This window comes from Lolium rigidum, chromosome 6, assembly GCF_022539505.1.
Source record: "Lolium rigidum isolate FL_2022 chromosome 6, APGP_CSIRO_Lrig_0.1, whole genome shotgun sequence".
Lineage (NCBI taxonomy): Eukaryota > Viridiplantae > Streptophyta > Magnoliopsida > Poales > Poaceae > Lolium > Lolium rigidum.
The window spans coordinates 126,149,055-126,220,918 of record NC_061513.1 but is presented as its reverse complement, the minus strand read 5'-3'; the positions used below and the strand labels follow the sequence as shown (position 1 = coordinate 126,220,918).

Sequence of the window (71,864 nt, the reverse complement as noted above, 5' to 3'; positions counted from 1 at the left end):
ATAAGTCTTGCATAAGAGTTAACTCATAAAGCAATAATTCAAAGTAAAAGGTATTGAAGCAACACAAAAGAAGATTAAGTTTCAGCGGTTGCTTTCAACTTGTAACATGTATATCTCATGGATAATTGTCAACATAGAGTAATATAACAAATGCAATATGCAAGTATGTAGGAATCAATGCACAGTTCACACAAGTGTTTGCTTCTTGAGGTGGAGAGAAAATAGGTGAACTGACTCAACATAAAAGGTAAAAGAATGGTCCTTCAAAGAGGAAAGCATCGATTGCTATATTTGTGCTAGAGCTTTTATTTTGAAAACAAGAAACAATTTTGTCAACGGTAGTAATAAAGCACATGTATCATGTAAATTATATCTTACAAGTTGCAAGCCTCATGCATAGTATACTAATAGTGCCCGCACCTTGTCCTAATTAGCTTGGACTACCGGATCATCGCAATACACATGTTTTAACCAAGTGTCACAATGGGGTACCTCCATGCCGCCTCGTACAAAGGTCTAAGGAGAAAGCTCGCATTTTGGATTTCTCGCTTTTGATTATTCTCAACTTAGACATCCATACCGGGACAACATGGACAACAGATAATGGACTCCTCTTTAATGCATAAGCATGTGGCAACAATTAGTATTCTCATATGAGATTGAGGATATATGTCCAAAACTGAAACTTCCACCATGATTCATGGCTTTAGTTAGCGGCCCAATGTTCTTCTCTAACAATATGCATGCTCCAACCATTAAGGTGGTAGATCTCTCTTACTTCGGACAAGACGGACATGCATAGCAACTCACATGATATTCAACAAAGAGTAGTTGATGGCGTCCCCGGGAACATGGTTATCGCACAACAAGCAACTTAATAAGAGATAAAGTGCATAAGTACATACTCAATACCACAATAGTTTTTAAGCTATTTGTCCCATGAGCTATATATTGTAAAGGTGAAGGATAGCAATTTTAAAGGTAGCACTCAAGCAATTTACTTTGGAATGGCGGAGAAATACCATGTAGTAGGTAGGTATGGTGGACACAAATGGCATAGTGGTTGGCTCAAGGATTTTGGATGCATGAGAAGTATTCCCTCTCGATACAAGGTTTAGGCTAGCAAGGTTATTTGAAACAAACACAAGGATGAATCGGTGCAGCAAAACTCACATAAAAGACATATTGTAAATATTATAAGACTCTACACCGTCTTCCTTGTTGTTCAAAACTCAATACTAGAAATTATCTAGACCTTAGAGAGACCAAATATGCAAACCAAATTTAGCAAGCTCTAGGTGTTTCTTCATTAATAGGTGCAAAGTATATGATGCAAGAGCTTAAACATGAGCACAACAATTGCCAAGTATCAAATTATTCAAGACATTTTAGAGTTACTACATGTAGCATTTCCCGATTCCAACCATATAACAATTTAACGAAGAAGATTCAACCTTCGCCATGAACATTATGAGCTAAGAACACATGTGTTCATATGAACCAGCGGAGCGTGTCTCTCTCCCACACAAGAATGAATTTATTCAAACACAAACAAAAATAAAAGCATACAGACGCTCCAAGTAAAGTACATAAGATGTGACCGAATAAAAATATAGTTTCAAGAGAAGGAACCTGATAATTTATCGATGAAGAAGGGGATGCCTTGGGCATCCCCAAGCTTAGACGCTTGAGTCTTCTTGAAATATGCAGGGGTGAACCACCGGGGCATCCCCAAGCTTAGAGCTTTCACTCTTCTTGATCATAGTATATCATCCTCCTCTCTTGACCCTTGAAAACTTCCTCCACACCAAACTCGAAACAACTCATTAGAGGGTTAGTGCACAATAAAAATTAACATGTTCAGAGGTGACACAATCATTCTTAACACTTCTGGACATTGCATAAAGCTACTGGACATTAATGGATCAAAGAAATTCATCCAACATAGTAAAAGAGGCAATGCGAAATAAAAGGCAGAATCTGTCAAAACAGAACAGTCCGTAAAGATGGATTTTATCGAGGCACCAGACTTGCTCAAATGAAAATGCCCAAATTGAATGAAAGTTGCGTACATATCTGAGTATCACGCATGTAAATTGGCTTAATTTTCTGAGCTACCTACAGGGAGGCAGGTCGAAATTCGTGACAGCAAAGAAATCTGAAACTGCGCAGTAATCCAAATCTAGTATTCACTTTACTATCAAAGACTTTACTTGGCACAACAATGCAATAAAATAAGATAAGGAGAGGTTGCTACAGTAGTAACAACTTCCAAGACACAAATATAAAATAGAGGTACTGTAGCAAAATAAACACATGGGTTATCTCCCAAGAAGTTCTTTCTTTATAGCCATTAAGATGGGCTCAGCAGTTTTAATGATGCACTTGCAAAAGATAGTATTTGAAGCAAAAGAGAGCATCAAGAGACAAATTCAAAACACATTTAAGCCTAACGTGCTTCCTATGAAAAGGAATCTTGTAAATAAACAAGTTCTTGAGGAGCAAAGTAACAAGCATAGGAAGATAGAACAAGTGTAGCTTCAAAAATTTCAGCACATAGAGAGGCATTTTAGTAACATGAAAATTTCTACAACCATATTTTTCTCTCTCATAATGACTTTCAGTAGCATCATGAGCAAACTCAACAATATAACTATCACATAAAGCATTCTTATCATGAGTCTCATGCATAAAATTATTACTCTCCACATAGGCATAGTCAATTTTATTAGTAATAGTGGGAGCAAATTCGACAAAGTAGCTATCATTATTATTCTCATCATCAAATATAGGAGGCATATTGTAATCATAATCAAATTTATCCTCCATAACAAGCGGTACTAAAAGACTACTATCATTATAATCATCATAAATAGGAGGCAAAGTATCATCAAAGTAAATTTTCTCCTCAATGCTTGGGGGACTAAAAATATCATGCTCATCAAAGCCAGCTTCCCCAAGATTAGGAATTTCCATATCATTAGCAACAATGGTATTCAAAGTATTCATGCTAATATGTTCCATGGTTTTTTTAATTTTCGGATCAAACCATCCATGCCTTAAATCAGGAAATAGAATAAGAAGCTCATTGTTGTCCATTATGCCAAACTAGTGTAAACAAGAAACAAAAAGATGCAATTGCAGGATCTAAAGGAAATAGCTTCGAGCACACACACAATGGCGACAGAAAAGTACTTTACCTGAGACCGGAGTATGAGAGCCTTTTACCTTTCCTCCCCGGCAACGGCGCCAGAAAATAGCTTGATGTCTACGGGTGCTTCTATTCTTGTAGACAGTGTTGGGCCACCAAGAGCAGAGGTTTGTAGAACAGCAGCAAGTTTTCCTTAAGTGGATCACCCAAGGTTTATCAAACTCGGGGAGGAAGAGGTCAAAGATATCCCTCTCATGCAACCCTGCAACCACAAAGCAAGAAGTCTCTTGTGTCCCCAACACACCTAATAGGTGCACTAGTTCGGCGAAGAGATAGTGAAATACAGGTGGTATGAATAAGTATGAGCAGTGGCAACGGCACCGGAAAAGTGCTTTGCCCGGGACGGTAAACAAGCGGTAGTAACGCAGCAAGTAGTAACGCAGTAGAAACGAGTAAACAAGCAGCGATAGCGATATTTAGGAACAAGGCCTGGGGATTAGACTTTCACTAGTGGACACTCTCAACTTTGATCACATAACAGAATAGATAAATGCATACTCTACACTCTCTTGTTGGATGATGAACACCACTAATTGCGTAAGATTACACGAACCCTCAATGCCGGAGTTAACAAGCTCCGCAATATTCAATGTTCATATTTAAATAACCTTAGAGTGCATGACAGATCAACACAACTAAACCAAGTACTAACATAGCATGCACACTGTCACCTTCACACTATGTAGGAGGAATAGATCACATCAATACCATCATAGCAATAGTTAACTTCATAATCTACAAGAGATCATAATCATAGCCTACGCCAAGTACTAACACGGATGCACACACTGTCACCATTACACCGTGCAGGAGGAATAAACCACTTTAATAACATCACTAGAGTAGCACATGGATAAATTGTGATACAAAACACATTGCAATCATAAAGGGATATAAATAAGCACTTCACTATGCCATTCATAACAGTGAATAAGTATTCTGTGAAATATAGCCTAAGAGACCCACACGGTGCACACACTCGTCACCTTTACACACGTGGGACAAGGAGTCTCCGGAGATCACATAAGTAAAACCCACTTGACTAGCATAATGACATCTAGATTACAAGCATCATCATATGAATCTCAATCATGTAAGGCAGCTCATGAGATTATTGTATTGAAGCACATAGGAGAGAGATGAACCACATAGCTACCGGTACAGCCCCGAGCCTCGATGGAGAACTACTCCCTCCTCATGGGAGACAGCAGCGTTGATGGAGATGGCGGTGGTGTCGATGGAGGAGCCTTCCGGGGCACTTCCCCGTCCCGGCGGCGTGCCGGAACAGAGACTCCTGTCCCCCAGATCTTGGCTTCGCGATGGCGGCGGCTCTGGAAGGTTTCTCGTACCGTGGCTTTTTTTCGTCTCGAAGTTTTAGGTCAGGGACCTTTTTATAGGCGAAGAGGCGGAGTCGGAGGGGCGATGAGGCGACGACACCATAAGGCGGCGTGGCCAGGGCCTGGGCCGCGCCGGCCTATCATCTGGGGCCTGTGTGGCCCCCCTCTGGCGACTCTCGGGTGTTCTGGATGCTTCCGGGCAAAATAGGAACCTGGGCGTTGATTTCGTCCAATTCCGAGAATATTTCCTTACTAGGATTTCTGAAACCAAAAACAGCAGAAAACAGGAACTGGCCCTTCGGCATCTCGTCAATAGGTTAGTTCCGGAAAACGCATAAATATGACATAAAGTATGTATAAAACATGTAGATATCATCAATAATGTGGCATGGAACATAAGAAATTATCGATACGTCGGAGACGTATCATGGTGCTGGTCCTTACAGAGTGATTGCCAAGATCAATGATAATGCATACTCTATAGATCTTCTAACTGATGAGTTTGGTGTCAGTAATTATTTCGATGTTGTTGATTTGACACCATATGACGGAGAAGACCTTGGAGCGTCGAGGTCGGCGCCTTTTGAAGGGGGGGATGATGAGGACATCCCTACTGAACCACTACATTCGTCATTGCAAGATGAAGAAGATGTTGTTGTGAAGATAAAGTCCAATGAAGTCAGGATTGGACCTATGACAAGAGCTCGTGCGAAGCTACTAAAACAACATGTGAACTTGTTCTTAAACGATACTTTGATTGATGAGAATTTTATACTGCCTAAGTCCTTTGACTTGTGTATGATCAGGTACGAGGATGGAGGAAGCATCGCACGAGGAGAAGAGAAGCAGCTGGACATGGTGCTGGACGAGAAGATACTCCATGGACGCGCGAGGGAGGAGAGGGAGGCATGCGCGAAGGAGGGAGAAGAAGAAGTCCATGCCGGCGCCACGCTCGGTGACACTGGCCGCCACGCCGGCCAACCCGGCACCATACCCGGCGCCACCGGCTGACAAGGGATTAACTTATCAATGCCTACGTATTGTAGACTAGGGTTTAGTTGGAAGTAGAGGGCAAGTAGATCTCGAAGGTTTCAGCCGAAAAGTACTCGACGATTAAGAAACTAGGGTTCTGTTGACAATGGATTCGATCCTCTCTTTGTCCCTCGACTCCCCCTTATATAGGAGGCGGAGCCGAGGGTACCGTGTTACACAAGACTACAGATTCCGGGAGACTCTCTGAGTTCAACCCGTAAAGTTACAAGTCTCCATATTTCCTAATACAACTCTAATTTTCCTTAATACTAACTGGGCTTCCGAACTTCATATTCTTCGACTTGTGGGCCTTCAGTAAACCCCGTGTACCATTTTTGGCAGGCCCATTGGGGATGCCTATGTCAGTAGCCCCCGAGATTTTGCTTGAATCGAAGAATCAGGGAAAATCTCCAACTTTATAATCATCAAATAACTTTTTCAAGCCATCACATATCTTTAGATAAACAATTATTTATTGTACAGGGATAATGGTAATTGGGGCTAGTTCATCTGACGGATCAGGTACTAGTTAACTGCTCTAGTGGCAATCCGCAAAAACCTACTTCAAGATCACGTCCCTGGACATGATCTCGGGATACTGGTGTTAACTCGACATGTGCCGCTTAAGGTCTTACCATCTGTCGAGTCCCAGTCATGTTTTATCGGGTACCTAACGCGTCCGTTAGGATTTTTCTTCGTATCTGTTGATACAGAAAAAAGTAGCAAACCGACGTCGGAGACGGTGCCACGTCGCTCAGAACAGATCTGGGGTCTTACCTTCGCAGAGTTTTGCGGCATTCAGAGATTATTCGCGACTGAGGCGCTCTGAGAATATATTGTCGAGTGTTTTTTCGGCTGTTGGAATAGCACATTTTATTGAGTCAACGGATGACTTATCTTGTCTTCCCGATGGGAGTATATGAAGAGTTATTTGTATAACTCGAAATATGCTCATTATACTCTTTATAATTTCATCGGGCACGCGAACAGCGTTCCCGATGGGAGTAGCCCCCGAGGCTACAGCCAAGGACTTGTACTTGGTTGTAGGCTCAACACTTTAATGCCTTATGTTGCTATATTGTCATCTTTTCTTGAGTTTTTTTTTCTATCGGGTGTGCGAACAGCGCTCCCGATGGGAGTAGCCCCCTAGGCTATGGACAAATGCTTGCATTTGATCATAGGCTCTCGCCATTTCTATTTTGTCATACCCGAAATTTCCTTTTTCAAAGTAGCCCCCGAGCATTTGATCAAAAACTTGTATTTGACCAAAGGCTCTCGAAATTATCATCACTTGTGTTCTTTGTCCGGTCTTCGTATCGTCGTTGTCAAAAATTTCCTCTGTCAAAGTGACATTAATGCTGACGTTAGCCACGGCCTCTTCATTTGAAAAACACGAGCTCTATCCTGTCACTGACTGGTGGACCTAAAATCCGCGGTAGTTTGACACGTTGCGCAAGTGGGAGCACACGTCCTCCACTTTTTCTGGCACGCGCGCTCTAACGCCTGTCCAGTTCCATCCTTGCGAAAATACAATTTTACCCTTTAAGCCACGTGTAATCATCAAGTTCATTACTACTTCATCCAACCGGTGCGTCGACCCGCACGCTTCCTATAAAGGATCGTCTTCCTCCTCTGTCCGCCGCTTCGCCGCACCGCACCTCTGTTCTCTCTCCAAAAATCCCCCATTGCGCCCAACACCTCCTGAGCTCAACCACACTCTCACTCAGGCCTAGGCCATTATTGATGCCACCACGCGCAAGACTCACCAGGCACAGCACTCCTAAATCCAAGATGGCGGCACAAGATCTGGGAACGTCGGAGTGGGAAAGATCCAAGATTTCCAATCAGGACATCAACCTGATGAAGAAACTTGGGATGATGAAGAAGAAGGACGCGCTGCGCTTCCCCAGCGAGGAGAGCTACCCGACGCCTCCTATAGAATATCAGGTTAGCTTCGTTGACCATCTTATCCGCGGCCTTTCTGCTCCCATCCATGATTTCCTCCGCGGTTTGCATTTTGTGTATGGGTTACAGCTTCATCAGCTGACTCCCAATTCCATCCTCCATGTCTCTATTTTCATCACTCTTTGCGAATGCTTCCTTGGAGTCCACCCTAATTGGGCTCTGTGGAAGCGCATCTTCTGCCTCCGCCGCAATGGCTCCCACAACATCGCCTACAACATAGGCGGTGTTGTTATTTGCGTTCGCCCTGATGTCGAATATTTTGACGTCAAATTTCCCGACTCCGTCCAAGGGTGGCGCAAAAAATGGTTGTACGTCCACGAGGAATGTCCCGACTCGGTGGAGTATAACATCGCCCCTTTCGATGGAGGTGCCGAAATTCTTCGCCGCCGATCCTGGGACGCGGAAGCCACCGAAGAGGAAAAAATGGCGACAGAGGCGCTGATGTCCCGTATCCGCGAGCTTCAAAATACCCGTGGCAAGGAACTGTCGGGTATCCAAATTACAGCGTATTTCCTTAGGATTAGGGTCCAGCCTCTGCAGGCTCGCAAGAACCCCCTCTGGAAGTATGCTGGCGAAGAAGATGTCGACCGGCTCTCCAAAGATCTTGCAGTGAAGGATTTGGAGAAGCTTGTCCAAAGAATCTCCTCGCTTAGCAAGAAAGATGTCGTTCCATCCACATGTCGCGTGGAACCGTACAGCGGCACCAACGCCCTCCCCAAGGTAAATTATCATTGTCCTTACTGCTATTTTGTCGACTGCTATTTTGAACATTTATCGTCTTCTATTTTGCTGACTCCCTAGTGTAACTTATTGTCGATATATGTTGTCTTGTAGAAACATCAAGTTTTATCTTCTCTTCCCCCTCTTCCTGAAGGCGGGGAAGTTGAGGACAGAACCGTCGTTGCCGACGAAAACCAAGGTACTTATCGCCCTGAGAGCGAAGTTGCGGGTTCTCACAAATCCGCGGCTTCCTCTGAAAGAGAAATTGACTCTGAGGCTTCCGAGTCTACACGTTCCCTCCCCTCTCCTGTTTCTCCGACGAACAAGCGGAGGAGAGATTATGTCGCAGATTTCGGAACCTCCAAAACTAATAAGTCCCCTCTCGAGGAAAATTCACCCGAAGAGGAGGACAGACCCTTCAACCCATACGATGACGCCCTTGTCAGCTCGTAAGTTCCTATCGACTTTTTCCTTTGCATCCGATAATTTTTCCTGTCTTTGTTTCTTATATTTTTCCCTGATGTATAGTGGCGACGAGGAGGAAAATCCTCCTGTTGACGTGACTGCTCGAACAAGCACGTCCCGTACTTTAGTTATCTCCGAGACCCGTCCTGAAGCGGACGAAACCTCGCATCCACAACAGGATATAGGACATCCCAGTCCTGTTGTGAGCCCCGTGCTCCGTCGCCAAAAAGAGCAAGGACCGATCAAGGAAAAGAGTTAAGTCTCTTGACCGATAGCTCGACGACTCCTCTTATGGATGATGTAAGTGCTTATCTTGTTTTCTTTTTGCTGTCGAATGTTTCCAACTCTTTTGTTGTCGAATGTCTCCAACCTTTTCTCATTCCGTGTTACTTTTCAGCCTTTGATGAAGGAATTTGTTCGTATTGGTACCTGATACGTCTCCGACGTATCGATAATTTCTTATGTTCCATGCCACATTATTGATGATATCTACATGTTTTATGCATACTTTATGTCATATTTATGCATTTTCCAGCACTAACCTATTAACGAGATGCCGAAGAGCCAGTTGCTGTTTTCTGCTGTTTTTGGTTTCAGAAATCCTAGTAAGGAAATATTCTCGGAATTGGACGAAATCAACGCCCAGTGGCCTATTTTTCCACGAAGCTTCCAGAAGACCGGAGGACTTACGAAGTGGGGCCACGAGGTGGCCAGACAACAGGGCGGCGCGGCCTGGGCCTTGGCCGCGCGGCCCTGGTGTGTGGGCCCCTCGTGACGCCTCTTGACTTGCCCTTCTGCCTACATATAGTCTTCGTCGCGAAACCCCCAGTACCGAGAGCCACGATACGGAAAACCTTACAGAGACGCCGCCGCCGCCAATCTCATCTCGGGGGATTCAAGAGATCGCCTCCGGCAACCTGCCGGAGAGGGGAATCATCTCCCGGAGGACTCTTCACCGCCATGGTCGCCTCCGGAGTGATGAGTGAGTAGTTCACCCCTGGACTATGGGTCCATAGCAGTAGCTAGATGGTCGTCTTTTCCTTATGTGCTTCATTGTCGGATCTTGTGAGCTGCCTAACATGATCAAGATCATCTATCTGTAATGCTATATGTTGTGTTTGTTTTATCCGATGGATAGAGAATACTATGTTATGTTGATTATCAATCTATTACCTATGTGTTGTTTATGATCTTGCATGCTCTCCGTTATTAGTAGAGGCTCTGGCCAAGTTTTTACTCTTAACTCCAAGAGGGAGTATTTATGCTCGATAGTGGGTTCATGCCTCCATTAAATGCAGGACAGTGACAGAAAGTTCTAAGGTTGTGGATGTGCTGTTGCCACTAGGGATAAAACATTGATGCTATGTCTGAGGATGTAGTTATTGATTACATTACGCACCATACTTAATGCAATTGTCTGTTGTTTGCAACTTAATACTGGAAGGGGTTCGGATGATAACCTGAAGGTGGACTTTTTAGGCATAGATGCATGCTTGATAGCGGTCTATGTACTTTGTCGTAATGCCCAATTAAATCTCACTATACTCATCATCTCATGTATGTGCATGGTCATGCCCTCTCTATTTGTCAATTGCCCAACTGTAATTTGTTCACCCAACATGCTATTTATCTTATGGGAGAGACACCTCTAGTGAACTGTGGACCCCGGTCCTATTCTTTACATCGAATACAATCTACTGCAATACCTTTTCTACTGTTTTCTGCAAACAATCTTCATCCACACTATACATCTAATCCTTTGTTACAACAAGCCGGTGAGATTGACAACCTCACTGTTACGTTGGGGCAAAGTACTTTGGTTGTGTTGTGCAGGTTCCACGTTGGCGCCGGAATCCCGGTGTTGCGCCGCACTACATCCCGCCGCCATCAACCTTCGACGTGCTTCTTGGCTCCTCCTGGTTCGATAAACCTTGGTTTCTTTCACGAGGGAAAACTTGCTACTGTATGCATCACACCTTCCTCTTGGGGTTCCCAACGGACGTGTCGACTGCACGCATCAAGCTACTTTTCTAGCGCCGTTGCCGGGGAGATCAAGACACGCTGCAAGGGGAGTCTCCACAATCCAATCTCTTTACTTTGTTTTTGTCTTGCTTTATTTTATTTACTACTTTGTTTGCTGCATTATATCAAAACACAAAAAAATTAGTTGCTAGCTTTACTTTATTTACTGTCTTGCACTCTATATCAAAAACACAAAAAAATTAGTTACTTGCATTTACTTTATCTAGTTTGCTTTATTTACTATTGCTAAAATGAATACTCCTGAAAATACTAAGTTATGTGACTTCACTAGCACAAATAATAATGATTTCCTATGCACACCTATTGCTCCACCTGCTACTACAGCAGAATTCTTTGAAATTAAACCTGCTTTACTGAATCTTGTTATGAGAGAGCAATTTTCTAGTGTTAGTTCGATGATGTCTCTGCTCATCTCAATAATTTTGTTGAATTGTGTGAAATGCAAAAGTATAAAGATGTAGATGGTGACATTATAAAATTAAAATTGTTTCCTTTATCATTAAGAGGAAGAGCTAAAGATTGGTTGCTATCTCTGCCTAGAAATAGTATTGATTCTTGGACTAAATGCAAGGATGCTTTTATTGGTAGATATTATCCTCCCGCTAAAATTATATCTTTGAGAAGTAGCATAATGAATTTCAAGCAATTAGATAATGAACATGTTGCTCAAGCATGGGAGATAATGAAATCTTTGGTGAAGAATTGCCCAACCCATGGACTGACTACTTGGATGATCATCCAAACCTTTTATGCAGGATCGAACTTTTCTTCGCGGAACCTATTGGATTCAGCTGCTGGAGGTACCTTTATGTCCATCACTCTTGGTGAAGCAACAAAGCTTCTTGATAATATGATGATTAATTACTCTGAATGGCACACGGAAAGAGCTCCACAAGGTAAGAAGGTAAATTCCGTCGAAGAAACCTCTTCCTTGAGTGATAAGATTGATGTTATTATGTCTATGCTTGTGAATGATAGGACTAATGTTGATCCTAATAATGTTCCGTTAGCTTCATTGGTTGCTCAAGAAGAACATGTTGATGTAAACTTCATTAAAAATAATAATTTCAACAACAATGCTTATCGGAACAATTCTAGTAATAACTATAGGCCATATCCTTATAATAATGGTAACGGTTATGTTAATTCTTATGGGAATTCTTACAACAATAATAGGAGTGTACCCCCTGGTCTTGAAGCCATGCTTAAAGAATTTATTAGTACACAAACTGCTTTTAACAAATCTGTTGAAAAAAAGCTTGGGAAAATTGATATACTTGCTTCTAAAGTCGATAGTCTTGCCTCTGATGTTGATCTTTTAAAATTGAAAGTTATGCCTAATAAGGATATTGAAAATAAAATTGTTACTACAGCAAATTCCATCCAAGTTCAAATTAATGAGAATATTAGATTGATGGCTGAACTGCATGCTAGGTGGGAAAGAGAAGAAAATGAAAAACTTGCTAAAGAGAATAATGTAGCTAAAGTTTGGACTATTACCACCACTAGTAATGTTAATGATTCAAATGTTGCTACACCTCCTACTATCAATGGTAAAATAATTGGTGTTGGCAATGTTACTACTCCTAGTGCAAAGCGTGTAAAATTGCCTGAAACTGCTAAAACTGCTGAAATTGATAAAACTGCTGAAATTTTTCAAAATATTGGGGATAATGACCCATTGCTGTAGATCATAATGGTTTAGACTTTGATGATTTTCACATCTCTGAAGTTATAAAGTTCTTACAAAAGCTTGCTAAAAGTCCCAACGCTAGTGCTATAAATTTGGCCTTTACAAAACATATTACAAACGCTCTCATAAAAGCTAGAGAGGAGAAACTAAAACTTGAAACTTCTATTCCTAGAAAGTTGGAAGATGGTTGGGAGCCTATCATTAAGATGAGGGTCAATGATTTTGATTGTAATGCTTTATGTGATCTTGGTGCAAGTATTTCTGTTATGCCTAAGAAAATTTATGATATGCTTGACTTGCCACCATTGAAGAATTGTTATTTGGATGTTAATCTTGTTGATAATGCTATAAAGAAACCTTTGGGGAGGATTGATAATGTTCGTCTTATGGTTAACAATAACCTTGTCCCCGTTGATTTTGTTGTCTTGGATATTGAATGCAATGCATCTTGTCCCATTATACCCATTATATTGGGAAGACCTTTTCTTCGAACTGTTGGTGCCACCATTGATATGAAGGAAGGTAATATTAAATATCAATTTCCTCTCAAGAAAGGTATGGAACACTTCCCTAGAAATAGAATGAAGTTACCTTATGATTCTATTATTAGAACAAATTATGATGTTGATGCTTCGTCTCTTGATGTTACTTGATTCACACTTTCTGCGCCTAGCTGAAAGGCGTTAAAGAAAAGCGCTTATGGGAGACAACCCATTATTTTACTTCTGCACTTTATTTTATATTTGAGTCTTGGAAGTTGTTTACTACTGTAGCAACCTCTCCTTATCTTTATTTTATTGCATTGTTGTGCCAAGTAAAGTCTTTGATAGTAAAGCCAATACTATATTTGGATTGCTGCGCAGAAACAGATTTCTTGCTGTCACGAATTTCGACCTGCCTCTTTGTAGGTAGCTCAGAAAAATCTGCCAATTTACGTGCGTGATATCTGTACGCAACTTTCATTCAATTTGAGCATTTTCATCTGAGCAAGTCTGGTGCCTCAAGAAAATTCGTCTTTACGAACTGTTCTGTTTTGACAGATTCTGCCTTTTATTTCGCATTGCCTGTTTTGATATGTTTGATGGATTTTTCTATTCCATTGGCTTTCAGTAGCTTTGTGCAATGTCCTGAAGTGTTAAGAATGATTATGTCACCTCTGAACATGTAAATTTTGATTGTGCACTAACCCTCTAATGAGTTGTTTTGAGTTTGGTGTGGAGGAAGTTTTCAAGGATCAAGAGAGGGAGATGATACTATATGATCAAGGAGAGTGAAAGCTCTAAGCTTGGGGATGCCCCGGTGGTTCACCCCTGCATATTTTAAGAAGACTCAAGCGTCTAAGCTTGGGGATGCCCAAGGCATCCCCTTCTTCATCGACAACGTTATCGGGTTCCTCCCCGAAACTATATTTTTATTCCATCACATCTTATGTGCTTTGCTTGGAGCGTCGGTTTGTTTTTGTTTTTGTTTTTGTTTGAATAACATGGATCCTAGCATTCATTGTGTGGGAGAGAGACACGCTCCGTTGTTGCATATGGACAAATATGTCCTTAGGCTTTACTCATAGTATTCATGGCGAAGGTTGAATCTTCTTCGTTAAATTGTTATATGGTTGGAATCGGGAAATGCTACATGTAGTAATTCTAAAATGTCTTGAATAATTTGATACTTGGCAATTGTTGTGCTCATGTTTAAGCTCTTGCATCATATACTTTGCACCCATTAATAAAGAAATACATAGAGCTTGCTAAAATTTGGTTTGCATAATTGGTTTCTCTAAAGTCTAGATAATTTCTAGTATTGAGTTTTGAACAACAAGGAAGACGGTGTAGAGTCTTATAATGTTTACAGTGTGTCTTTTATGTGAGTTTTGCTGCACCGGTTCATCCTTGTGTTTGTTTCAAATAACCTTGCTAGCCTAAACCTTGTATCGAGAGGGAATACTTCTCATGCATCCAAAATCCTTGAGCCAACCACTATGCCATTTGTGTCCACCATACCTACCTACTACATGGTATTTCTCCGCCATTCCAAAGTAAATTGCTTGAGTGCTACCTTTAAAATTTCCATTCTTTACCTTTGCAATATATAGCTCATGGGACAAATAGCCTAAAAACTATTGTGGTATTGAATATGTACTTATGCACTTTATCTCTTATTAAGTTGCTTGTTGTGCGATAACCATGTTCCTGGGGACGCCATCAACTACTCTTTGTTGAATATCATGTGAGTTGCTATGCATGTCCGTCTTGTACGAGTAAGGGAGATTTACCACTCATTTAATGGTTAGAGCATGCATATTGTTAGAGAAGAACATTGGGCCGCTAACTAAAGCCATGATCCATGGTGGAAGTTTCAGTTTTGGACATATATCCTCAATCTCATATGGGAACATTAATTGTTGCTACATGCTTATGCATTAAAGAGGAGTCCATTATCTGTTGTCTATGTTGTCCCGGTATGGATGTCTAAGTTGAGAATAATCAAAAGCGAGAAATCCAAATGCGAGCTTTCTCCTTAGACCTTTGTACAGGCGGTATATAGGTACCCCTTTGTGACACTTGGTTAAAACATGTGTATTGCAATGATAATCCCGGTAATCCAAGCTAATTAGGACAAGGTGCGGGCACTATTAGTATACTATGCATGAGGCTTGCAACTTGTAAGATATAATTTACATGATACATGTGCTTTATTACTACCGTTGACAAAATTGTTTCTTGTTTTCAAAACCAAAGCTCTAGCACAAATATAGCAATCAATGCTTCCCTCTGCGAAGGGCCCTTTCTTTTACTTTTATGTTGAGTCAGTTCACCTATCTCTCTCCACCTCAAGAAGCAAACACTTGTGTGAACTGTGCATTGATTCCTACATACTTGCATATTGCACTTGTTATATTACTTTACATTTACAATATCCATGAGATATACATGTTATAAGTTGAAAGCAACCGCTGAAACTTCAATCTTCCTTTGTGTTGCTTCAATACCTCTACTTTGATTTATTGCTTTATGAGTTAACTCTTATGCAAGACTTATTGATGCTTGTCTTGAAAGTACTATTCATGAAAAGTCTTTGCTTTATGATTCATTTGTTTAATCATGTCATTACCATTGTTTTGATCGCTGCATTCATTACATATGCTTACAATAGTATGATCAAGGTTATGATGGCATGTCACTCCAGAAATTATCTTTGTTATCGTTTACCTGCTCGGGACGAGCGAGAACTAAGCTTGGGGATGCTGATACGTCTCCGACGTATCGATAATTTCTTATGTTCCATGCCACATTATTGATGATATCTACATGTTTTATGCATACTTTATGTCATATTTATGCATTTTCCGGCACTAACCTATTAACGAGATGCCGAAGAGCCGATTGCTTGTTTTCTCGCTGTTTTTGGTTTCAGAAATCCTAGTAAGGAAATATTCTCGGAATTGGACGAAATCAACGCCCAGGGGCCTATTTTTCCACGAAGCTTCCAGAAGACCGGAGGACTTACGAAGTGGGGCCATGAGGTGGCCAGACAACAGGGCGGCGCGGCCTGGGCCTTGGCCGCGCGGGCCCTGGTGTGTGGGCCCCTCGTGACGCCCCTTGACCTGCCCTTCCGCCTACATATAGTCTTCGTCGCGAAACCCCCAGTACCGAGAGCCACGATACGGAAAACCTTACAGAGACGCCGCCGCCGCCAATCCCATCTCGGGGGATTCAGGAGATCGCCTCCGGCACCCCGCCGGAGAGGGGAATCATCTCCCGGAGGACTCTTCACCGCCATGGTCGCCTCCGGAGTGATGAGTGAGTAGTTCACCCCTGGACTATGGGTCCATAGCAGTAGCTAGATGGTCGTCTTTTCCTTATGTGCTTCATTGTCGGATCTTGTGAGCTGCCTAACATGATCAAGATCATCTATCCGTAATGCTATATGTTGTGTTTGTTGGGATCCGATGGATAGAGAATACTATGTTATGTTGATTATCAATCTATTACCTATGTGTTGTTTATGATCTTGCATGCTCTCCGTTATTAGTAGAGGCTCTGGCCAAGTTTTTACTCTTAACTCCAAGAGGGAGTATTTATGCTCGATAGTGGGTTCATGCCTCCATTAAATCTGGGACAGTGACGGAAAGTTCTAAGGTTGTGGATGTGCTGTTGCCACTAGGGATAAAACATTGATGCTATGTCCGAGGATGTAGTTATTGATTACATTACGCACCATACTTAATGAAATTGTCTGTTGTTTGCAACTTAATACTGGAAGGGGTTCGGATGATAACTCGAAGGTGGACTTTTTAGGCATAGATGCATGCTGGATAGCGGTCTATGTACTTTGTCGTAATGCCCAATTAAATCTCACTATACTCATCATCTCATGTATGTGCATGGTCATGCCCTCTCTATTTGTCAATTGCCCAACTGTAATTTGTTCACCCAACATGCTATTTATCTTATGGGAGAGACACCTCTAGTGAACTGTGGACCCCGGTCCTATTCTTTACATCGAATACAATCTACCGCAATACTTGTTCTACTCGTTTTCTCGCAAACAATCATCATCCACACTATACATCTAATCCTTTGTTACAGCAAGCCGGTGAGATTGACAACCTCACTGTTACGTTGGGGCAAAGTACTTTGGTTGTGTTGTGCAGGTTCCACGTTGGCGCCGGAATCCCTGGTGTTGCGCCGCACTACATCCCGTCTCCATCAACCTTCGACGTGCTTCTTGGCTCTTCCTGGTTCGATAAACCTTGGTTTCTTTCTGAGGGAAAACTTGCTACTGTACGCATCACACCTTCCTCTTGGGGTTCCCAACGGACGTGTCGACTGCACGCATCAGTACCCAATTCATCAGGTACCGTGACCTTGCCAATAAACTGAAAGGTATTCTTTGCTTGCTGCATTTCATCGAGTAGATTTGCCTCTTCTATTTTTGCTGTAACTTGTGTCACCTTTTATTTTCCTAGAATCCCTCTCTGAGGCAAATAAGCGTGCTGATGATCTTGCTCGCAAGCTTGATCAAAGTGAAAAAGCTCGCCAAAAGGCTGTATTAGATGCTGCTGCTGTCGAGGGTCTTCAAAAGAGACTCCACGACGCGGAAACTGCTTTGAGCGAGAACACAGCTCAGAAACTGCTCGTGAGGAAGACATCATCGCTCGCTTGGAGTCGCAGAATCGGCGCTTCGTCAGTAAGTGGTCTAATCACTTTAATTTGTCGTAGTCATTTTGCTTTTTCATGCATCTCTTGACAACTCAAAGTTTTTGTTTCAGCAGGGAAAACGCATCAAGATTTTGAACTTGAGGCGCCTGAAGATGATCGCCTTCTGGACGCTCTCTCTCTCCTTGAAATTCACGGAGACGAAGTTCGCCAGAGCATCGCTGACGCTAGATAGGGCTTGTCGCGGCTTTTTCCCTACTTCTTCGCGAAGAAGGAAGAACCCGACACTTTTGCTGCCCTAACCAAGTGCTTCATCCCCAAGGAAGATCTTGGGCTAGGACTCCGTCAGGAAGGCTTGAAGATTGGCGTTGAAGGCACCATTGCTTTGGTTGCCGAAAGCCAACAGGTTGTTGATTGGACAAAGGTTGGTGACGTCGGGAAGATGGAGACGAAGAAGTGGCAATCTATGATTAAAGCTGCCAAGCCAAGCTCGAAGAAGATCCTCTCCTTCCTTGGATGCAAACCAACTCCTTCCCCTAGCTCGACGAAGCCAGAGGTCAAGTTGACCGTCCTGTCCTTGTATTTTGTTTTGTTCTTTTTCTTTTTTCGGAGTCGCCGCAGTAGCTTTGCCGACAGCTGCCCCATTGGTTCATTAGGAACCCTCTTTTGTAATGCCCATGTAAATATCTGAATCAATCAATGAAAAGCTATCTTGCCGAATTATTGATATCGAAATATTTCTCTCCAGTTGATTTTTGACAACTATACCGTGGTGCCTCCTTCGGATGCATTACCAGCTGCGTCCTACTCGAAAAAAGCCTCCGTTATCGAGTTTACTGAAGGTTCTTCAAGTGCTGCACAGAATGAAGACTTGGACGATCTTCGACAACAACTGCAGTCAATGAAGAAACAGGCTCTCGTGATAATGGAACAATCTCGAAGATCTTCTGAAAGGGAAAAACTTGCTTTTCAACAAGCTCAAGAAGCCCTAGCGTTGAAGGAAACTGCGGTTACTGAGGCTGTTGAAGCTACTTCACGGGAAAATTATATGCTTCAACTGATGAACGACTCCAGCTTGGATATGACAGGTACACTTCTTAAACTTGGCCACATTTGATTTTATTTTTACTGTTTTCTCTCCCTCGCTGATGCTTCCGCTGAAATAGGTATTTTTTTGGATACTGCTGCCGAAGATCAGCGTGTTGAAGCTCGGTCCAATGTGCTTCTCAAGCTTGCACTGGAGCATGGTTCTAATTTCTAGGCTACGCCTGAACGTACCCGCCAAATTGTCAGATTTTAAGATCGCGCGGGTCAGGTCCGCGATTTTCTCGACTTCTGCACAAGGACATTGTCCTTAGTTTATAACACCATGTTTCCACGCAACAAAACACCAGAAACTCTTCCTGCTCTGATGGATAAGTTCCGGGATGCCCCTCGAATCCATGAATTTGTGCGGGCCCAACTGTCTGCTGGAGCAAGATTTGCCATGATTATGCTACAAGTCTGCTACCCAAAACTAGACATGACTCGAATTGTCGCCAAGTGCCAGGCCAAGCTGATGAAGAGGAGGAGGAACATCGACAAAATCAACGACGTTGTGACCCCTGTAGCAGAAGAGATGATGGATGAACTGCTTTGGCTAGATGCCGAATTCTTCATGAGAGGTAGCTATGCTGAGCATAGAGCTGGTGCTACAAGCAATGAGAGGGTAAACATAGATGATATACTTGGTGGCAACTGAAAGTTTACTTATCCTTGTCGAATTTTTCTTGATGGTGAGGTTATATATATTTGTAAACACAATCTATATTGTAAAGCATCTTGATACGTTTTTTCTTTTCATCAAGCCCCCGAGCCTTTTGTTTGGCCAATGCTTATATCTTTGTTGGTTTGCGAGCTATTTTTACGCCATGGTGAATTACTATTTTGCTGGAGTTTATATATATATATATTGTTGTCGTGGGTTACGAGCCCCCGAGCCTGTCGATGAAAAAGATATATATCACCAATATCTTTATTATATTGCAGCACCGCGAGCCCACCTCATTAAAAACCTTTCAGCCCCACTCGGTGCCCTGAAAGGAAAAGAGTGCGTCTGAAAACTCGCGGGCGTTTCAGTACATTGTATGTTTACAAAGGGGACTATATTTTGACTTCAAGCGTAGAATTTCCGAAGTTGCGCCACGTTCCAAGGATTTTGCTCGGCGACTCCTGTCTTCTTGTCCTTTATTTTGTATGCTCCTCCTTCGATTACTTCTGTGACGATGTATGGGCCAATCGATGGCGACTCAAGTTTTTCATGGCTATTTTGCGTAAGCCGAAGAACTAAGTCGCCTACCTGGAAGGATCTTGGTCGCAAACGTCGACTGTGGTAGTTTTTCAGATCTTGCTGGTACTTAGTGACTCGTGACAGTACTTCGTCTCGAGCTTCATCGAGTGCGTCGACGTCATCCTCCAATGCCTTTCTAGAAGTTTCTTCGTCATATTCTGCCACTATTGGGGAATTGTGTTCTATTTCTATCGGTAGCACTGCCTCTGCTCCATGAACCAGGAAAAACGGAGTTTCTTGTGTTGCCGTATTTGGTGTTGTTCGAATACTCCATAACACGCTGGGCAACTCCTCTAGCCACGTGTGTCGAGCTTTCTCCAATGGTGTTAGCAGACGTTTTTTGATGCCATTGCAGATGATACCGTTCGCCTTCTCGACTTGACCATTGGTCTGCGGGTGCGCAACTGATGCAAAGTGTAGTTTGATGCCTGCTTCTGCACAATAAGCTTTGAACTCCTTAGATGTGAAATTGCTGCCGTTGTCTGTGACTATGCTGTGAGGGACTCCAAATCGAAAAACGATACTCTTCACGAACTTGATTGCGGATGCTGCATCTGGTGAATTTATCGGCTTCGCTTCTATCCACTTTGTAAACTTGTCGGCAGCTACGAGCATATACTCGTATCCTTCTGGCCAAGCCTTGTGTAATTTTCCCACCATATCAAGACCCCACTGAGCAAAGGGCCATGACAACGGTATTGGCATCAACTCTGCTGCCGGAGAATGAGGTTTTGCGCAAATCTCTGGCACGCGTCACAGGTACGTACTATATCCTTTGCATCCTCAATTGCTGTTAACCAATAGAGCCCTGCTCTAAAAACCTTGGCTGCTATAGCTCGACTGCTTGCGTGGTGTCCGCACACCCCTTCGTGTACATCCTTTAGGATTAGCCTTCCTTCCTCAGGTGTGACACATCGTTGTAATACTCCCGAAATACTTCGTTTGTACAACTCTCTTTTGACCACAGTAAAGGCTTTAGAACGCCTAATAACTCGCCTTGCTTCAACTGGATCGTCGGGTAGTTCTTTTCTCGAGATATATGCTATGTACGCCTGCATCCATGGAATCTGTACTACCATTACCACCTGTTGTTCTTCTTCACCTTCCGATGGTACTGCTGGAGCCCCCCGAGACTTTCTCATCCTTCTTCCTCTGTTGTTTCTCCGCCTTGGTTGATCTTTTAGCTATCTCTTCCCAGAACACGCCAGGTGGTATTGCGAGGCACCCGCGACCCAATGTTTGCGAGAACATCGGCTTCATCATTGCTCAGCCTGCTGATGTGATTTACCTCGCATCCGTCAAACAGCTTCTCGAGCTCATTGTACACTTCTTTGTATGCTATCATACTATCATTGCCTGCATCGCATTGATTCATCACTTGTTGAGCCACCAGATGTGAGTCGCCGAAGATTTTTAATCGAGTTGCGCCACAAGCCTTCGCCATCTTCATCCCATGTATAAGTGGTTCGTATTCTGCTTCATTGTTAGACGCGTTTGGAAACGTCATCCGTAAGACATAGTTCAACTTATCGCCTTGAGGTGATACTAGTATCACGCCTGCTCCAGCTCCCTCTAATCTCTTGGACCCGTCGAAGTTCATAGTCCAGGTTCTTGATAAATCCGGAGGTCCCGTATTTTGTAGCTCCATCCACTCTGCGATGAAATCTGGTAAGATCTGCGACTTTATTGCTTTTATTTTTTTGTATGTGATGTCCCGAGGGGAAAGCTCTATTCACCAAAGGGAGACACGACCCGTAGCCTCTGGATTGTTTAATATATTGGATAAAGGCGCCTCATTGACCACTATTATCGGATGCGCCGAAAAATAGTGTCGCAGTTTTCTTGCGGTTGTAAACACTCCATATGCTAGCTTTTGATACCGCGGATACCGCTGTTTCGAGGGTGACAAAACTTCACTGATGAAATATACCGGCCTCTGCACTCCATGGAGTTTTCCTTCCTCCTCTCTTTCGACTACGAGTACTGTGCTGACCACCTGAGGCGTGGCTGCGATATATAACAAGAGAGGTTCCTTCTCCTTAGGCGCCACCAAGATTGGTGGTGTCGAGATTATTCTCTTAAGATCTTCGAAGGCTCTATCTGCTTCTTCATTCCATTGGAACTTCTCTCCTTGTTTGATCAAAGCGTAAAATGGCAACGCCTTTTCTCCTAGCCTGGTGACGAATCTGCTTAACGCTGCGACTCGCCCAGTCAGCTGTTGTATTTCTTTCAACTTTGTTGGCTTTCTCATTGTGACGATAGCTTGAATTTTCTCTGGATTGGCCTCGATTCCTCTTGCTGAAACTAGGAACCCGAGAAGTTCTCCCGCAGGAACGCCAGGAGCACTTTGTTGGGTTCAGCTTAAGGCGGAACTTGTCAAGGTTGTCGAAAGTTTCCATCAGATCCTCGATCAATGTTGACCCCTTTTTTGTTGTTATAACGACATCGTCGATGTACACTTGTACGTTTTTGCCAATCTGTGTTGCAAGACACTTCTGCATCATCCGCTGGTATGTTGCTCCCGCGTTTTTCAGACCAAAAGGCATTGTTCTGTAGCAGAACACGCCATAAGGTGTTATAAAAGCTGTTTTGACCTCGTCATCTTGTTTTAATCTGATCTGGTTATAACCAGAATATGCATCCAGGAAGGAAAGTCGTTCACAGCCTGCCGTGGAGTCGATAATTTGATCGATCCTTGGGAGGGGAAAGTGATCCTTTGGACAATGTTTGTTGAGACACGTGAAGTCGACGCACATGCGGAGGACTTTCGTGTTTTTCTTCGGGACCAACACTGGGTTAGCTACCCACGTGGCCTCTCTATGTAACTCTTTGATAAAACTAGCTTCTCTGAGTCGATCAATCTCTGACAGCATAGCTTTGCGGTTTGGTTCCGAAAAACACCGCAAAGGTTGTTTAATTGGTCTCGCTATTGGATCCAAGTTTAGGTGGTGCTCGGCAAGTTCCCTGGGTACTCCTGGCATGTCAGCTGGACACCATGCGTAGATTTTCCAGTGCTCATGGAGGAACTCGACGAGCGCGCTTTCCTATGCGAGGTCCATGTTTGCTGCAATGGACGTCGTTTTCTTGGGATCTGTGGGGTGAATCTGTACCTCCTTAGAATCCTTGGTAGTGTTAAAGATTGGCTCCCTGAGTGGCCTTCCTACATCTGGCAACACATCATAGTCAGTTGTTAGCCTTGACGCCATATACTCTGCTTGCATCCCGAAAGTTTCTGACAGTCGATGAAAATCCTTGTCGCATTTATCAGCTAACGCGAAACTGCCTTTGACTGTAATCGGTCCCTTGGGTCCAGGTAGCCTCCACAACAAGTATGTGTAGTGTGGTACCGCCATAAACCTGGCATACGCTGGTCGTCCCAGCAAAGCGTGATATTGCGATGGGAAATCCAAAACTTCGAACTCCTGCCTTTCTATCCTGTAATTTTGTCGAGTTCCAAACTGAACGTCGAGATTGATCTTCCCCAGCGGATAACTTGGCTTGTCTGGCGTGATACCATGGAAACGTGTGTCAGTTGGTTTTAAGTTCGCCAGGGATATGTTCATATTCCTTAATGTATCTGCATACATAAGGTTTAGATTGCTGCCTCCATCTATGAATACTCGAGAAACGTCGAATCCTGCTATCACCGCTGGTAAAATAAGTGCTGATTGCCCTGGTCGAGGAACTTGCTGCGGGTGATCCGCTATTGTGAAGCCAATGTCCTGTCCCGACCAATTCAGGTACTCTATTGTTGGTGGAGGCATATTCTCTACCATGAAAACTTGACGCGAGATTACTTTCTGGGCCCTGTTAGATGGCCTAGCTTTCTGAATCATCGAGACCGCGCCATTAGTGTCGATATAAGGAGGTGGATTTGGAGCTGCCGCTATTTGCAGCTGATGTCGATTTGCGTCCGTAATTGCGGGAGGAGGCGGAAGGTGGATCTCACTCCTTGGCCCCTGGGGGTTTCTATTCATTGCTTGCGTGTTGGCTTGCCCTGCAAATCTCAACATTGCTTGAAAATTTCGACAGTCCTTCTGCAGATGTCCTGACTGTCTCTTCCCATTATTGTCGAGATAAAAATGCATCTGACACGGTCCGTTCATCATATCCTCGGGAGATATATATGGTCTCTGGAACCTTGGTCCATTATTTTGTCTACTGTTACGGGAGTCGTCTCTATTATCGCCTCGCTGCTCGCTACTCCTTTGATGATCATCTCGATTGTTTCCTCCAGTGTTTCCTCGAAATCCAGCCGATATCTGGCCAGGAGCATCATAACTCGAGAATTGTCGAGGAAATCGTCGTCTGTTTTGAAAGTTTCGACTGCGGTCCTCCTAGGGCGACCTATGTCGCTTGTTATGAACATCATCTTCTCCATCTGCCTACCTATTCGCTATTTCCATTAATGCTGATATTGTCCTTGGGTTGGTTCTCCCCAAATCTTCGACAAAATCTCTCCGTCGAATTCCTGCCACAAACGCATCTATTGCTCTCTCGTCAGATATGTTCTCTGCCGAGTTTTTGATAATATTCCACCTTTGGATGTATTTTCTCATTGATTGATCATACTTCTGCCTGCAAGCCCTCAACTCTTCTAATGATGCGGGTTTTTGCATGTGGATCGGAAATTCTTCACAAAAATGTCCTCGAAACTATCCCAACTGTCGATGGATCCCGGAGGCAGCTTCTTTATCCATGATCGTGCGACTCCACTCAAGTGTAGTTGGATGCTTTGCATGTCTGTTGCTCTGGTTCCACCTATCAGCTTTACCGTCTCGAGATAATCAACTAGCCAATCCTCAGGATCTTGTAAACCATCGAATTTTTTGAAATTGTCAGGCAGCTTAAATCCTGACGGGACCCGAGTTTTTCGGACTCGTCTCGTAAAGCACGGGAGTCCACACATATCTTCTTCGTCAACTTCTAGTGAATGTCGACGTTCCCTTCTGTCCTGTCGCGCTCTATCCACCCTTGCCTGAGTCGCTGCATCTCTTGCCCCACTCGCTCTCGTGGGATCCTGCACTGTTGCAGTAGGTCGCGGACTATTCTGCCTTACAGATCCTTCGGGAGGTGTAATGCTGTTCCCATGGCTCCAACTCCCGCCATGGCCATGTTATACAACGCTTCTCTTGGATCTCCAGGAGGTGGCCTGGATGCTAGGATGAAAGCTTGCGTCGCCATGTATCCAGCTTCTGGTGTTTTGGGAATAATATTCCCCCTTGTGTCGATTGACATAAAAGACATGTCGAGGTTTCTAACTAAATTCTCTCTGTCAGCCTCAGGTATATTTTGCAGCCGAGATCTTGCTCTATTTCGAGCTGCTCTGTGACTATCTCCCGGAGTTCCTGATTGTCGGCTTAACTCCGCCCTTCGCCTGCTTGACGCGGAAGCCGCGGCTTGCCTTCTATCTAGCTCAATTTTCTGTTTTTCGAGCTCTCGTCTGGTGCGGGCAAGTCTATATTGGTATGCTTGTAGCTCTTCAGGTGTCGCCGTTACGGTCATTGGCTCTGTGCCATCAATAGCTCTTGCAACTCTATCCCATACTGCCTGCGGAAATTGCACCATCTCTCGTGTTCCAGGTCCAATATATTTGGTCCCCAAACCTCGCGTGAGGTCTGCAGGATCGACGTACGGATTTCCCGCGTTGTCGAAGTTCTCTGATGTCTCCTCCTGTGGACGACTTGTATCTCCAATTGCATATATTTGATGATATTTTGAGCATTGATATTTGTTGGGATTGGTGACACCGTCATATAGATCGGCGAAGACCTCTCCAACGGCAATGGACCTGTCGATGAAGTTGAAGCTGTCGATGTTGTCTGAGTCGCTGCTTATATCAGAGTCCGCAGACGACTCGAAGGACATGTCGCCGAAGAACTTGGCGAGCTTTTCGCTTGCCATAGTGTTGATGAAGCGTGGCGGCGAAATCTCCTCGTCGCCTGACTCGATTGATGACGTTGAGTCCGAAAAATCGGAATCGACCGCTGATAATCCCGACGAGATCGGAACCTCGAGACGATACGATCCTTCCTTCTCGACGCGGAAGTGGAACTTTCCAAACGTCATCTCCATGGGCTCCTCCAGATACGCATATGCATCCAAACGGGAGGGTGGGTGAGGAACAAAATCGACTAGATCAGTTTCAATCTGTTTACCTCTATCCATCGCGTTGCTTGCTACCGACGAAGTCGACAATCTTGAACGTGCCATCGAGATCAGCTCCTTGTCGCCTCTAATTCCCACAGACGGCGCCAATTGACAAGGGATTAACTTATCAATGCCTACGTATTGTAGACTAGGGTTTAGTTGGAAGTAGAGGGCAAGTAGATCTCGAAGGTTTCAGCCGAAAAGTACTCGACGATTAAGAAACTAGGGTTATGTTGACAATGGATTCGATCCTCTTTGTCCCTCGACTCCCCCTTATATAGGAGGCGGAGTCGAGGGTACCGTGTTACACAAGATTACAGATTCCGGGAGACTCTCTGAGTTCAACCCGTAAAGTTACAAGTCTCTATATTTCCTAATACAACTCTAATTTTCCTTAATACTAACTGGGCTTCCGAACTTCATATTCTTCGACTTGTGGGCCTTCAGTAAACCCCGGGTACCATTTTTGGCAGGCCCATTGGGGATGCCTATGTCACCGGCCCACATGCCGGGTGACCCGGCGCCTGCCGGCTCCTGCACCGATGCACACCGAGCACCGATCCAGGGAGTCTGGCGCACCCGCCCGGTGCTAGCCCGGTCCCTGCCGGCCCGTCCGGCCCCTGGCCCGGTCGACCGGCCCCCACGCCGGCCGTGTCCGAGTTAGTCTTGACCAGATCCCTATCTAGGACGGTTTGTAATCGTATTTTTCGACTTCTTGTCGTCCTGAACCCCTATATAAGTGCCCAGGACGCCCCCAAAACAACCTTAGTTCATGTTTAAGATAAAACCTAGTTCATAGTTCATTGCTTTGCGACTCTATTGAATCTATACACCAATTCGCATCGATCTGGTGCTTTGCTACTGAAATTTTGTGTGATCTGCTGTTCCATTGGGAATTAGAAGGTTGCAATTTACCACTTCATGGTCGGCGGCTACGTGCGCAAGTGTGTGGAGTTGCGAATATCTTGCAGGGTTAAGAGCTGTTGCATTGGCGACAAGAATCAATCGAGAGACTTCGTCGGCGTCATAAAGTTATCTCCACCTCCTCATCGTGTTATCCCCGTTGTGTTCATCATGTGTTCATCACCACCACCATGCTTACTGAGAAGATCGGGCAACCCCTTATCACTTCTGTTATATAGCTTATAGAGACTGATATGAGGGAAAACTATAATGATCCATTTGTTAAATGTTCCTACTAACTACTACCTCTATATCATAACTACTACCTCTATATCATAAGATAAGATGTTATTACAACAAATATAACATCTTATATTATGGTTAGGAGGAAGGAAAAAACATGTTGGGACCCACCGTGTTGCGCTAGGGACCAAATTCAGCAAGCCATAAACAACCAATGTAAGGTGCCGACGAGAAAGTCCGGACCAACGTACCCGCCACCCATGCGCCACAGTAACCAGTAGAGTAACACTTACATAACTTTGTTGTGTTTCTGAATATATATAGTGGACATTTGATTAAGTAAAGAATTAGACATACAAGAAACTATTATATTGAACTTCTGACGGCAGAAGTAACATAGGATAATTACATAGCAAGAAACTCACCCAAATGGAAGGGATACAAGAAATATGCAGCTTACAAAACAATAAAAATGAGGCAGTCCATGTTTAAAAATCCATGCTTTAAAATCCTTATTAGGGCCATACTAAAAGGAGGACATATATCCAAAGGTAATCAACTAAAGCATTATCCACATAATTGAATGAACAAATCAATGCATGGTATCTGGCAAATGAAAATAACAATAGAGAACGTAATTTTTAGAGGGAATAATGGAAAGATATTGTATTCTAAATTTGCAATAAATTTCCTCAGTTCTTCGGAGGTGAAACCATAGCATAATCAATATGGTTAAAATATATGAACAAAAGTGCACGAATGAGGTGTTTTCCACTCGAGAGAAGTGTTATGAAGTGTTTAGAGGAGCACCGGAAGGATAAGAAAATAAGTCCACGAAAATGACATCTTCCTTATGTATATAAAATTGAGGTATATTCACAGTAAAAGTGGTAGCCTAATCATTGTTCAGAAATTATAATTTGTTCTTCTGAATGTAACTATGCATACTTATGCATCTGGCAGTGAATCTCCCTACGTTGCATCCATATATAGTATTGGTCCCTTCACATGATATGCAAATGATGCATTTATTTTCGTTTATACAGATTGCATTGTAGTGTTTAGTTATTCAGGACAAATGTAACTCATGCTCTTTTCTGTTGTTTCAGCCGATGTTTATGTTTTATCTGTCTAGGAGCCAATGCAACCTAGTAACTTAGCAAGATTTTCAGCTAGAATTAATGAACAAGTGGTTGGGTTTCATACTTTCATCTTGATTCGTCATCTATCTATACGTCCTGAACTTGAAGCTGGTTAAAGATGGTTGGATCATGGTGGGAGCAAATTAAGGGTCATGTGAGATCACCTTGCAGCAATCAAGATGTGTTAAGCTGTCTGTCATGTTATCTATATTGGCTACCTGTTGGGCTTAGCACATCAACTCTATTTTGCTGCTTCAGTAAACCAAGATAGTGCTTACCGTGTGAATGCACTTTGAATAACAGCAACTTGGATTCACACATGTGAAAAATGCATTACCGGCGCAGCGAAGCGCACTCGTGGTTCTAGTTCTTACTAGTTTTGTACAACCAGTATGATCGTTTCAACTTTCAAGCCTAGATTTTCAGTTTTCCCTAGAGACAGCATGGCCAAGATGAAGCCATGTTCTAGTTCTTACACGGAGTATTTAGTAGTCGGTTAGTAATTAAGTACTAATACTACTGGGTAGCTTGGTGGTGAGGTCTATTTGTACCAAAGCAAACAGATCGCTAGCGCTTGCACTTGTTGCAGTAATGGGTTATCGCGGACACCTTGGATGCACACCTGTAGCAGAAGCTGTATCCACACCTACAAGCAAGGTTGAAGAAGCAGATAAGCCACAGATCGTTCCACGGTTATGAACCAACGATTCATGGTCAGATCGCGATTTGTCAACAGCACCTGCATTTGATGTAATTGCACCCTTCCGATTTCTCCACGTACATGTGGCACTTGGGGCAGCGCTGCCACCTCTGGCGGCCGGCGAGCCGGCGGAGCAAGAGATCGTCGCGTCCGCGCTCGTCCTGCCCGAGCTGCTGGAACTCCCTGCACTCGACGCCGGCGTGCCACGGCACGGCGCACCGGGCGCAGAAGAGGCGGTGGCAGTGCGGGCACTCGGCCTGCGCGATCGCCTCCCCGCCATCATCTGCGAGAAGAGGCCCCGAGCATTCCCTGTACGGGCAGTACACCTTATTACCGGCACCGAACGCGGATTCGCACAGCAGAAAACCCCACTTGTCGAGGAGATCCGGGGAGATGATGCCGCGGCAGCTCTCCGGCTCGACGGCGCCCGCGCCGCCGCAGCCAGGGTCAGGGCAGTCTACGCGCGCGGCGTTCTCGCCCAGCTTCGCGGCGACGTACTGGGCGACGCAGCTGAAGCAGAATTCGTGGCCGCAAGAGGTGACGCTGAACTTGAGGATGTCGGCGACCGTCTCCATGCAGATGGCGCAGTAGAAGAACTCGCCGCCGCCGCCGCCGTCGCCGTCGAGCGGCGAATCGGCTCCACTGCCGTCGATGCGCGATGCTGGGAACGCTTCGGGCCTGAGTAGTGAGTAGTGTTCGGTTTGCAATTCGTTGTAATCGACTTGCACATCGCCACCCACGCGTAGTAGGAATGAACCAAGGGGCTCAAGAAAGTATGGAGTTGGTGGGTTACCTGGATAGGAACAGGACGATCAACATCGCCACGGCGAGGACCCATGTCTTGGCTCGTCGGAAGAGGAGTCGACGACCTCCGTGCGGAACTTGTCCAACATCTGCCACATGTCCATCTGCGTGGGTACAAACTGCGGATCAATGACCGCGCACGATAGCGCCGAAAACACGAGTAAGAAACCTACCGACACAATTGACCGAACAGGTCGTGGGCGGCGCGGAAGGGCGGCGCAACCGGGAGCGTTTCGCCCGAAAACAGCCGGCAGGTTCGCGGCGGAGCCAAGCCCGAGTACGCTCCTGCTCTCCCGCGCGGCAAGAACGGAGCCGACGGCGACTACTGCGGCGCTGCAGCCGGACGGCGGCGGGTGGGGTTGGGGTGGTGGCGTCACACTAGGGCAGGAAAGAAGGGGAACAAGAAGCAAATCGAAGCGGTCGATTTCGCTGTCCCTGACATGCGGGATTCCGAGCGTCCGCGGAGACGCAAACCTTGCGCATATTTGGGCCAGGTTTGCGTCTCCGCGAACGGCCCGGTCACTTTGCGTCGCCCCGCTGGAGCAGGCCCCAGACGCATTTTCGGTGACGGTGGACGAAAACGGTCACTGAACGTCTGTTTGCGTCGCGCCGCTGGAGATGCCCTTACATCTAACATGGCTAAGCCTCTGAAGTCTGAAGTAGCCAAATTAATGATTGGTGAATGAAAGAAAAGCTTAAAGATCTCTAAGCTCCCAAGGGTTTGCCGAGCTCTCCTTGCTCCTAGATATCGGTCGGTTTTGGGCCGTCATGCACGCCTTCACGCGAGATCTGGTCACGTTTATCGTGTCCTGCTAAGGGCATCTCCAGCGGCGCGACGCAAATGGACGCTGAGTGACCGTTTGTGTCCGCCGTGACCGAAAATGCGTCGTGCACCACTTTCAGCGGCGCGACGCAAAGTGACCGGATCGTCCGCAGAGACGCAAACCTGGCCCAAATATGCGCCAGGTTTGCGTCTCGGCGGACGCGCAAAGTGACCGCTTGGTCCTGGCACGGGCCCGCCTGGCAGCGGCACAACTGCTTCGTCTTCGGCGGCATTACTTGCGGGCGGCGCGCCGCAGCCTTTGCAGGGCCGCGTGAATGGCGTGACTCGGCTTCCGCGAGCGTGCGCAGCTAGTAGACGTGGGCAGCTAGCAGACGCAGCGTCGATGCGTCTTCTCCGCCGCATGCGGCAGCGAGGCGTCGCTCGGCAGTCTGCGGCTGCCTCGCGTGCCGCGCGTAGTAATGGCGATGCCCCGCGTGGCGCGGCCGTCGCCGTGCCTCGCACCTATATAAACAGGGGGGGCCAGCATCTCATCTCCTCCGCACTAAACCCTAGCCGCCGCTGCCGTAGCGCCACTCAGTACATCCACCATGAGCAGCGCCGGGCGCGGCCAGGCTGCCTCGCCTCCACCTCCACCTTCACCTCCCACTCCACCTCCCCCGGCCTCGAGCTCCGACGACGGGTTCGACTCCGACGACAGCACCGACCTCCTCCACCCGGTCAGGGACGCCGCGGCCCTGGCTGGAGCGGAGAAGGAAGCAGAGGAGGAGCGGGCGGGCCATGCGGCTGTCGACGCCGAGCTGGAACAGCGTAGGCTGGCGACCGCCGCTGCAGCCGAGGACTCTGACTCGGAGATTTCATGGTCATCCGATGACCCTGATGCGCCGACGCCGGAGGAGAAGGCGGCGGAGCAGCGGGCCCTCGTCGCGTCTTTCGAGACGCTCAAGGACGAGGCCGCCAACGCGAGGCTGGAGCAGACACTGCAAGAGGACGCGGCGGCGCACCGAGCCATAGCGGCCGCGCGGGAGGCGGCGAAGAAGCAGGCCACGGAGCGACGCAACGACGGTGCCGGCCCGTCAGGAACCAACTAGTCTAGGTCTTCTATAGTTTTTATGTACTTTCTATGTTTGGTTTTCATATGAATCAATCGCTCGTGGTAGAAAACCAAAGGAATTGTATGAAGATCAAACTATGTTGCAATTCAAAAATGGGTCGCCCCGGTGGGAGCACACCCAGACGCAAACGGACGCGCGGTCAAAATATGTCCGCTGGGCGACGCAAACGGACGCTGCCGATCACTTTTGGGCGTCCGAAATGCGTCGCGCCGCTGGAGATGCCCTAACAGCTACGCGTGTTGTTTCGGTTGTGTCGGCGGAGTGACCGACTAGGGGACTAGCATGTAGTGCGGGAGTATACATCTCTACGCGGTGTCCGGTGTTTTTAACTGGTGGTCTGCAACTCACATGAATGAGTAAATTCTGAAATAAACCTTAAAGTTGTAGTAAGCGTCGGAATCAAAACCTTGAACTCCTAATCCCGAAAATTAGCACCTTGAGCTTACTAGTATTACCGGTCTTTACTTTGCAAGTTTGCATGGAGCTCGTTTCCATCTGATTCTATTTTGCTGCTTCATTAAACCAAGAGAGTGCTTACCTTACCTAAAAAAAAAAAAAAAAAGAGAGTGCTTACCTTGTGAATGCACTTTGAATAACAGCAACTTGGATTCACACATGTGAAAAATGCATTACCAGCGCAGCGAAGCGCAGTCGTGGTTCTAGCTCGTACTGGTTCTCTACATCCAGATGATCGTCTCAAGCCTAGATTTTCAGTTTTCGCTAGAGATAACATGGCAGTATTAGTAGTCGGTTAGTAAATACGGAGTACTGGGTAGATTTGGTGGTGAGGTCTATCTGAACGAAACCAAACCAAACAGATCGTTAGCGCTTGCACTTGTTGCAGTAATGGGTTAGCGCGGACACCTTGGATGCACACCTGTAGCAGAAGCTGTATCCACACCTACAAGCAAGGTTGAAGAAGCAGATAAGCCACAGATCGTTCCACGGTTATGAACCAACGATTCATGGCCAGATCGCGATTTGTCAACAGCACCTGCATTTGATGTAACTAGTAAACATGCACGTGCAACGCACGTCTTAGTATGTCAAACAATACATATAATTTGAATTCACGTGAGAACAAAATAAATGAACACTCTAAAAATAAAATAGTAACACACGCATGGTGCTAAGTGTTAACTCAGATTGTATTTTCAAAATTGAGACACCTGTTGAGGAGTGGTACTCCAGTGGACAATAATCTTGTTTCACCCGTTTCATGTTAGGGCTATGCTACACCGAGGTCGACCTCGTTTTCTGCCTAACGCGAGGTCAGTCTGACAATACCAAAAATAGCAACGCGTGGGGACCAGGCTTCCCAAATTAGAAAGACGTAAAAGCGCACTGTCATTAAAGTCTCGTTGCCGGCCAGTGGCGGTCCATAACAGATTTTTTTTTTCTACCTGATACCCATCGGATCCTATTTTCTTCCTATCAAAAATCAGATCCCGATCCAGTTACATCTGGATCTCAAATTGAAGGAACAGCGATGAACAACATGCATAATACAAAGCTGTTACATATGGATCTCAACCGGAGAGAAGAAGGTTTATAACAGGAATAAGAACTGAAAAGTTGTTACATCTGAATCTCAACGGGAGAGGAGGGGAATAACAGAAAAAAGAACACATGGCAATGTAACTCGCCGGAATACTGCCGGTCTCACCGGAGTACGTCGCCAGTTTTGCCGATGTATCACGACTTGGGTGAAGAACAACTAGGTAGATTATCTTTACGGGTTAAAAACATGGCAATGTAACTCGCCGGAATACTGCCGGTCTCACCGGAGTACGTCGCCAGTTTTGCCGACCTTGCTGGAACCCCACCGTCTTGCCGTGAGTTCACCGTCATCTTGCTATGAGTTCTCCGATGTCTTGCCAACCTTGCCAGAACCCCGCCGTCTTGCCTTGAGCTAGCTGCCGTCTTGCCGACCTTGCCAGAAACCTGCCATCTTGCGGTGAGTCTGTGCCAAAAGGAGGAAACCAGGCTAAAATAAACACTTTACCTGGGACTTCTCCAGATTTCAAGACGCTGAATTCAACCGTTTCTGCTCCTAGTTTGCCATGGAGCTACTCATTCTCCTAACTGACAAGGTCACATCCTGGGCTGCAACCGAGATAACCTCCAGTGTCTCCTCCACCGCGTGAGGTGAGCCAAGCTTTGTTTTCTGGTGATCATAATCTTCAACAAAGTTTCTCACTGAAATTCAGGCCACAGCCTAGAGTGTTATGTGTTGGTGTAGGTCAAATACATGTCAAGCCAAGTTGATTAGAAAATATGGTGAGCACCCAGAAGAGTCCTGGCAAGTAAGATCGATGCATGTTGCTATCAACCGGAAAACATTGATGAACCATCTAGGCTGCAGAATTACTTCTTGAACTTCCCTTACCAAGACACAAGGCAAATCCTAGTGACTGGAAGTAGGAAATGACAGGTACAGGGTGATATAAATAACCAATATGTGTGTGTTCCAGACTGTTTACTACTCAATTACCAATGTGTTGTGGCTGCTATCACTGTCTGTGCTAGCCTACTGCATGTAACGCAAAACAAATGCTGATCGGCCTTACAACTAATGAAAAATTGGTTCCATCTGCTGCAAAAAGAGGTTACATGGACATAATTTGTCCATCCACTAATTTAAATACTGCATCTAACACAATAACAAATGCTGATCGGCCTAACACCTAATGAAACATTGGTTACATCTGCTGCAAAAAATAGTTACATGGACATAATTGGTTCCATCCACTAATTCAACTAGTACATGTAACACAAAACAAATGCTGATGGGCCTTGTTCCTGATGGAAAAAGTTGTTCCATTTGCATCAAAAACGTTACATTAACATAGTTGGTTGGGTTCCATGTTCTATCTACTAATTCAACTACGCTTCACACCATGTACTTTGTAGCACAAACAATGCATGTAACATTACCGACTGCTACACAATTTGGTCAGAAATAACTGTGCAGAAGGAATATCTAGCAGAAGCAAGGATGAAGCAGTGAAGGAGGTCTTGTGTCCGGAGACCAGTGATGTTGGCGGTGATAACAAGGATGTGACGGTGAATGAGGAGGATGTAGACGCGACCACAAGGACGCTGCCGGCCAGCAGGAAACAACGACGCCGTCGTGGAGATGAGACCGGCATCACCGCGATGAATCCAGGCAGCGAGGGATGCTACTGGCGACAGGGACGGGGCATCCTCCATGGTCGGTGCGTGCAGCCCGCGGCCGCGAGGTGCGCTCACTCACGGGCGGCGCCTCCTCCGTGCCCGAGGTGGGTGCCCAAGAGGCGGAGACGGCGCTACAGGTCGGCAAGGAAGGGGGGGCGGCCAGAAGGAATGGGGGAGGAGGTGAGCGCCCAAGAGGCGGAGACGGCGCTACAGGTCGGCGAGGAAAAGGGCCGTCCGGAAGGAACGGGGGCGGCGGAACACACACATGGTGTCCATATGCCTACAACTGGGACATTTACCATCTAATTAGAGGTACTAAAAGTACCATCTATTTTAGTTCCACCAGAGAACTTTACTTCCTACTATATAAATAATCTTCTAAAAAAGTTTATATGTTTTTGCATGTAAACATTCCTGCTAAACCCAACAAGACAAACACACCCAGCAGTAGATGGAACATCTCTATCTGCAGTTTGACAGATGTAAAAAAGTCAAACTCTGGCCTGAAAAAGTAACAAGTTCTATCTACTGCTTCTGCATGTATTCTTCCAGCAAACATGTGTTACTTCCAGAAATAATCTACCTCCATCTGTAACAAAAAAAGCCCCCTCAACTGAATGCTTCCATCCCACATATGATCCGATGGAACTACTTCCACATACATACACTCCATCTAACATGCAGAGCCAGAAGATGGAACATTTCCATCAACATTTTTCATGTACACCAAAGCTACTAACATAAATCTCAAGAAATACCCCAGAAATAACAAGTTCCATCTTCTCTTTCTTCATGTATTATTCCAAAATGATGTGTTACTTCTAAAAAAAATCTACTACCTCTGGTAGAAAAAATACACCCTCTACTAATGCTTCCATCCTACAGATGATCCGACAGAACTAGTTCCACTTACCACCACTTCTTCTCGGAAAAATGTAACATGCGCAGGCAATAAAAGATCAGATTCTGGTCGATGTAGGGGGAAAAGTACTAGCCTGGGCGATTGGGATCTCGATGACGCGGGGGAGTAACCGAATCCTCGACGATTTAGTTGCGAAACTTGATTATATGGCCGGGGGAGTCGACAATGTAGCAGGGGAAGCCTGAGGCCGCGAGAATGTGCACGACGCCGTGGGGATGTAACCGAGGCCGCGGGTATGTCGTTGGCGCCACGAGGATGTGGGCGACACCGTCGGGATGTATCCGACGCCCACGGACGAGGACGCACCCCGCCACGAACGAGGATGAAGCCGGCTCCGGCGAGGATGCATCCCAGGCGCGAATCAAATTAGAAAATCGGGCGAGGTGGGTGGAATCACCAGGGTTATCCATGGGGAGCGCACGCAGGCAGAACCGTGTCGTGGCGGCGGGGATTCGAGGAGGAGACCTTGGGGGAGCTAGGCCGGCGACCGGCGGCAGCCGGAGCAATAGGCGGCGGCGGCGCATCGGAGGCAGCAGGGGAACGAGATAAGAGAGAGCACAGAACATGTGTGAGTGCGTGTATTGTGTCGTGGACGGTGGGACCGTGTACTTGCGTGTGTTGTATTGTGGCCGAGTGAGCACCGCTTCGCTCGCAGCGTCCGATCGTGATCTAGCGGCTACGACTGTGACCTTGCTGGAAGCCCGAAACGAGGTTAGCTGCGGAATAGAAATTGCGTTCATGTTATGCCCCAATTGTTAATCGCCTTGTTACCAGATATATTGCAAAACCTAGCCACGTTGCCAAATATAGTGCAAAACCTATATGCAGCTGATAGATTCTTGTATTACCAAGGTTATATAGTATAATGCTAGGAAGCCAAAAGAAACATGCGGTCTATTACACCATACAAATCAATAAGAGGTGCGGTAACTTGTTTACCTTTTATATAGTAATCTGGCATGCACAATGCGCATCTTCAGTGATAAAAAAAAATCAGTTAAACCACATTACAAGCAGTAGACTGAAGTAAGCATCAATATATTTCTAAAACAGAACTCAATATGGCGATGGTAGTAATATGTCTCAAGGAACAATGCAATAGAAAATCCATCTTTTATTTGATTAAACTCAATGACTTTGTAAAGTGGCATCTTCTTATAGTACATACAATTATGGACTTAAATATTTCATCAATCTGAAGAGATATATGCTTCAGAGATCAACAACATTCAAAGAACGTTCCATATTACATAAAAGAGCACAGAGCACACGTGCTATACCCCTCAAGCAGGTTTGATACAAATGAGTCACTCCACTGCCTGGCAACCTTGACAACAGCCTTTCTTCGATTGCTCGGCCTCTCACCCGCCTTGCGTGCACTACACCACAGGTTCTTACAGCCATAAAGATGACGGCAACTTGCTCTAGGCTGTCGTGCTCGGTCTCATGTCGAGCAACGGTAGCCTCAAGCCATGAATTGACCCAACTTCCTCTTGGCTGCCGTGCTTGGTCTCATGCCGAGTGGCTCAGGAGTAGCAAGGCTAACATCAGGTATCCAGACATGGACATCTTTTAACTTGTTACAAAAATGTGATTTGCCGATAAGGAGCACAGAACAATTGTCAGCCGATATAATTGCCGAACTAATCTTCTAACTAAGCCATTTAGGATGATACTGAACTGGCAATGGATTGTGCTATACATGGTTCAGCTAACTATGATCGAAAATTACATAACACTAAAATGAAGATGTTTTATCACATTGAAGTTTTTTCTGTATACTATGTGTAAGAAAAAATCTCTTATAGATGCAACTTGTTGCAGTTTCAGGGTGCGGGCTTCCACTATACCTCTGAACCTCCATTTATCTTTGGGCACCTCCAGATCTATCAGAACCAATAACTCAGTAGCATGCATGACCTTTCAGCTAACCTGCTAAATATAAATAACATGAATCATAGACTCTTTCTAAATCAGAGGCATCAAGAGCATAAGTAAAAATAGGAAAGAAGTATTCACTTCTGTATTCAGCAAATACAGTATTCACTTCTGTAAATAGGAAAGAAGTATAGTTCTCTGAAGCAAGAAAAACTGACTGAACAAAGTTAACATAAACACAAACAAAATGCATAGTAGGGTACAGTAGCCATTCATCTTGAATCACCAAAACATGACAATTTTTTGAGCTTACATAAATTTACCACACTATGGGCAACAGCCATCAGGGTTAAAATTTATAAATTATTTCCCAACATAGGAGACAGTGTGAGACGCAACTTCTGAAGAGGAACATAGAAGATAGACTATGTAAGACGCAACTTCTGAAGAGGAATTCAAATTGAAAAAGTAAATAACAGTACCAAGGTATCATAATCTTATGGTGCTGAAGACAAATGTCACACTGGAAAAAGAACATGAATCCCCACATATTTTACTCAAAATACAATATAAATATGAGCTTCCTATTTGAAATCCATTATTCTTCATAGAACGAAGGAGGGGTGAACCTCATTGTTTGTTGTAGAAACAAATGCAATCATACCAAACATCTGGTTACCAATAATTTACTACCACAATCATAAAAGTTTTCATACACGCATACGATATATACTATATACCTTGTAAATTAAACAATTCGACCAAACTTTCTGCAAAAGCACAAAAATAGTATATCCTATGAAGTGTGATGGAGGTTGTGAACCTGCAGACCAGATGGAGGAGGTTAGGTCCCCAGCGTCGACTGCCCTGGCAGAGCCATCTACTCCCATGTGATGTGTTGCTGGGATCTGGTCGGCGTCGCCTCCGGCATGGGAAGCAGGTTTAGTTGCGTGCGGAGCAGCAAGTTGGAGACTCGTGAAATCATTGAAAATTTTATCTTTTACGCCAGTGTTGACATGACCAAGCCTTGTAAATGATCGTTCCCACCATTGATAGGCTGCCAGGTGTTGATCTCATCGACAAATCAAGTGATTGCATCCCGGTACCTAACAATTCAAAGACGACACAAATAAGCACAGGAGACTATTTGTATTTGGATTGTAGAAGTGAAACAACAAAGCACCGGAGACAACTCGACAAAATGAAAGAAAAAGCTAAATATGTAAGGGTAGTGATGTATACTTGATGACAAGCATGCATACACATGTAACAGTTTCAGCGGCACCTGCTGTCCAACATGAGCAAATTTGAAAAATGTAGTTGTTTCATCTTATGATCAGAAAGACCTGAAAGTAATAGATTTTCAAAGCAAGACAGTAACACAAAATGAAAACGGATAAAAAATAGCACATTATCAATAGAAAAGGCTCCACAACCGAATCTAGTGCCTATTTTGCAGTCATATAGAGAAAAACGTATAAATGAGTACTCAGGAAATCAGCATTACCTGCTACCACAAAGCAATGAAAACTTGTTAACTCTACATACAGAAAATCACACCAGAATATGCTACCTCAAAGCAAATACACAACGAAAACTCATTAGCTCTGTATAGTCTGGAACATAAAAAAGCTGAACATGTTGTGTTATCTTAAAGCAGCAATTAGTTCCTTGCAAAATGGACGGTTCCTCAACAATTCATGCTTGGTTGATACCCATGAAGCCAAAAGATTTTCATATAAACACAACGGTAGTAGATTGAAAACTATGAGCAGACATGATGACAGCAAGACAAGAAACATTTTTAAGTTGGGAAATGCCAGTTGTTTACAATCTAAATTGAACATGATGAGATAAGACAATATAGAATTTGAATATTTGGTTGCCTTTCCAAAAAAAATTGCAAGAAAAAGATTGGAATAGAGAGCACTTATCTGTATGTCAGTATTTCTCTTATTGACAGAAAAGTTATAATTCAGACTGAGAACACATATTCACTTCAAAAAACAAAATTTGTTTGCCCGGCACTACCGTATATATCAGAGTATAGAAAGATGCTTGGCCCCTCTCAGCATCCAAATTTAAACCCAAAGATGTTACCTTTATCTCCATGATAGAGTCTTTCCAGCTCCAGTCTATACACTCGTAGTAATAAGAAAAAACTCAGGACTATCTTATGCATAAACTTAGAAAGAAATACAAAGAATCAACACGTGCAACAATGGAGACTTTCAGAAAAAGGCAACAATCAAGCATGATGAAATACAAATAACGTGCCAAAAGTCACAGGGATTTTCCATGATAATATATGGGCACATCTTTATCTGGAGGTTTCGTTTCTGCTAATACGTACCAGCTTATTATGTAGTTGGGTAGGGCATATCAAGCAGGATATTATTGAATCAGAAGGTACCACAATAAAGATGTGCATCTCACAAGGAACTGCACATGAACATTCATCTATGTTCCGGATATCATCACAAAGCTAAAGGCGTAGGAGTGTCCAAACCTTGAAAACAAAAGACTCTAGGTCCAATTTATTGAAGCAAGAATTTTCACCATCAACACCTTCCTCTCTTTGTGGATGAGTAGCCTGAATTGCACACACACCCTGAGTTCGACATACTGGTGCCTGACATCAGTTTGGTTCACACAACACTAACACATCAGCTCCTTGAGATACCTTTGTTGATTTTCTGTAATAACAATGTAATAATACTATCATTCCTTTCATTTACACTAATAAAGCACCAAAAGGCAATTTTCTGTATCTGTAATAACAATGTAATAATACTATCATTCCTTAAATCTACAATAAGAATCAGAAGATAAAACCCAAAATGTCATATGATAAAATCTCTTGTGTACATTTAGTCGAACATGTGACATGCGACTCGAGTTGTACCTGGACACTGTCACCCATTCAGGGCTCTGGAGAGGAAGAAGTATATGGCGAGCAGCGGCGTATCAGCCATCAGGCGGGTGGCTCCAGAGCAAGAGGCCACGGTGTGTGGCTTAGCGGGACGCAGGTCCTGTCCGTCGTTGCACATGAGCAGCTGTTGGTAGGAACGGGACGGCACCGACGCATGGCGCTTGGTATGTGGTGTGCGCGAAGGTCTGCACCAGACAGGTAGAAGGGGACGGGGCGGCCTCCAGCGTCCGCGTGGGCGAGAGCTGGCCGGAGAGCGACCTGCGGGCGCGTGTTGGCATTCGGGCGAGCGGAGATTTGGGCGGCGTGCGGCGGGAGCCGAGCCGCCGCCACCGCGCGCGAGGGCGTTTCGGCCATTCGGGGGAGCAGCGATGAAGTGGACGGGAGGTTCACGTTTTCAGTGGAGATCGTGCGTGAGCCGCTAGGTGAGCGGTTCGGAAAAAAGGCGATGGCGTTGTCTGCCATTTGATGGTGCGTGGGTGTCCGCTTCCGTCAAACACGGGTTGACTGTGAGTCGTCGGATAAACTAATCGGACGTCTCAGATTGCTTGGATCAGACCCTCTGGGTCTTTTATTAGTAGTAGATAGATAGATAGATAGATAGATTGCACCCTTCCGATTTCTCGACGTACATGTGGCACTTGGGGCAGCGCTGCCACCTCTGGCGGCCGGCGAGCCGGCGGAGCAAGAGATCGTCGCGGCCGCGCTCGTCCTGCCCGAGCTGCTGGAACTCCCCGCACTCGACGCCGGCGTGCCACGGCACGGCGCAGCGGGCGCAGAAGAGGCGGTGGCAGTGCGGGCACTCGGCCTGCGCGATCGCCTCCCCGCCATCCGTGAGAAGAGGCGCCGAGCATTCCCTGTACGGGCAGTACACCTTATTACCGGCACCGAACGCGGACTCGCAGAGCAGGAAACCCCACTTGTCGAGGAGATCCGGGGAGACGATGCCGCGGCAGCTCTCCGGCTCGACGGCGCCCGCGCCGCCGCAGCCAGGGTCAGGGCAATCTACGCGCGCGGCGTTCTCGCCCAGCTTGGCGGCGACGTACTGGGCGACGCAGCTGAAGCAGAACTCGTGGCCGCAAGAGCTGACGCTGAACTTGAGGATGTCGGCGACCGTCTCCATGCAGATGGCGCAGTAGAAGAACTCGCCGCCGCCCCCGTTGCCGTCGAGCGGCGAATCAGCTCCACTGCCGTCGATGCGCGATACTGGGGACGCTTCGGGCCTGAGTAATATTGTGCGGTTTGGAATTTGTTGTAATCGGCTTGCACATCGCCACCCACGCGGTCATATGAATGAACCAAGGGGCTAAAGAAAGTATGGAGTTGGTGGGTTACCTCGATAGGAACACGACGATCAACATCGCGCCAAGTAGGTACATTTTTTGTTTGTTTGTCTTCTCTCCTAATAACAGATGCACACACGCGTGGAACGTACTAGCACATCTTTTTCTACGTGTTGATGACTTTCTGATGCGTGCACGTGTCTATCTGATGTAGTGTAATTTCTACGTGTTGATGATCACTTTCTGGTTATTAGCATCTTACGTGTCTAATTAAGCAAATAAACAATGCTAGGTAAAGCCAAAATATATATACTTGAATGGATAAAAATACAAACGAATCTTATAAGTAGTGATCACAAGACAACTAAAGGATGTTTTCAGAGAGACAAAAATGAGGAGATGTTGTGTGCTTTCCCAATGCACTGTCTTCATGGTAAATCTAACCCTTCTGCTCCTCAACATTAAACGTACGTATGATGCCTAAACTCTGAATAATTTGCAACTTACTCTTTAGAAAATTTGTTCAGGAGTGCAATGTGTAGTCCAATTAGTTTTTCTTGTACTTTAGTGCTCATATGGTGTGCAGTATCAGGGAAGTATGGCTAAGCTGATGTTATGTTATGCCCTTCTTATGCATAAAACACGCCTAGGAAGTATGGCTAGCTGGTGACATGCTAAACACATTCTTATGCGTAATACATACCTGTTTTTTGCTCACACTTCATCTCTTTGTTGCTTTACGGGCGCATGTATTTTTGGCCTTGGATTTTGTGGTTCGGAATTGGTTGATTGGTTAATGAATACTGGAAAATGCCAGCGGAAAGAGGGTAGATCTTCTTACATCCAGATGATTTGTTTGCAGACCATCAGTTTGTGAATTTGGCCATACTGATTATCTATATTGCCTTTTCTAACTGCTACTATGACGCATATAATTATACTAATTGCCGATTTGTTGTGCAGTGGTCTTATATTAGTGAATGTTGGCTTAGATTCTCATGAAACGAAAATTATCTCTTATGTGCCAGTTTAGTATGTAGAAGGTGTGGAATGATCAAGTGAACATATCACCACTATTCCTTACTGTGAGCCTGAGAGTAAATTGAACTCTATCGACTTTACCTAGAATTTGTTGAGCACCATAAGACATCTAAGATGTCAATTGAATTGATGATCATGTTCCATGCCAAGCCTGTACCCACTTCGACATTGAAGCACAATGTTGATATTGGAATTAGACACCAGAATGTGCATTATCTTTCAAATGTTGACACTGTATATTACTGTGAAATGTTGTGGTTATTTTAGAATTGCGATTGCGGCATATATTATTTGTGATGAAATAAATGTGCTATATTTTCTTATTTATACTTCTGTTATAGCTTTTACAGACTCATATGAGGGAAAACTGTAATGCTCCATTTGTTAATTGTTCCTACTAACTACTACCTCTATCCCATAAGATAAGATGTTATTACAAAAAATATACTCATATATTGGTTGTAATAACATCTTATATTAATGGTACGGAAGAAGTACAAAACGTGTTGGGACCCACCGTGTTGCACTAGGGACAAAATTCAGCGAGCCAGAAACAACCAATGTACGGTGCCGACAAAGAAATAGCCAAACCAATGAACATGCGGACAAAGGAATAGCCACGCCACAAAATTTAGACGTGGGTACCGGTGGAAGGCGCGGCAGAGCGCGCTGGATCAATCTAGTCCTATGTTATAGGCAGAATAAACCAAGAGATAGTATCATTGTGGTTCGAATGGCAGTCATCATCAGCTGGCAGGTAGGATAAACGAGAAAGTTCTCCTTGCAAACAGGTAGAAGCAGAGCCAAATCAGTAGAGTTTTTTTTTTCTAGAATACACGAGGGAGAGGTGTATCATACTGCACAAAAGAAAGACCAAGCGGCCGATCCAATTCCTTTAGGCAGAACATCTCTAATTTATGGGATTAGCGCCCAAACCTGCTACACTATGACAAGAAAGGACAAAATGCTCGACTCTGCCCAACTTCTAGCCACTACCGCGTGGAAGAGGGAAACAGGGCATCTGGGGGGCGCTATGACCAACGTTCGCCACCTGCATAGAGGATCCACCACAAGAAAGTCCGGACCAACATACCCATGCGCCATAGTAACCAGTAGAGTAACACTTACATAGTTACATAAATCTGTTGTGTTTCTGAATATATATAGTAGGCATTTCATTAAGTAAAGAATTAGACATACAAGAAACTATTATATTGAACTTCGAATGGCAGAAGTAACATAGGACAATTACATAGCAAGAAACTCACCCAAATGGAAGGGATACAAGAAATATGCAGCTTACAAAACAATAAGTCCACAAAAAATGGCATCTTCCTTATGTATAGAAAATTGAGGTATATCCACAGTACAAGTGGTAGCCTAATCATTGTTCAGAAATTTATAATTTGTTCTTATGAGTGTAACTATGCATACATATGCATCTGGCAGTGAATCTCCCTATTTTGCATCCATATATAGTATTGGTCCGTTCTTTTGCATGATATGCAAATGATGCATTTATTTGGTTTATACAGATTGCATTATTGTAGTGTTTGGTTATTCAGATTGCATTATCTGCTGTTTCAGCCTATGCTTACGTTTTATCTGTCTAGGAGCCATCATGTGTAATCCAATGCAACCCAACAACTTAGCAAGATTTTCAGCTAGAATTAATGGACAGCATGTGATTGGGTTTCATCTTGATTCATCATCTATATATATGTCCTGAAGTTGAAGCTGGTTAAAGATGGTTGTATCATGGTGGGAGCAAAGGGTCATATGAGATCACCTTGCGGCAATCAAGATGTGTTAGCTGTCTGTCATGTTATATGTATTGGCTACCTATTGGGCTTTGCACATTAACTCTATTTTGCTGCTTCAATAAACCAAGAGAGTGCTTACCTTGTGAATGTACTTTGAATAACAGCAACTTGGATTCACACATGTGAAAAATGCATTACGGGCTCAGATAGAAATGATAGAATAATCAATATGACTAAAATATATGAACAAAAGTAGACGAATGAGGTGTTTTCCACTCGAGAGAAGTGTTATGAAGTGTTTAGAAGAGCACTGGAAGAATAAGAAAATAAGTCCACAAAAATGGCATCTTCCTTATGTATAGAAAATTGAGGTATATCCACAGTAAAAGTGGTTGCCTAATCATTGTTCAGAAATGATAATTTGTTCTTCTGAGTGTAACTATGCATCTGGCAGTGAATCTCCGAATGTTGCATTCATATATAGTATTAGTCCGTTCTTTCACATGATATGCAAATGATGGATTTATTTTGTTTACACATATTGCATTGCAGTGTTTAGTTCTTTTCTGTTGTTTCAGCCGATGTTTACGTTTTAGCTGTCTAGGAGCCATCATGTGCAACCCAATGCAACCCAACAACTTAACAAGGTTTTCTGCTAGAATGAATGAACAACAAGTGCTTGGGTTTCATCTTGATTCGTCGTCTATATATACTTCCTGAAGTTGAAGCTGGTTAAAGAGGATTAGATCATGGTGGGAGCAAAGGGTCATGTGAGATCACATTGCAGCAATCAAGATGTGTTAGCTGTCTGTCACGTTATCTGTCTTGGCGGCTACCTGTTGGGTTTTCCACACTAACGTTATTTTGCTGCCTCAGTAAACCAAGATAGTGCTTACCTTGTGAATGCACTTTGAATAACAGCAACTTTGACTCAAACATGTGAAGAATGCATTACCGGCGCAGCGAAGCGCACTTGTGGTTCTAGCTCGTACTAGTTCTGTACATCCAGATGATCGTTTCAAGCCTAGATTTTTCAGTTTTCGCTAGAGATAACATGGCCAAGATGGAGCCATGTACTAGTATTAGTAGTCGGTTAGTAATTAAGTACTAATACTACTGGGTAGCTTGGTGGTGAGGTCTATTTGTACCAAAGCAAACAGATGGCTAGCGCTTGCACTTGTTGCAGTAATGGGTTAGCGCGGACACCATGGATGCACATCTGTAGCAGAAGCTGTATCCACACCTACAAGCAAAGGTTGAAGAATCAGCACCGATCATTCCACCGTTATGAACCAACGATTCATGACCAGATCGCGATTTGTCAACAGCACCTGCATTTGATGTAATTGCACCCTTCCGATTTCTCCACGTACATGTGGCACTTGGGGCAGCGCTGCCACCTCTGGCGGCCGGCGAGCCGGCGGAGCAAGAGATCGTCGCGTCCGCGCTCGTCCTGCCCGAGCTGCTGGAACTCCCTGCACTCGATGCCGGCGTGCCACGGCACCGCGCACCGGGCGCAGAAGAGGCGGTGGCAGTGCGGGCACTCCGCCTGCGCGATCGCCTCCCCGCCATCATCTGCGAGAAGAGGCGCCGAGCATTCGCTGTACGGGCAGTACACCTTATTACCGGCACCGAAGGTGGACTCGCAGAGCAGAAAACCCCACTTGTCGAGGAGATCCGGGGAGACTATGCCGCGGCAGCTCTCCGGCTCGACGGCGCCCGCGCCGCCGCAGCCAGGATCAGGGCAGTCTACGCGCGCGGCGTTCTCGCCCAGCTTCGCGGCGACGTACTGGGCGACGCAGCTGAAGCAGAACTCGTGGCCGCAAGAGGTGACGCTGAACTTGAGGATGGCGGCGACCGTCTCCATGCAGATGGCGCAGTAGAAGAACTCGCCGCCGCCCCCGTTGCCGTCGAGCGGCGAATCGGCTCCACTGCCGTCGATGCGCGATGCTGGGAACGCTTCGGGCCTGAGTAGTGTTCGGTTTGCAATTCGTTGTAATCGAATTGCACATTGCCACCCACGCGTAGTAGGAATGCACCAAGGAGCTAAAGAAAGCATGGAGTTACCTGGATAGGAACACGACGATCAGCATCGCCACGGCGAGGACCCATGTCTTGGCTCGCCAGCGCAAGCCCTTCTTATGCGCAGGCGCGCGCGTGCAGTACGTGACGCTCTGGCACCCGCCACCGTCATGATGGAGGCAGCGGCCCGGGTACCCCGATGCGTGTGCGTGTGGTTGCGCCGGTTGGAGGCGTTGGAATCGATCTGCTGAACGAACCGACCGCACGCGTGCGTGCCGTGGCTTCTTTTTTATCTCTCGCGCGCCAGGCTGGCACCAGCCAATTCAACACTGCCATTACTTTGCTCCCTGAATCAAGTTCCCCTCTCACGCACGCAGCATCAACCGATTAGCACTCCAAGAAGCGCGCGGAAGTCAAGCCGCTCGCTCGCTCGCGTTTGCTTGGTGTAGGCTATTATTAGGTGACGAATCAATTAAGGTGTAAATAAATCGCCTTCTTTTCTCCTCTCGCACGCCGCGCGACACCAATCGTCTGGTTCTTGGTCTAGGCTTTTAAATGCCGAATCAAACATCTTCTTTAATTATTCCCTCAAAAAACCTACTTCTACTACGTACTACGTACTAGTATAATCAAAACAAAGAAACGCGAACATGAAGCAAAGCCGCGAGACGAAATCGATCGACTAGCCGTCAATTCCATTTCATCTCACAAACTGCGAATGGAATGGGAAGAAATAATCTAACGTGCGCATCTCCCTCCGTCCTTTTATCCCGATCGATCCGCTCATACTTCACCAAGTAGGTACATTTTTTGTTTGTTTGTCTTCTCTCCAAATAACAGATGCACGCACGCGTGCAACGTACTAGTACAGTACATCTTTTTCTACGTGTTGATGACTTTCTGATGCGTGCACGTACGTGTGTATCTGATGTAGTGTAATTTCTACGTGTTGATGATCACTTTCTGGTTATTAGCATCTTACGTGTCTAATTAAGCAAATAAACAATGCTAGGTAAAAGCCAAAATATATATACTTGAATGGATAAAAATACAAACGAATCTTATAAGTAGTGATCACAAGACAACTAAAGGATGTTTTCAGAGAGACGACAAAATGAGGAGATGTTAGATAGTCGGCGATAATTTACCACCTATTTTGCACACTCTCAGCTGAATGTACCCAACTTTTCCGTTTCTTCCCTCTCTACTCATTCTTAGAGCAACTCTAACAGTGACTGAAAAATGGGCCAAAACCGAAAAATTCCGGCGACAATACTGGTTCAGACCGAAAGAGGCCCAGAACGGAGCCCGAAATCGCGGCCGTAAAACGAATTCGGGGGCCGCCCCGTATTAAAACGGGCCGCAGAGGGGACTTCGGTTTTCAAGCAATCCAGCTCGCAGCAGCCCACCTTCGCCCCAGCTCTGCGACGCATTGGCCTCGCGTGGTGGCTCTGCAGGGCGTGGTGCGGGATTGGGCGGCGGGGACTCGCCGCCGCGGCCCCCCGTGTTCCGCACATAGGTGGAACGCCGGAAGTTCAATCGTTAGGAGGACGCGCGCAAGTGCAGCGCCCGCCGATGGATGAACTGGGGGCTCACGCCCCCAGGGAAGCTCGCCAAGTACATCAACGACGGTGGGGGCTCGTCGTCCGGCTGTTCGAGCCGCCCACCCGTGTACGATAGCTCCGACGAGGAGGAGCTCGTCCCCGCCGGGAGCCCACATTCTCCGCGGGCGATTACGTGCACGACTCCGACGAGGGGATGCCGTGGTCGCATAGGTGGCGGCGATCTCGGCGGCGGAGGCCCGCACTCGCTTCCACCGGGAGGAGGCGGACGCCGTCCGCCAAGTGCGTAAGTACGAGGCAGCATGCCGGGAGGAGCGCGTCCACCGTGTCAAGCTCGACATAGTCGAACTTGACGACAAGGAGTGAAGCTCTTCACCCGCGTCGACGCCGTCCTCCACCTCGACACTCCGCAAGCACCGGTACCGCCGCGCGCAGAGGCCAATCGGGCCATCTTTTGCTCCAAATTAGTCCGTGTGGTTAGGTCTACTATGTAATTAGGTTTGCACTAACAATTATGTAACTTTTGATGCTCACTCGGAGCATCAAATACCATCTATATATATGATCATCGATGAATTTCCCCGGGACATTTGAAATGCGTTTTTTCAGTTCGTGTTTACGGGTTCTGTTCTATATCGGCTGCAAAATCTTCCTCCCCACGATTTCGGAAGACTGAATTCACGTTTTTCGGTTCCTTCGTTCTCTGTTAAAGATGCTCTTATCTTACATGACTTCTAGGTCCTTTCCCATCACACCAACCTCTTTCTCGTGGTAATGCATTAACCTTAGGCGGAAAATAAGCTGTCATTTTGTAAGGCGTATGTCTACATTTTCGCATAAAGAAATAAATAAAAAGTACAAGACAAAGACATGCATGTGCTAGACGTGCGCCTTGTGGACTCGGTATTTGCACCTCCTCGCTGTTGGACTTCAAGTAACAACCGATTGCTATTGTGCCCTTGCCTTCTTGGTTGCTACGGCCTACAAGATTTATTGTATTGGATGTCATCTGATAATCTCCCCTCCCGACTCCCGGTCTAGAGGTTTTTGTACAACACAACAAGTGGGTAGTGGCATCGTGGGAACTCCTCGTTCGACATTGCACCATCCTATACTCCTAGGTTGTTCAACCCACATGGGCAACACACCTATGGGCCTCACCCACTATATATGTTATCTCATCACACGTGGATACCTTTGTCCTTTTGCTTGTGCGCGAATCGTATCTACTTGTTTCTTTCCCTCTCTTTATCGTGCTAGCTACGTTGATAAATAAAATTTATACCATCATCGTCATGCTTGCCGGTCGGGCTTGACACTTGGCACCGACCTAGACCTAGCAGGAGGAGGCTCCACCACGACTGCAGGTGGCAGATCACGGTTTTTGGAGCCGGCGCAAGAGAGTGGCACCTACGAGGCAACATCGAGGATGGTGGCGACTTTGGTTGTGGCATCACCGACACCGTGAAATACCAAGAGAACGCGTGGAATCAACGTGACCCCATGATTTTTTTTGTCTCACATCGGCTTGAAGAATTCCACAAGTGTTATTATGTTTTTTTAATACACTGTCGTTTGCTGTCCGAACGATAAAATCTATTTGTTCATCTGTCAAAAAAAAAAATCTAACCGATTTTTTCTTTTCGAAATGGGAACCCCCGGCCTGTGCGTCAAGTGATGCACATAACCGGTTCCTACCTTAATTACTGCATGCAACAATATTCATTTACTTCGGCTTCTCTCAATGGTGGCATCTCAGATGTACGTATGTGGATGCTTCTTTCCTGCTTTAGGTTGTGGAGCAAAGTCTAGTCTCTTCTTGGTCTATGTGTCTATTTGTAGATGTATTTTTTTTGAAAATAGAGGAAGTACTTTTCGTTCAGCGCAACCAAAAGTAAGCTTCATTATTTCTGCTGTAATTAACCGCCGTATCCTCCAGCAAAACCCCTCGTTTCTTCCCCTCACGCATGCATGCATCATTAACTCGGCCCGTGTGTGCATGATTAAATCCTCCCAGTTGGGCATGGAGAAGTGTGGCATTAAATGAGAGAGCTCAAATGAAATCCTTTATAGCCACCCTTTTTGGCCAATGAATAGCTGGTACTCTTGCATGCAACAGATAGCAAGTACCAACGCTTTAATTATGAAAAATTAGGATAGAAGTTAACGGGCTAAGTACCAAACGAAACTAGATGATACCCCGCGCGTTGCCGCGGTAAATAAGTTTAAATAATTTGAGAATTTATGTGCAAATAAAATAGGAAAACATTCCCTCAAAGGAAAGTAAGGAAATCACCAAGATATGTTTTAAAAATTGTGTAGATATAAAGTGAATCATTCCCAAAAAAAAGAATAATAATAGATAAATAGCGATGAACTTCTCTAAAGAACCTTTCAAAAATGTTTAAAACGACTTGACTCAATTTTGACATTAGTTATACGGAGAAGGAAGGTTCACAATAAACAGTTAACACATTACTTCTGATATTTTCAATACAAAATATGCACAAAAAAAAGTTCATATTGATTAGAAGCTGCCCGTAAAAAATAAAGATGCATACATACAACAGGTAGTGCAAGTGAAAAAAATGCATAGTTGTAACGTATAAACAACAATTTCTGAAATCTGCAGTAGTAATCAGTTTGTCATATGTAAATATCCGGCGTTCATATAAAACTATGTATCGCTGAGTGAACTATAAAATCATCGGTGCTAAAATAGAATGTTGTAGACCATATGAATTCAGCAAGATATAGAGACGACAGGACCACACAACATATCGTTGAAGATATTTCACTCACACGGATTGATATACAGTGTTAAACTGCAATATGAACAATTAAAATATTAAAATGTCATATTGTTTTATACAACACACTGTCTATTTAAAAGATTGGTACCTTTTAATCACTACGCAAGATAGAGTATACCAGTCAAGATACGATGATAAATATAACTCATCAAGTGATGTGTGACATACTACATGCTTAATACAAACTTACTTAACACGTATATCTCCTCATGTGCTAAACAACTAACAAAATGATCTGAAGCCTTCAATAGCTTCAGGCGCTGCTAATACAGATGAAGATATTCAGTACTTAAAATGCTTTATGACCACATAGTATAACAAAAAAACAAAGAACAGTAAATCACATACACAATATGGTGGCATGGCTAGCTAGTTTGTTTACCAGCAAAAAGAATGACATGCGCACTCACGCAACTTCAAATTAGTTAATGTGAACCCCATGCAATGATCTTCCATCTGCAACCTCAATCCTAGCATTAAGATGATGCACGCACTCGCCCAAATGCCAGCAAGCTGCAAGCAGATCTTATTCCCATCAGTCGTGAACGCTTGAATAAAAATGATGATCCAATCAACCTGAAAATGAACAGGAAACCTTCCTAGCCATGTGCGCCTATTTGGCCTCTGGAGGACAACCTGACAATGAACAGGAAACCTTCGTAGAAATATCTGTAGGCCTGGAGTGAGTAGCACGTAAAATCCAACGAAAATCCTGCAAAATCAGGGGAGGCAAAACATCGACCAGCTTTAGAGCGGAAGAGCAATAATCTAACAGATTAATAAACATGAGTGGGGGGATAAAAAGAAAGAGAGAAGCAAAATTTGGAGCGTACAACTACCAAAGTGAAGACCAGTGCCAGATAGGAACACGGTCAGACGGATACACAGGGCAATGCGGTGAGCTTTTTATACATGAAGGAGGCGCCTGGTTAGTTCCACCTAGAAGTTTCTAGTGTATTTGTAGGGCAATCATGGCTGATGAATGCTGGGCACCATAGGACGGTTTCACAAGCATTTGTGGAGAGGAGGGCATAGGTCGCAGCAGAAGAATTTGTACCATGAAGTCGTACGTCGCGGCGGCGGCGCTGAACACCATCAGGGAACACGAACGGACCAGGAGGAAAAAGGACTCGAGAAAGAGCGAGCGAATGCAGCGGGGACTCGTCCAGGCCATTTATGGTCTCGTCCAGCCCAATTATGTATGGACAGGCCACGAAGGAGCAGCCCATAAAGAAATGTTGTAGATGGGGAGAGCGACCAGCGATCGAAGGCGGCAGGCGCAGAAGCCAGGGGCGAGGACGCTCTTCGGGATTCACCACCGCAGAGATTAAGATAAAAGGGGTGACGTGGACTTACCAGAAGACAGCAAAATGGGATCAGCTTCCGGAACACCGAGTAGAATTAAGAATGGAACCGAATATATCCCCCATAGAGTTTGGACTTGAGCACACAAAAAGAAAACCCGTTTTGGGCAAAGCGACAACTGCTGGTCCACAAACAAATGAGGGAGACGAAGTATTTCCCAAACCTACCATAATCGTTCCTCTCTTCTCGACGCAACACCTTCCCCAAACCCACGCATTGCCGCTCTCGGTCTCCCCCCCCCCCTCCCCCCCCCCCCACCCCTTCCCATGGCCGCGGTGCTCCGCCTTCTTGCTGAGGACCTGCGGCAAAGGGCGCACGCCTATGCATTTTATGTACGGCTGCCGACAACACCCTCGCTCCATTGCATGCCCGCGAGGCCACCATTTCGGGCTCTTCTCCAATCGGAAGTTGGTCCACTAGATACATCTAGGTGTTAGCTCCTATATATACCCTATAATCATTCATATGTGATATCCCCAAACTCGTTGCACCTCGATGGGATCCACTCGACATACCTTACCGTAAACAACACTGTTGTAATTTTGAAAGCTCTCTCCCACATGAAAAAGCGCAACAATCAACGTCCGCAATATACATGGTGCGGGTGATGCATTCCCATGTTGCAGAACATAACGTGTTATGGTAGAGGCGTGATCAAATGCATGTTGTGGTAGACAAATGTTTCTTAGTTGCAGATGGAGCTAGCTAGGTACATGCAATGCTTAACATTTATCTTTTGGAAACACATGCAAGCCACAAGTGTATCCATTGGTTGGAACAATGCAAGCGGAGGGGGAGAATTTGATGAGGACTGATTTAGGCAAGGAAAAGACTCAACCCATCGACCGAGCCAATATGCGATCCAAACCAAACCTCACCTCACCTCCCTCTCAAAATTTGGCCAGTCACACCAAACGTCGCCTCCCTCTCATCTCGTATCCTTTCCCCTCCCACCCACAGCCCGCATCCCCTCCCGCCGCCGGTTGATCCCGGCCGGCTCCGGCGGCTCCTCGCACCGCCGACCACATCTCCGGCTACTCCTCTCTCTAGTAAACCCCGTGGAACCGCCAAATCGTCGCCCCCACCAGAAGCCCTAGCCAAACTGGATTCCTCCCCGCCGGTGTCACAACTGCGATCATGACAGCCGGACCAGCTGCGCCCCAGTCCCCCTCCTTCCCGGTACACCCCAGAACGAGGGAGGCACGACGAGGCAGCCAAGGCCAGGTTTCAGCTCCTCGCGTGTTGGTGTCAGGCGGGGATTACCACGGAGGCGCGTCCGTGACAGCGGCGACGCAGCCTGGTAGGCGTGAAGGAGCTGCTGCCGGTCGCCTGCTCGCAGCTTCCGTTGTTGCCTAACTCGATGCGGAGCTCCTCCCCAAGCTGCTGCCGGCCGCCACCTCCACGACAGGCTCCTGCTGGTGAGGCCCCTCTCATCCACCCTGCATTCTTGCAACAAAAAAATAAATAAATAATAAGTAGATCTTTTTTTTCCACACCGAATGTGCTAGGAGTTGAGAATCATGGTTGTTAATCTGTTGTGTGTCCTACCTGGTAGTAAATCGGTTCAGTGGTGTAGGTGACATAGTCATCAACTGGCTTGTTTTTGCCGTCAATTCTTCTGGACAAATGTGTAGAAGCATTTTTAGTCATCTAATAAATTGTATTGTATGCAGTTGGACTCAGACGACAAAGAATGGGTGAAAGTAACAAACTGGAAAAGTTTTCAAACTGCTATGTTTTGAATATTTATGCCTCTTGTTACCCTTTGGACTAGCTGTAAACATACCATACACACTGAAATGCTTACAGCCAGTCCATATAGTGTGTCATGCTATCAAGCGCTAGACTTATTACAAGCTTCTTAGATTCAATGATGAGGGACATCGTTAAGATAGCCTCCATTTTGAAAGTAAAATAAATTAAGAGTTAATCCCCGTTACAAAGAATTAAGCTTCTGGAGTAACTTTTGCTGAAAGTATGCAAAAAATAATTGCTCCCTGTGTTGTGTTGCTCTCATCGCGATGTAGTGGATAATTAGCTTTGAAGATGTGTGACCTGTAATGACCAATTGCTTACTGATTAGGTATCAGAGATTATTGTCAGGATCCAACTGTTATGCTGCTGAAAAATTGACACTTATCTCAGGTTTATTTTTAATTGGATAGGTCTAGATGGCGTGCTTAAAAGGAACACATCCGTCTGTTGGTGGTTCAGCAGCACGCACGTTGAGGGCGTCTGTGGCCATGGACCATGACACGGGCAGTAGCAGGGTGAAGTTGGTCGTCGTGATCACAAACACACTCGTGTCTTCTTCGCCAAGGGCAAGGAGGCCGCCAAGAACATGGTCCCTAGCTGGGGAGTCCATCTACGGCAAAAAGCGAGTCTCCGTCCAGGTTCATGCTTAGCGCTCTCAAGGTTGCCTTGCATGCTGCTGTTTTGATACATCGGGAAATCTTGTACTTTCTTACCAAATAACCGAATAGACCTGAAATAAGATGAAGCCACCTTTTATCCATACACACTACTTTAATCAACAGGTTGTTTTTAGTTGGGCCACTGTCATGCATCCTATTGCTTTGTCTATTAATGGATAGCTGGAAAGCACTCACATAAACTGGCAAACAGAATAAGTGACATTGTTCATGTGAAAGTGTCTTTAAATGATGATAAGATTTTTTTGTTTCATATGTTCAAATTTCAGGTCTGTGTCGTCTTCTGGCATGATTCATATGCATGAAAGGAATGGTCAAACTAAACCAAAATTTTGTGTGTGCAGCTTTTGTATGACGCCTTCTTCAAATATCAAACTAAACCAAAATTGTCTAGTCATGGTGACCTGTACTACAAAGGGAGAGAGTCTGAGGTACTTTTGCTTTGTTCTATTCTTGATGTCTGTAATGGAGATGTCCTTGTTTTCGAATCTGCCTGACTAAGCACAATTCTATGCAATCTATGCACTCAACAGGTCAAACTTTGCGAAATGAAGCTAGGTACGCTGTCCCGAGAACTTAAAGAGGCTCTTTGCATGCCTGATGGTGCGCCACATTCATGGCTTATAAACATGCAGGTATAGTTCATTTTAAAGAGAATATCCATGCGGCTGTTCTTCTGGTTGACTGTTCATTTTCTTACTGGCCATCTGTGAACTGACATAAAATAATTTTGCAGAGATAGGATTCTCCACCCTATTATCCTTTGCTGGAGATTCCTGGTCTGAATGCTCCAATTCCTCTTGGTGCTAACTTTTGGTTACCGACCTGGGGAATGGGGAAAGCATCCTGTGGATGAGGTATGCCATGTCAAATCACGCTGTGTGGGCTCTGTTGTAGTTAAATGTTTTCTCTAGTCAACTAGTAACCATCTTTTCTGATCTATTTACTTGGTTTGACTAACAGCATGGGTGCCTCCCTATGGAGATGTTAAAATATCTCTTCGGCGAGGAAAGGCTAGTGCTTTCTTGTAACCTGTTTGCATCCCACTATGGCAAGATTCTTTTGATCGGTTATGGTGTGCTTGTCTGAACGACATACTTGTGATGGACATCCTCAGTGGCTTCCTGACCGATGCCGACAAACTCTACGAGGTTGTCCAGGGGAAATACTGCTTCATTCTCCTCCGGAAGTTGAACCGGGACTTCAGGGATGCTGAAGCGCAAGGAGGCCCAAGCAACCCGCCCAGTTTGGGGTTTCCAGCACTAGCGGGCTGGTTGGCCAGCTGCCTTCCACCCCATCTCCAAGGTCCCACTACCACCCACAGCCATAGATCAATGCCCTACTGCCGGTGATGGCGTGTGAATATGACTGGCGGGAGGAGCTTGCCGTGATGCAAGGATGGCCACGGGGAAGCAGGACGAGCTGGTGGTTGCCTTCCAAGGGTGTTGCTGCTAGCCATACGACCGGAGTTGCTGCCTCCGGCGTCTTCCGGTGACCACACCCCTGAGTTCTACTTCCGGCCACAACTCTGGCCACCACTTTGAGCTGATGCTGCTTTTGGCGAGGTCTCCATTCCCCCTTAATGTAATTTTGCTAAAAGTTCGTATCTTTGTAGAATGTGTAGGCAGTAGATGTATTATTTTGCTCGTGTTGAGAAGTTTTGTTATGCAATTCGTAGGCAGTAAATTAGTGTGAATTGCTATTATCTGCCGTTTGTCCTGGATCGTGTTTTTTTAACAACTCGTAGGCAGTAAATTAGTGTGAACTGCTATCTGCTATTATCTGCCGTTTGTCTTGGATTGTGTTTTGGTTTGCAATTGGCTCCCAGATTGTAGCTAGGAAGTGATATTCATTGTGACTGAGATGCACGTGTCAAGTTGGGATTCAACTGTTTCACAAACATTTATTTTACGTGGTTTTTAAGTTGATTGTATGTGTCAGGTCTTATAAATCTGCTGCTTTTCTCACATTCTGTATTATATTAGCCTTATTACTCAATATTCTTTTTAGCTGCTATGCCGTAGTAGCCTTTGTACATCTTTTGTAGTTATTTGTAGCCTTTGTACTTTCTAGGTAACCAAGCATTGATTAATTTTTAGGGAGTGGAGCTTCAGAAGCTCATATTGGCTCATAACAACCTGGAAGTGCTAATAGAAGACCTTCGGGAATTTCTTCGCTTGTGGTGTTTCATAAGCCACAACCAGATAGCTGCACAGGTGAGAACAATTTCTCTCTATGCTGCTTTATTCCTGGTAGTGGCAAAATTTCTAATGTGACGTGATGTGCCTACAGTAGATTACTTCTACTGTGATGATGTGTATTGAGCATGTTGACATTGAAGCATGGAAGATTGCAATAGTTCAGTTGATCCTTGTGCCCTGTTGTGCATTCACTTATCAGGAAGAAAGTAGATGATCTTCAGTATACCGCTCTATACATGTATTAATAAATCAAGCCATGGTCGGTACAACTGTGTTGCGTCCCCATGTTATCACATTTTACAATCCCGAAGTATTTTGTTCTTATCTCTTAGCAGTTTTGACTCAAGAGCACATGTTCAACTCCAATGCTCGAGTTGCTAATGGATTTGTTGGTCTTTGCTTGTTCTGGCCTAGCATTTCCCTTCTTTTTTGTGTAAGTGAACTTTGTTTTGCTCATCTTTCTAGAAGTGGTCAAGAAACTTTGGCAGAAGTATTTTGCATTTAACCTTCTGATTGTATAATTTATCTATTTTAAGTTTTAACTGATGAAATCCCTTTATCTTTAGAAACACTATATTTTCTTGGAATTTTTAAGTCCTGCCTATACCATTGGCATTGCATGTTTACATATGAAAGTTATCCGCTAGCAATTCAGTGAGTGCATGCAAGGTTTTCAAACTTTCAGAGGTTTGCTTCTCCCTGTATAGGTTTGGGCGAAAATCCTTCATGTACGTATGCTTGTTAATTGTGCTTGCGAAAATTGTAGAGTTTTGTGTAACATCTGAGTTATATCGTTTCCTTCAAGTTATCATGTTACTCTTTCATTTGATGCGGTTCTTGATACACCAATCACGGAGTTTGTACACTGAAACCCTTGAAGTTAATATAGTTGTCTTCTCGTAAGTTGCCAAATTTGTGTGATCATTTTCAAGTACTTATATGCTTTGTTCTGTTCACGCTGGTTTTACTGGCATTGGTTTTGGTGCTGCCTACCAAGGTCTTCGACATGTAGTAGAGTTAATAACATTTAACTTCTCAATGCATGTGAGTCATATTCCATTTGTCAAAATTCAGAAAACACTTGTTTGTTGAAGGACCTACTGCAAGAAAACCCATGTGTAGTATTATAATTTTCACTTAGTAGTCACTGTGTTGTCGTGTAGTATTAATCTAGACTTATCTAGTTCATTGGTTCCATGAATACATTGCTGTGAATTTGTATGCTCATTCCTTGTAGTATATACTCCTTCAGAATCCTATTGATGGATTTCTTTGTTGATCCTTTAGACGCACAATTATTGCAATCTGATGCGTTAGTTATATTTACAGGGGGGTTGAATTCACTCAAGTGAGCTGCTGCTGGACAATGGTATTCTCCTACTGTGTATCTCATTGATTCAAATTATGTGCTTGATAAAAAAAAATTAGGTCAAATATATGTGGGCTGCGATAGCTGGCTTCTGCCAAATTGAGCAGGCCGTCGTGTTATTATTTAGATTAAGCCAACTTATTTTTTGGAAGCATGATGTGTGGATTGTTGCACTATTCATGCATCAATCTTTTTACCAGGAATGCTATCTTGTTTGCCACTAATTTTGTGCCTTGAACTGTTGCAGCTCCTTAAGTAAAACACCAAGTATATTGTCCTAGATTATTTATTCATATGTCAAGCATTTCTCGGATATGATTTTGCAAGTTGCGATATTCTTGTTAGTTATAATGAAGATTTACTGGCTTTGGTATGTGTCTAAAATATATTTCATTATCTATCTAATGATATTGACTTTGTATTTTACATGTTAATGATTTTTGGTTAAAATTTAGTCAAACTTGACATAGATTGACTTTAAAAAAATAATATAACCCTTAAGCTTTGGGATGGATGTAGTATTAGGCTGGCATAATTTCTTTGAAAATTGCTACTTGACAGGTTGGTGTCTTGTTAGCTTTCATCTAAGAATGTTCTTCTATTTTGCTATTTTGTGAGAAAAATAAGCTCTCAATGATAAGTAATCTGTTTAAGCATGTAAACTTTCTAGTTCTTACCAAAAATTGCAGGCTATTGTTCTTATTTTTCGTTGCTTTATTTTGTCAGCTTTATTGCATGGAAAATCTGTTTAAGTTCTTCTCCTTGTGCACTTAATGTATTTTAGACATCCTGTTGCGCGTAGTAATATTGCTTTCCGTAGATAACTTGGTTTGATGTAAATGAACGCTTACGCAAATACTCTGGCTTTTCCTGCTCGTGGTATGTTTTTACAGGAATGGTTTTTCTAGATTTATATTTTCTTTCACAAAGTCGATATTATCATGTTCCTTACGCAAATTTGTTCACTGATCCCGCCGACAGTATGGTTCGGTGCCAATTTCTGTTTCTTTAATTCCTCCATATCCATTATTATCAAGCAAACATCAGATATGGAAGAGACTTCCTGCTTGCTATTAATCTTTCTCTGTTTGTGGCTTGCAAAGCTCATGCATATTCCCAAGATACATGCTAATCTGTTCTCAAATATTGACAATTCAATATAATGGACACTGTATGGATTTACTTTAGAGTTTTTACATGTACACTTTTTATCATTAATTTGCCAATGTGAAGTCTAATGCCTGGCTCGGCAGCTGCATATTCCCTATGTGTTATAGCTATATTACCTACATGTCGTTAGTATATTGTTGATACATTGTGTACATATAGGATATGTTGAAGAAAAGGAAGACAGAGCTGAGTGGAACGTGCTCAGTCGCTGTCCTTATTTAAGTTTTGTGGTATTTCATGGTGTGCTTGAAATTTCCTGTGACAAGGCAGAGTCATTTAAGTACATCTTTTGTAGTTAATTGTAGCCTTTGTACTTTCTAGGTAACCAAGCATTGATTATTTTCAGGGAGTGGAGCTTCAGAAGCTCATATTGGCTCATAACAACCTGGAAGTGCTAATAGAAGACCTTAGGAATTTCTTCGCTTGTGGTGTTTCCACAACCAGATATCTTCCCTTGCTGCACAGGTGAGAACAGTTTCTCTCTATGCTGCTTTATTCCTGGTAGTGGCAAAATTTCTAATGTGACGTGAATACGTGATGTGCCTACAGTAGATTACTTCTACTGTGATTATGTGTATTGAGCATGTTGACATTGAAGCATGGAAGATTGCAATAGTTCAGTTGATCCTTGTGTCCTGTTGTGCATTCACTTATTAGGAAGAAAGTAGATGATCTTCAGTATACCGCTCTATACATGTATTAATAAATCAGACCATGGTCGGTAAAACTGTGTTGCATCCCCATGTTATCACATTTTACAATCCCGAAGTATTTTTTGCCTCATCTCTTAGCAGTTTTGACTCAAGAGCACATGTTCAAGTCCAATGCTCGAGTTGCTAATGGATTTGTTGGTCTTTGCTTGTTCTGGCCTAGCATTTCCCTTCTTTTTTGTGTAAGTGAACTTTGTTTTACTTTCTTTCTAGCAGTGGTCAAGAAACTTTGGCAGAAGTATTTTGCATTTAACCTTCTGATTGTATAATAATCAATTATTTTCCTCATAAAAATGGCTTGTTATGTTTGGCTAGATTGGGCAATATGATTGCAGCATTAGTTTTTTTTTCGAGAAAACGCAAAGGACCTTTGCGTTTCATTGCATTGAAAAGATAGGAAATCGTTTACATCCTCCTAGGAGGCAGGTTACAGGTTAGGAAACCAGAAAAATCAGTGCACATCCCAATTGGGAGGTAGGACAACACGTAAACCCTGGGCACCTGCCCTAGCCCAGATGCATAGCTCCTCCTTGATGTTCTGCAGCAATAGCGGCATGGAGGGCTGGGCTCCTTCGAAGACGCTAGTGTTTCTATGCTTCCAAACCATCCACGGGATGAGCAGGGCCGTCGATGCCAGGCTTTGCGAAGTGGCATTGGCGTTTCCTGATGAGCCCGGCGCAACCAATCCATCAGGGTGGGTTCATGTTCCGGAGCCCTGGTGGTCATCCTGAGCCAAGCAAGCACCTCGTGCCAAACCTGCCGGGCGAAGGGGCAGTGGAGCATGAGGTGTTGCATGGATTCGGGCGCCTGGTCGCAGAGGAGGCATCGAGGGTGATGTGGCAGACCGTGTCGTGCCAGGCGCTCCGCAGTCCAACACCTGTCGAGGTTTGCAAGCCAGTGGAAGAACTTAACCTTCGGCGTCACCCATGTCTTCCAAACTAGCTTCCAGGAGCAACAAGATGTGGATCCGTGGAAGGTTGCGAGGTAGCATGCTGCGATGCCGTTGCAGCATTAGTTAAGCTTGAGTTCCAGGTGTTATGTGCATAATGCATGTATTTGATGTGCTACTACTTGAGTAGACATCTTTTAGTTTCTTAGATGGAGAAACATCTTTAATTGGTTAATTTGGGCTCGATGGTTTAGTATGCTTTGTTCCATTGAATCCTCAAGTAACTGATGATAATTAAAGTATGCATTGAATCCTCAGGTAACTGAAGGTAATTCGGATTTTTCTTACAAATATATCAGTTTGTTCAGTAGGTAGAGGTTCAACGGTCAAATGTAAAACTGTCGCACTAACTCTTGCAAGCACTAGTCGTTTGGTTTTCCAATATCTCTGAATTTTTTTTTTCCAGATAAGTAGTAAAACCGAAACTCCTAACGAATGCTTCTTCAGCAGCTTCTACCTGTTGCCTGCTTCAGATTATCCTTGTTAGAAAGCAACTGCCGTCTTGACATGATCTGCATGCATTTCAGGTCAGAGCTGATGGTTCAAAGAAGCTGATGTTCACGAGGATGGTTCAAGGCCTAATCCGAGTAATGGTTGTGATCTGCATGCATATTCAGGTCAAAGATGCATATATGCATTCATGCAAGCTTTTGAGGGCAAGGTACTAGTACTAGATGGTTGCACCTGATGATTCATCAATACAAACTTATGTCAGGAGCTGATATTATGCCATTGAGGCCTAAGTTTAATCTTACAAATTTATCTATTTTAAGTTTTAACTGATGAAATCCCTTTATCCATAGAAACACTATATTTTCTTACGCAAATACTCCGGCTTTTCCTGCTCGTGGCATGTTTTTACAGGAATGGTTTTTCTAGATTTATCTTTTCTTTCACAAAGTCGATATTATTATGTTCCTTGCTATGAATAGAAACTTCCTATCTCACAAATATAATCTATCGCGCCTACGAGGCAGTGGAAATTTTTGGCGGATTCCCGTCTACTACATGCATGTTCTATAATATGTGAATTTCCTATTTATATGTTCGATATATTGAGTAACTCCTTTTGAAACAGCTATTTTGTTTTGATAGGCGTGCTGACATGGTTTTGTCTTCACAGGGTTTGATGTTGCTGATCTTTCGTAAGATTCTCCTGATGGTGTCGAGCAGCTGGTTGCACATGTTGCAAATTTGTTTACTGATCCCGCCGACAGTATGGTTCGGTGCCAATTTCTGTTTCTTTAATTCCTCCATATCCATTATTATCAAGCAAACATCAGATATGTGCGAAATTATAGAAGATCCCCTTCAAGATCAAACAATTCCATCGAATTGAGTATGACTGTACGTGCGATAGCATCTACTTTACCAGGAATATCAATGAACCCCATTCTTGCAATTGCTCAGGATACCCTCTTTTAGCTGCTAGGTCTATTTCTTTCTTAGTTCAAGATCCCTCTTACTAACTGGAATAAAAGAATTAGTAGATCTGTTCCGCCCAATATGGGAACTTCCTGCTTGCTATTCATCTTTCTCTGTTTGTGGCTTGTAAATCTCATGCATATTCCCAAGATACATGCTAATCTGTTCTCAAATATTGACAATTCAATATAATGGACACTGTATGGATTTACTTTAGATTTTTACATGTACTACTTTTTATCATTAATTTGCCAATGTGAAGTCTAATGCCTGGCTCGGCAGCTGCATATTCCCCTATGGGTCTGTTTGTTTGGGCTGCAGCTTTTGAAAAGCAGCTGTAGCTGTTGGGCTGTGAAAAAGCAGCTGTGAGAAGCAGCTGTTGAAAGTAGAGATTTGATGTTTGGTATGATAACTTTTTGTAGCTGCTGCTGTTGATTTTAGGAGTGAAATGTCGAAAATGTCCCTAAGTGCTTAAAATGTTGTATACATGTTGAATTATGATGTTTAGCTGAGTTCACATTTCTTTTGGCTAAAACAATTTTGTATCAGCGTAATTTTGGTTAAATCTTAGTCCAATATTTTAAACAAAATTATGAAAGTAGGTTATAATCCAAAAATTTGCTGAAACTGGCACTGGCAGCAACCATATACAGTACAGGAGGGGAAATTTAAATCGCATGATTAGAACAATTTAAAATACCACATGTCTGCCAATTTATCTCACAGATTTGAGCACTAAACATGACATCAACTGAAAGATTTGAGCACAAAACATGACATCAACTGAAAGATTTGAGCACTAAACATGGCATCAGCTCACAGATTTGCCATAAACATGTACATCTCATGACAATAAAAAAAAGACAGGGGATCGGAGGGTGCTGCAGCAGGTGTCGGAGATCGGAGCAGCATGTCACCGGGGAATCTCACAGGGGACGGCGGAGCCTCCAACACCTGCATTCGCCGGCGGCCAAGTCCTGGGGCGGCGGCGGCGGGCACTACTGGCGATGGCGGCCGGAAACGGGGACGGGAACCGAGCTGGAGACGAGTCCTGGGGCGGTGGTGAGGACGGGGACGAGCTCCTCCTTCCGCCTCGAACACCTCCAATCGCTGGCGGCGCCTCGAACGTCTCCAGTCGCTGGCAGTCGATTTGGGGACGAGATCTGCCGAGGACGGCAGTCGATTTGGGGACGAGATCCGCCGAGGACGACGAGCTCCGCCGAGGACGGGAGTCGGACGAGGCCGGGAACGGAGAGGGGGTCCGAGCTCGGGCGCCGGGCCGTGCGAACGTGGCGGCGGCGGAAACCGTAGCCTCGCCCGGCTCGGGATGGGGAGGAGGATGGAGCGCGAGGGGTGGGGGGGGGGACGGTTCGGTTCGAAAGAAGACACTAGGCTGATCGGTTTATAACGGGTGGCATAAATTTTGTAAATATGCTGAAGTATTGAGGTCATTTTCGTCCACGCTAACTCGGGAAGCAGAAAAAGCTCGGGAAGCAGGTCCGAGGCCGCTTCCGGGCTCGCAGCAGTTCGTAGTTCATTTTCTTCCAGCGCTTCTTGCCAGCGCTTTTCAATCTCTAGGTGTTTGTTTGGGCTTCTGCTTTTGGAGCCCAAAAGCAGAAGCAGAAGCCCAAACAAACACAGCCTACTACTGATACAAGGAATTGACAGGCCATGCTGCCACTGCTACTCCTTTCTGCCAACCTCGCTGGGTCCGGCCCGACTCCGGCGAGGATTTGGTGCCGCCACCAGCACAACTACCGTGCATGAAAAATAATCAACTATTGATTCCGGTGGTAGCATAGATTTGATGTGAGCTTACGATTGTAGTGTACACACTCATCTTCTGTAGAAAGACGGTACTACCGGAGGCGCGCGCATCCGAGACCCGACTGAGCTAGCCATCTCGATGATGCGGGGAATACACTTGGCACTTGTGACTGCATACCTCCTTTTCTACCTCTCCATCTTTGGCACGTCGTTGATGATGCAGTGTCGTCGCGGTGGCAGTGTTGCTAGAAATAAGGGAAGTATCGTACGTACTAGAAGAAGTCTGGAAGCAATTTAAAAAAGCCATGATTTACTGGAGCATGTGAAATTTCCGAAAAAAGAGTGAGGTTATGATTCCTTCTAGCTTCAATTCGACTTTGTGAGATAATACAAAAAATGGTCATCATATCTTCTATTCATACTCCGAAATGTGCAGGTTATGATCTCGTTCTACGAGATTGTGTGGGAAGACATGCAGACGTAGAAAGAAACCGAGACGCCAGCTATTATGTGCCTAAGATTTCATCACCCCCATATAGAATAATTAATTAGCTGTTAATAGTATTCTAACTGTTGTAATTATGGGGTCTCTGCCACGTCACTGATCTGTGGGAGTGCCCATCTAATCCGTCCGGGGAGCCAACAGACATTTCATCTTCCTGCTTCCCGCTGAACAAAACTAGAGGTGAGATGAAATTTTTGGCGCTCAGTTTTGAACGGTAAACACCTTGTCCTCCATCCCTATCTATAAATAAGAGATGTAATGCTTCTAACGCGTGCGTCGCGTGTGACTTAGACTTTGACTCTTGCTCGTCGAGGAGAGGAGAGGAGAGGAGGCCGCCATGCTCCGAGACTGTCGGAGGGGTCGTCTCCGTCCGTCGGTTTCCGGCAGGCCGTGGGTAACCAGGTACGCATGCCATACAAACTGCCGATCTTCTTCTCAAGTACTACATGTGATTTTCTATTTTGTGTGGTTAATTCCCCAAAAGAAACAGTGGCCGCGAGAGATCCATGTATGCTCTGGGCCCCTCTCCCTCCGCTTGCCGCTCCGGCGGCAGGAGGGGGAGGGGACCTCGTTCCTCCTCCGTTTTGTAGTTTGGGCTTGTCTGCTGTGGTGCGTCGTTGGGGTGGTGGGAGCGGCGCCCGGGCAAATAAATCTGCCTCAACTCCACTCCCACACCGGCGGCGACCTTCACGGCGGCGTCTCGGAGTTGTTGGCAACATGTGCTTCTCGATCTTTCAGGTCGGCAGCTTGGTCTTCTCGCCGTTCTTCAGATCTGGCGAGATCTGTTTCTCGATGTGTCACTGGCGTTTGTCGTTTTCCACGACGGCGCTCGGGGCCGGGGCGAGGTGGTTCTTCTGGAGCGAATATGTTGGTCCGGAGGTGGTGGATATGCCGTTCTTCTCCGACTTCGTCGATGGGAGGCGGCGTATCTTGGTCCAAGACGGCACGGGGAAGTCCCCCGGTCGACGTGCCACAGCGACATGTGCCTCGCTGCTTACAGCAGGCCTGTTCATCGACTCACAAAGCCTCGTTGGCGATGGTGCTCTTTTGGATCTTGCAATGGTGGAGGCTCGGCGTCTCTTCTTGCGTTCGTCTCGGCGGCGTTGGAATTGGACGGCGGCCGGTGGCTACGGTGGTTGCAGGAAACCCTAGGGATCGTTTTGTATTTCTCGATCTTTTAGGATTTTATCTGCAAATTCAGGATAATCATTTTATCCCGGTTTGTCTGTTAGTTTCCACATGTGTTGCTTCATGTAACTTGATTTTCGATTAATGAAATATGTGGTTGCTCTCAAAAAAAAAAGTTGATGTGTCTAATAAAATGCAGTAACAATTTGAACATGAAGAACATAGAGATATAGGCAGCTCAGATGAGTCACGTAAGATGAATCATTCAGACTTGAAATATACAAAGTGACTCCGGAAAATGCAGTAGCAACTTGAAGATGAAGAATGCATACTTCAGATTCTTTCTGCATATATCGCCAGTCAATGCATACTTTAGTAAGCTGAAGTAGTGCAAAGGACTAAAACTTTCAAGAATTTTAGGCTATAGCATACAAAAATTGAAACATGTGCAAGAACGTAATATGGCAGTGCTAGTGCATAGCTGTGATGCAGATTCAAACTTAATGGAACTAGATTGAACCAACTAAAATGACAAATATCTGCTCTACCCCGTTCGCTGTTTGCTCTGACGAGCAATCTGATTATAACATAAACAAATTATTTTTCTATAGTTAGTTCACTGAATGTTGTCCGCATCCTTCGTGATTAAGCTACAAGCAGTATTGGCTAGAGAGAAACCTTGCTATGTGTAAAAATAAGTCAGAGATGTGAACAAGTAGACTTCATGGCTACTAAAATGTTTTATTTGAGCCTGTGAGTAAAATGAAAACTGATATATCTTTAAGAAGTTGTAGTACAAACAAACATTATGCTATGAAGATACAATGGATGTCCAAGTACAGTTGCACAACTCACGGGGTATCCATAGACATTACGAGTTGAGCAATATACATAAAAATAGACAACTGCTGCGTAGCATCAACAAGCAACAACGGTCTCAGACTCTAGCTCCAGCCTTCAATTCATATGTCCGCAAGAATCAAGAGAAGAAATATTCAACTATCTACAATTTTTCAGAATATAATCGAGCTCCTAAGTAAATTCACATTCTAACTGAATCTCCAGGCAACGAAAAGAAAAACAAACATGATGGCACTTTGTGTTCAAATCTTAGTGTTGTAGTTAATAATGTGGTTCCATAGCGAAGAACAAGCAATATGCTAGTCGTGATGCAGTATTATTTTTTATGAATCGGAGCTTACCGACGGCCACAAAAGCGATTGAAGGAGGCAACATGGACTCGTCAGGTAGGGGTTGGATGCTCCCAGCGATCCCAGCGACGCTCCAGCAGTCCAGCCGATTCCCGCTACGGAGGGGACGGGTCCGTGAATCTCCAAGCGATCCCCGCGACGGAGGGAGGGCGGTGGCGGCTCGCGGCTGCGATGGACATGCCAGGGCCCCGCGACGGGTGGAGGAGCGGCGGCTCGCGGCCGCGACGGAGGAGAGGGGGTTCGACGGAGAGGCCGGGGCCGTGAGTCCCCGCGATGGGCCGACGGGCTGCGACGGAGGAGAGGGGGGCGGCGACGGAGAGGTCGGGGCCGTGATCCCACGCGACGGGGGGGAGGGGCGGCGGCTGCGGCTGCGGGGAGGCGGCGTCTGCGGGGCGGCGTCGGCGGCGGCTGCGGCGGGCGCTCGTGGGAAGCGAGCAGAGTCCGCTTCCGTGCTCTCTTTCTATCGGGGATTCCTTTCAATCGGATCTTGATTTTGATCTGACTCTGATTTTTTTTTCTATTTAGAACGCTGATTAAAACGTCCGTTTATAATTGTTGTTGCATTGTAGAACTTACAAGAAATTTATCACAGATATAATCAACGGTCACGAGAAATTAGATTAGACGGAACCAATATCCGATTAGACGGAACCAAAGTTCCATGCCAATCACCGTAAAAGAGCTCCTTACATAAATCTGTTGTGTTTCTGAATATATATAGTGAGCATTTCATTAAGTAAAGAATTAGACATACAAGAAACTATTATATTGAACTTCGAATGGCAGAAGTAACATAGGACAGTTACATAGCAAGAAACTCACCCAAATGGAAGGGATACAAGAAATATGCAGCTTACAAAACAATAAGTCCACAAAAAATGGCATCTTCCTTATGTATAGAAAATTGAGGTATATCCACAGTACAAGTGGTAGCCTAATCATTGTTCAGAAATTTATAATTTGTTCTTATGAGTGTAACTATGCATACATATGCATCTGGCAGTGAATCTCCCTATTTTGCATCCATATATAGTATTGGTCCGTTCTTTTGCATGATATGCAAATGATGCATTTATTTGGTTTATACAGATTGCATTATTGTAGTGTTTGGTTATACATATTGCATTATCTGCTGTTTCAGCCTATGCTTACGTTTTATCTGTCTAGGAGCCATCATGTGTAATCCAATGCAACCCAACGACTTAGCAAGATTTTCAGCTAGAATTAATGGACAGCATGTGGTTGGGTTTCATCTTGATTCATCATCTATATATATGTCCTGAAGTAGAAGCTGGTTAAAGATGGTTGGATCATGGTGGGAGCAAAGGGTCATATGAGATCACCTTGCGGCAATCAAGATGTGTTAACTGTCTATCGTGTTATATGTATTTGCTACCTATTGGGCTTTGCACATTAACTCTATTTTGCTGCTTCAATAAACCAAGAGAGTGCTTACCTTCTGAATGTACTTTGAATAACAGCAACTTGGATTCACACATGTGAAAAATGCATTACCGGCTCAGATAGAAATGATAGAATAATCAATATGACTAAAATATATGAACAAAAGTAGACGAATGAGGTGTTTTCCACTCGAGAGAAGTGTTATGAAGTGTTTAGAAGAGCACTGAAAGAATAAGAAAATAAGTCCACAAAAATGGCATCTTCCTTATGTATAGAAAATTGAGGTATATCCACAGTAAAAGTGGTTGCCTAATCATTGTTCAGAAATGATAATTTGTTCTTCTGAGTGTAACTATGCATCTGCCAGTGAATCTCCGAATGTTGCATTCATATATAGTATTGGTCCGAGAAACTCACCCAAATGGAAGGGATACAAGAAATATGCAGCTTTGTACTACTAACACGATTAATTACCTATATTCCCCCTTTGACTGGACCTCAGTTCAGAGATATAGAGAACCCTTAGCCCAAAATTATTAGCTAATCAAACAGGTCAAGTGGATTGCAACAAACCTGGCATTCAGTAAACATCTCACTGCTGACAACAGACTCTCCACATAAATCTGAATAAAACTAAAGAGAGAAGTTATGCTACCATGTAGAACACCTGATGTGTGAAGTAAGGACCTGAAGACAACACCGAAAGCCTATAGTTTGTTTCGTGCTCCATATTGCCTATGTGACATATTCTCTTTGCATTTCTAGCATGTTGTGTAACTAATTAAATGGTGAAAAAGCAAGAGCATGTATATGTAAAGTTACATAATGGTTGTTCTTGGAGATGGTAATTTCTAAGCTTCTCTACTTCTAGGTGAAATAAATAAGCGGATAGTATGATATTTTCTGGACTAATCCATGTTTATCAGAAAATAGTGAACACTAGTAGCATTGCAATACATTCTTGAGTAAATAAGACCTGGATAAAACAGGAGTAGTCCATGTTTAAGAAATTCACGCTTTAAAATCCTTATTATGGCCATACTAAAAAGAGGACATATATTCAAAGGTAACAAATCAAAGCATTATCCACATAACTGAATGAACAAATAAATGCACGGTACGTGGCAAACGAAAACAACAATAGAGAGCCGTAATTTTTAGAGGAAATAATGGAAAGATATTGTATTCCAAATTTTGCAATAAATTCTATCAGTTCTTTGGAGATGAAATGATAGAATAATCAATATGACTAAAATATATGAACAAAAGTAGACGAATGAGGTGTTTTCCACCCGAGAGAAGTGTTATGAAGTGTTTAGAAGAGCACTAGAAGGATAAGAAAATAAGTCCACAAAAATGGCATCTTCCTTATGTATAGAAAATTGAGGTATATCCATAGTAGAAGTGGTTGCCTAATCATTGTTCAGAAATTATAATTTGTTCTTCTGAGTGTAAGTATGCATAGTTATGCATCTGGCAGTGAATCTCCGAGTGTTGCATTCATATATAGTATTGGTCCGTTCTTTCACATGATATGCAAATGATGGATTTATTTGGTTTACACATATTGCATTGCAGTGTTTAGTTCTTTTCTGTTGTTTCAGCCGATGTTTACGTTTTATCTGTCTAGGAGCCATCATGTGTAAGCCAATGCAACCCAACAACTTAACAAGATTTCAGCTAGAATTAATGAACAACAAGTGCTTGGGTTGAAGCTGGTTAAAGATGGCTGGATCATGGTGGGAGCAAATTAAGGGTCATGTGAGATCACCTTACAGCATTCAAGATGTGTTAAGCTGTCTGTCATGTTCCTGTATTGGCTACCTGTTGGGCTGGGATTCTATTTTGCTGCTTCAGTAAACCAAGAGAGTGCTTACCTTGTGAATGCACTTTGAATAACAGCAACTTGGATTCACACATGTGAAAAATGCATTACCAGCGCAGCGAAGCGCAGTCGTGGTTCTAGCTCGTACTGGTTCTCTACATCCAGATGATCGTCTCAAGCCTAGATTTTCAGTTTTCGCTAGAGATAACATGGCAGTATTAGTAGTCGGTTAGCAATTAAGTAATACTGGGTAGCTTTGGTGGTGAGGTCTATCTGAACCAAACCAAACCAAACAGATGGCTAGCGCTTGCACTTGTTGCAGTAATGGGTTATCGCAGACACCTTGGATGCACATCTGTAGCAGAAGCTGTATCCACACCTACAAGCAAAGGTTGAAGAACCAAATAAGCCACAGAGGGTTATGAACCAACAATTCATGACCAGATCACGATTTGCCAGGAAGAATAGAAACTAAGTAACAGCACCTGCATTTGATGTAATTGCACCCTTCCGATTTCTCCACGTACATGTGGCACTTGGGGCAGCGCTGCCACCTCTGGCGGCCGGCGAGCCGGCGGAGCAAGAGATCGTCGCGTCCGCGCTCGTCCTGCCCGAGCTGCTGGAACTCCCTGCACTCGACGCCGGCGTGCCACGGCACGGCGCAGCGGGCGCAGAAGAGGCGGTGGCAGTGCGGGCACTCCGCCTGCGCGATCGCCTCCCCGCCATCATCTGCGAGAAGAGGCGCCGAGCACTCCCTGTACGGGCAGTACACCTTGTTATCGGCACCGAACGCGGACTCGCAGAGCAGGAAACCCCACTTGTCGAGGAGATCTGGGGAGACGATGCCGCGGCAGCTCTCCGGGTCGACGGCGCCCGCGCCACCGCAGCCAGGGTCAGGGCAGTCTACGCGCGCGGCGTTCTCGCCCAGCTTCGCGGCGACGTACTGGGCGACGCAGTTGAAGCAGAACTCGTGGCCGCAAGAGGTGACACTGAACTTGAGGATGTCGGCAACCGTCTCCATGCAGATGGCGCAGTAGAAGAACTCGCCGCCGCCGTCGCCGTCGAGCGGCGAATCGGCTCCACTGCCGTCGATGCGCGATGCTGGGAACGCTTCGGGCCTGAGTAGTGTTCGGTTTGCAATTCGTTGTAATCGACTTGCACATCGCCACCCACGCGTAGTAGGAATGAACCAAGGGGCTAAAGAAAAGTATGGAGTTGGTG

At 44.7% G+C, this 71,864-nt stretch overlaps 4 protein-coding genes and 1 long non-coding RNA gene across 5 annotated transcripts in view; all 5 read right to left on the bottom strand.

The window, feature by feature from the left end:
• Window positions 1–28,959: 28,959 nt before the first annotated feature.
• On the bottom strand, window positions 28,960–29,911 carry LOC124663250 (E3 ubiquitin-protein ligase RSL1-like). The gene is made up of 3 exons (XM_047200973.1): window positions 29,886–29,911; window positions 29,132–29,770; window positions 28,960–29,038 (listed from the first exon to the last, which is right to left on the bottom strand). The coding sequence occupies exons 1-3, from the start codon at window positions 29,909–29,911 to the stop codon at window positions 28,960–28,962; spliced, it is 744 nt and encodes a 247-aa protein (XP_047056929.1).
• A 2,703-nt stretch (window positions 29,912–32,614) lies between these two features.
• On the bottom strand, window positions 32,615–42,059 carry LOC124663249 (E3 ubiquitin-protein ligase RSL1-like). The gene is made up of 3 exons (XM_047200972.1): window positions 42,034–42,059; window positions 41,297–41,921; window positions 32,615–32,704 (listed from the first exon to the last, which is right to left on the bottom strand). The coding sequence occupies exons 1-3, from the start codon at window positions 42,057–42,059 to the stop codon at window positions 32,615–32,617; spliced, it is 741 nt and encodes a 246-aa protein (XP_047056928.1).
• Window positions 37,055–40,490, bottom strand: LOC124666216. Its single transcript, XR_006990823.1, has 3 exons — window positions 39,012–40,490; window positions 38,593–38,875; window positions 37,055–37,823 (listed from the first exon to the last, which is right to left on the bottom strand). It is a non-coding gene; the product is annotated as an uncharacterized LOC124666216 (long non-coding RNA).
• Window positions 42,060–45,949: 3,890 nt separating the features above from the next.
• Window positions 45,950–46,878, bottom strand: LOC124663248 (E3 ubiquitin-protein ligase RSL1-like). Its single transcript, XM_047200971.1, has 3 exons — window positions 46,853–46,878; window positions 46,117–46,752; window positions 45,950–46,028 (listed from the first exon to the last, which is right to left on the bottom strand). Exons 1-3 carry the CDS (start codon window positions 46,876–46,878, stop codon window positions 45,950–45,952), a joined length of 741 nt encoding a protein of 246 aa, XP_047056927.1.
• Window positions 46,879–69,452: 22,574 nt separating this feature from the next.
• Window positions 69,453–71,864, bottom strand: part of LOC124663247 (E3 ubiquitin-protein ligase RSL1-like) — a 2,807-nt gene continuing 395 nt past the window's right edge. Inside the window, exons 2-3 of the mRNA XM_047200969.1 lie at window positions 71,129–71,761; window positions 69,453–71,022 (exon numbers count right to left, since the gene is read on the bottom strand). Coding sequence (XP_047056925.1) covers window positions 70,944–71,022; window positions 71,129–71,761 — 712 coding nt within the window. The 3' untranslated portion in view covers window positions 69,453–70,943. The remainder of the gene's footprint in view (window positions 71,023–71,128; window positions 71,762–71,864) is intronic.

Excerpts from the sequence above, each read along its gene's own strand:
- LOC124663250 (XM_047200973.1), bottom strand. The coding sequence starts at position 29,911 with ATGTTGATCGTCCTGTTCCTATCCAG. Across the intron at positions 29,771-29,885 it reads ATCGTCCTGTTCCTATCCAG|GCCCGAAGCGTTCCCAGCAT; the intron begins GTAACCCACCAA and ends CTCACTACTCAG. Across the intron at positions 29,039-29,131 it reads TGCAATTACATCAAATGCAG|GTGTGGATACAGCTTCTGCT; the intron begins GTGCTGTTGACA and ends CCTTGCTTGTAG.
- LOC124663248 (XM_047200971.1), bottom strand. The coding sequence starts at position 46,878 with ATGCTGATCGTCGTGTTCCTATCCAG. Across the intron at positions 46,753-46,852 it reads ATCGTCGTGTTCCTATCCAG|GCCCGAAGCGTTCCCAGCAT; the intron begins GTAACTCCATGC and ends AACACTACTCAG. Across the intron at positions 46,029-46,116 it reads TGCAATTACATCAAATGCAG|GTGTGGATACAGCTTCTGCT; the intron begins GTGCTGTTGACA and ends CTTTGCTTGTAG.
- LOC124663249 (XM_047200972.1), bottom strand. The coding sequence starts at position 42,059 with ATGTTGATCGTCGTGTTCCTATCGAG. Across the intron at positions 41,922-42,033 it reads ATCGTCGTGTTCCTATCGAG|GCCCGAAGCGTCCCCAGTAT; the intron begins GTAACCCACCAA and ends AATATTACTCAG. Across the intron at positions 32,705-41,296 it reads CGGAAGGGTGCAATCTATCT|CTTGCTTGTAGGTGTGGATA; the intron begins ATCTATCTATCT and ends TGCTTCTTCAAC.